The sequence below is a fragment of the Seriola dumerili genome, unplaced genomic scaffold, assembly GCF_002260705.1.
Source record: "Seriola dumerili isolate Sdu_G_001 unplaced genomic scaffold, Sdu_1.0 BDQW01000052.1, whole genome shotgun sequence".
NCBI classification, from domain to species: Eukaryota; Metazoa; Chordata; class Actinopteri; order Carangiformes; family Carangidae; genus Seriola; species Seriola dumerili.
In genome coordinates this window covers 19,702,203-19,773,619 of record NW_019174307.1, presented here as the reverse complement: position 1 = coordinate 19,773,619, position 71,417 = coordinate 19,702,203, and the positions used below count along the sequence as shown (strand labels likewise).

General features: G+C 38.4%; 5 protein-coding genes across 7 annotated transcripts in view; all 5 read right to left on the bottom strand.

Annotated features, from left to right (window-relative positions):
- Positions 1–1,750: 1,750 nt before the first annotated feature.
- Positions 1,751–21,658, bottom strand: LOC111218165 (interleukin-1 receptor type 1-like). Its single transcript, XM_022740316.1, has 11 exons — positions 21,442–21,658; positions 14,775–14,985; positions 14,050–14,218; positions 12,392–12,554; positions 11,939–12,001; positions 10,445–10,571; positions 9,849–9,988; positions 8,418–8,561; positions 7,176–7,340; positions 6,282–6,488; positions 1,751–4,519 (listed from the first exon to the last, which is right to left on the bottom strand). The coding sequence occupies exons 1-11, from the start codon at positions 21,515–21,517 to the stop codon at positions 4,326–4,328; spliced, it is 1,659 nt and encodes a 552-aa protein (XP_022596037.1). The 5' UTR covers positions 21,518–21,658; the 3' UTR covers positions 1,751–4,325.
- A 3,035-nt stretch (positions 21,659–24,693) lies between these two features.
- LOC111218164 (interleukin-1 receptor type 1-like) lies at positions 24,694–45,218 on the bottom strand. Of its 3 annotated transcripts, none has more exons than XM_022740313.1 (12): positions 45,030–45,218; positions 33,605–33,682; positions 32,226–32,478; positions 30,898–31,090; positions 30,385–30,556; positions 30,059–30,121; positions 29,803–29,935; positions 29,479–29,633; positions 28,008–28,151; positions 26,751–26,918; positions 26,281–26,564; positions 24,694–25,416 (listed from the first exon to the last, which is right to left on the bottom strand). In XM_022740313.1, the coding sequence occupies exons 2-12, from the start codon at positions 33,678–33,680 to the stop codon at positions 25,111–25,113; spliced, it is 1,947 nt and encodes a 648-aa protein (XP_022596034.1). In that variant the 5' UTR covers positions 33,681–33,682; positions 45,030–45,218; the 3' UTR covers positions 24,694–25,110. The 3 variants fall into 3 exon arrangements, with proteins under 3 accessions (XP_022596034.1, XP_022596035.1, XP_022596036.1); XM_022740314.1 differs by lacking the exon at positions 45,030–45,218 and adding an exon at positions 43,037–43,137; XM_022740315.1 differs by lacking the exon at positions 45,030–45,218 and adding an exon at positions 33,804–33,869.
- Positions 45,219–46,541: 1,323 nt separating this feature from the next.
- LOC111218892 (interleukin-1 receptor type 1-like) lies at positions 46,542–50,849 on the bottom strand. The gene is made up of 8 exons (XM_022741377.1): positions 50,661–50,849; positions 50,456–50,539; positions 49,570–49,822; positions 48,747–48,939; positions 48,251–48,422; positions 47,661–47,723; positions 47,089–47,221; positions 46,542–46,919 (listed from the first exon to the last, which is right to left on the bottom strand). The coding sequence occupies exons 2-8, from the start codon at positions 50,535–50,537 to the stop codon at positions 46,754–46,756; spliced, it is 1,062 nt and encodes a 353-aa protein (XP_022597098.1). The 5' UTR covers positions 50,538–50,539; positions 50,661–50,849; the 3' UTR covers positions 46,542–46,753.
- A 3,633-nt stretch (positions 50,850–54,482) lies between these two features.
- LOC111218441 (interleukin-1 receptor type 2-like) lies at positions 54,483–62,892 on the bottom strand. Its single transcript, XM_022740749.1, has 10 exons — positions 62,784–62,892; positions 60,618–60,711; positions 59,875–60,133; positions 59,086–59,260; positions 58,025–58,202; positions 57,343–57,429; positions 57,125–57,190; positions 56,857–56,992; positions 56,365–56,510; positions 54,483–55,564 (listed from the first exon to the last, which is right to left on the bottom strand). Exons 1-10 carry the CDS (start codon positions 62,841–62,843, stop codon positions 55,371–55,373), a joined length of 1,395 nt encoding a protein of 464 aa, XP_022596470.1. The 5' UTR covers positions 62,844–62,892; the 3' UTR covers positions 54,483–55,370.
- A 5,547-nt stretch (positions 62,893–68,439) lies between these two features.
- LOC111218152 (mitogen-activated protein kinase kinase kinase kinase 4-like) overlaps positions 68,440–71,417 on the bottom strand; it is a 108,264-nt gene continuing 105,286 nt past the window's right edge. Inside the window, exon 27 of the mRNA XM_022740288.1 lies at positions 68,440–71,105. Within this exon, the coding sequence (XP_022596009.1) occupies positions 71,022–71,105 (84 nt within the window). The 3' untranslated portion in view covers positions 68,440–71,021. The remainder of the gene's footprint in view (positions 71,106–71,417) is intronic.

The window sequence follows — 71,417 nt, the reverse complement described above, 5'->3', positions numbered from 1 at the left end:
CTTGTTATCTCCCCTGGAGCTGTATATGAGTAATTATGCTCTCTTTAATCATTTCCACATGCCTTCGTAGATTGCATCTGAACAGCTGCTGACATTGTTTCCTGGTTACAGGGACAGGTAAACACACAAATAAATAATTTAAATTCAGTTCATTCCTAATGCTACAGCATACTAACAATAGTTCAGACAGTAGTGTGCTTCCAACTTTTTGTGGAAACAATTTGTTGAAGGCCCCATGATGTTTCAACGCGACAATGATGTTCTTTTTTAGCTTTGGTTTGGAAGAACTTGACTGGTCTTCACAGATCCCTGACCTCAGCCCCACTCAGCACATTTGAAATGAACTGTAACACTGGCTGTAAATCAAGCATATAACACACAAACGAGCTTGCAGCTGTGGGGAGTAAATCTCAGCAGCCAGGTTCCAAAATCATATTGACAGCTTTCCCTAAAGAGTGGAGGCTGTTATAATAGCATATAGTTGTTTCAGTTTGGTGGCCCATTCCTGACCTGCCTTTGGGCTTTGTTTTAAATTTCCAATCAGCTGTAAGAAGGATTACGCTGATATTTCAGCCAAGGAGGAGAATGACTCAACTTTCAGTTGTATTTTGAATACAGCCAAAAGAATGATCATAAGATCCCTTGAGTCTTGACAAACTACAATGAAGGACTGTCTGAGAGGAGGAGTTGATGAGTGATATTCACTTAAAAACTGACTCACCATTATTATACAAGACATCATGAATAAAAGTCATCTGTCAAGAGCATTCGAAGGCTTACTCGCAAATGACTAATTGTGAGGAGTGAGCAGAGATTAGATGTTAAATGCATGTCAACACTTGTATGTAGGTGTATCTTGACTGTCCTGACGAACTGTTACACGTCAAACCGCAGTGATATGCATGAAGGCACATTTGTTGTACAGGTTTAAGTCTAAATCAATGCAGGTGTTTTAGATGTTATCATATTGTGAGCACACATTGCACTGTAGAGTCAACACTCTGAGAAAGAAAGACAAGCAAGAAAGTCAAATCTGAATTACCTAAATTCAATTGCAAGTATGATTGACAACTGGATGCAGGTCAAAATTAAGAAAAGTAGACAACACAAAAAATGTTACATAGGTTTGACAAATATTATTAATAAAAATACTGTTGTATTATTTGTAAAACTATATATTAGACTTATATTTAAGTAGAAAACAGGCACAGGATATCTGAGGTCCAAAGAGATGAAATGACAAAGATAAGATGCTTCTCTGAAAGACTCAACATGAAATGTTTCTTCATGATTCATAAAGATCTTTTTTTGTGCCAGTAGTTTCTAACAGGAACAGACTTGGTTATAATTTAATTCTAAACGGTTAAAAACTGAAATCCAGACTAAATATTCTGTTGGGTGGATTCATTTTTTGATGAAAACGCAGAGTATTAGAGTGTTTGAGAATAACGTGATCTGTCCTGTAACAGACTTTTGTCTTTTACATACCTGGAGACACATAAAACACAGGAATAGTTATGTAAAGAATGAAAAAAGGGGGCTTATGGATATACACTAAAGCTGTCAAGTAGCAGCACAAATAAAATATTGATTAAACTCACTGACCATTGCAGCTTTGTCCTTTATCTCACCTGAGACCATCACCAGAATATGCTCGGGGAGACTTTTGGGATACATTTGGGAATAACTTAACAGTAATTATATACTGTAACTTTATAGTCTTGTACAGGCATTTTTTTTTTGCGCTAAATACCTCAAATTTGATGCAATCTCAGGACACAATTATTTTATACAGAGTTTTTATGACAACATTTATAAAACATTTAGTTGTTTTGTTTCAGAGTAAGACACGCATTGCACTCAGCAGTAGGTGAGAGACTAAGCTTTCTGTGGCACATTACAACAAGTCACATAGAAGAGGACTAGTGGAGTAGAATGAGTCCATGCTCTGTCATGAAATCAATTATGTTGTACCCTGTGCTGCTGTACTGATAGTCTGTACAGTTTTGCCTTTGAAATAGTAAAAGTGATTGTTTTACTACATCACAAATGCTGTTGCAATCTGAATGGTGTAACAAAAACAACCTAAACACACACACACACACATATATATATATATATACTTTTTTCTTTAAATAAGAACTGCGCTAAGTAAAATACTCTCTTTTTCATAGAAAATAACACAATGTTACAATGGTGTATTTACAGTAGGGCAAGACAATGGCGATACTGTATATTTCCCCAGCATAGAGTGTGTTTTGCTGTGCTTTACGCCTGTGATTTAATGCCCTGCACACCTGCACAAATCTATTAGCCTGCATGGCTGATTAGATCTCTGATGAGGTTGCAGTGTGGTGGAGTTTTACCAAGTAAAAGAGTACTGCACAACACGCAACAATAATGTAAATCTTTGTCTCCACAAGCCAACACGTCTTACAGAATATTAAAATCACTTAAAAACATTTGTGTTTTGAATCAATAGTTTCTATTTGATAGCACAAATGTTTCCATGGATTGTGATCCAAGCTGGGCTGCACAACTAATTTGTGCAATAGTTCCAACATTATGTGAAATATGCATATTTGCTTTCTTTCAGAGAGGTTATTTTAGCTTAGCATAAAGACTGGAAGCATGGGAAATGGCAAATCTGGCCCTGTCTCAAGACAACATAACTCCCTGAATAAAACAGCAAATCATAATTTTTATGTTTCTGTCTGTGTACAGGTGATATACAGCATGCCAATTAGCTTTACAGGTGGGGGTAGACTTTTTAATTTTGGACTAGCTCCAGTCTCTAAGCTAAGCAAGGCACCTCCAGCTCAGTAATTTAACACACAGACATGAATTTGGTTTCAATCTCCTCCTCTCACGCCCTCAGAGAAAAACAATAAGTAAATTACCCCAAATGATGAACTTTTCCGCAAAATAAATGTCAGGACTCATTAATATAATGAGTGAATGTAACGCTGTTTATAGCGACGGCATGAGGTACAACACAACATAACTCTTAGAGGGTTTTTCCCCATCAGAGGTTGAACTCGACATGTTCCCAAACAGGACACGGCTTATGAGTCTACAGAGGGGAGATTCCAAGTTAGATTAGTCAGTCAACCAGTCTCATTGAAAACCTCCTTTTCTGGAAACTAGGATTAGTATGTATTTGTGTAATACGTTACTACAGTTATTACAGCTAAAGCTTATCTGATATATCACTGGCCATGGTAATCCATAATATCTTGTTCCCAGGCAATCTGTCATATTCCAGTTTTCAACAGTGTTAATAAAAAAGTTATTTTGCCTTTGGAGCAAAATAATCACAAAATACACTCCAACAGTTACAACAGAAATGTTCCTAGCACCATAAATATGCTTAACAGACAAATGTTTTTATGTTTTTGCTTACTACTCAAATCTTGTTCCAATTATCAGAGCCACGATTTGATAAAAATCCAGAACCAATAAGCAATATTGGAAGTGAAATTAAAAGCGATACAATCTAAATAATACCCAACACTAATGATCAAGTATGTATGATCATCAATCACATGAGCAAAATATTTCACCAAGTCCCTAGGACTTCTATAAGAGAACAAAACGTCACACACTTATCAGGGATGGTTTCAGAATAGAAATGAGGTTAAATCATTAATTCCAGGTTTCATGCTGGAAACCCTGAATGCAATATGTTTTCTGCTGGAATAAAAGGAGAGAGAGGAAGCTGGCTATGTGCTAAAGAACACCATCTATGTTCTTCCGCTCCATAACCACGAGGATATCTGCACTTCATTTTGTTCTGATCATTATCTAACTAATGAAAACAGAGTTAAGCTGCTCTTGAAATGTTTTCTCTCTTTCTCTGACCCATTTTGTTGCTTTCATAAGACAGAGAGGAAGAAAAGATTAAAGGAAATACTACAAAAAATACAAAGATCAAATAGTGACTGCGGCAATTACCAAACTGCAACAGCCTAAAATATGCAAAAAGAAAATATACCAGTATATAAATAGGCTAAAATTCAAAATGAGTAAATGATACTGGACCCCTTTGTTCTGGAGAGCAGGGAAAAAGTAGTTCCTGTTGTGTACCAAGAAGAAGAAATCCAGCAGATGTCTTTCCAACTCGATTGCACGCAGTGAGAAAAAGTCATTGTGCAGGCTGCCAATGGGCCAATAGCTGTTAGTTTACAGTAATTCTAGCGTCACATAATTCAGATGATAATTAATGACAGACATGTTTTCACAATGTTGTCTGAAATGTCCTTATGTAACAAACAAAACATCTGTGTTTGATCCCGTCTGTAAAAATTCAAGTTTTTCCACTTGGTTTAGACAATAGTTTGAAATTTCCCTGCAGGGATTGAGGGCATGTGGTACCTCAGATTCTTCCAGAAGTTTCTGTTTGAGCGCAATTTGGTGAGTTTGTTGGTTCCAGGAGACGATTTCTTCCACTTCAGAGCTCCTTGTTTCCTCTTGATGTAGTGAAGAGACTCTGGCAGGTGACTGTAATCCACTGGGCCATCTGGTAGGATTGAAGAGAACGTTGACCATATATATTAAAATTAAGACACTGAATGTATTGAAATTGTATTCTATTTAACCTTCACAATAAGTAGTGAAAAAAATTGAGCATGTTTTATAATAGCACCTTTCAGAGGTCGTGGCCCTTGCAGTTGCTGGTGTAATGCTCAACTTTGAGACTTTGATCATAAAGTAACAAGCCCAGAGGTTTAGACCCGCACACTTGTTGTAGATGGATGAAAAATGAAAAGGAAACATTTCTTATTTTTAAAGGAATGGTCTTGGGAAACCACTTATCTGCTTTCACACTTAGTCTTCGATGAGAAGATTACCTCTCTCTTGTTTGTGCAGTAAATATGAAGCAACTATGAGCAGTTGTTTATCTTAGCTTAGCTTAGCTTAGTTTAGCATAAAGACTAGAAACAGAAGCAGCTAACCAGACTATTTCTTGGCTCTGAGCAAATGCTAGGCAACCAGTGGAGACTAGTGGAAGTTACTGGTCCTAGCCAATAATCAGTTGAGCACATAACCCTCCATAAAGCAGTGACTTATCTTTCTTGGTACAGATTAAACAAGCAAGACACAAAGTATTAATTAGTGACCTTTAAAGGATATAGTAGGTGAATTTTGTTAACTTTGGACAGAGCCAGTTTAGTTGTTCCCCGCTGTTTCCAGTCTTTTTGCCAAAAAAAAAGAAAGACATAACTGCTTTCAGTGAGATTTGATGGATGGTGCATTGAGGTTTAAACCACTGACACTAAGCTTCTTTTATATTTAAAACTGGTGTTTGGTGTCTTAGCGTTTTTGAAACATAAAAAATACCACAGCTGTCGGGTATCAGATTGGTCAATACTGACATCCTTACACCAAAAAAGAAAAAATAGGGTAAGTAGGAAGTCTAAGGAGGCAGTGCAAAGTTTCCATCTTTCCTTATCCCTGGGTGTTAACTCTGACTCTTCTGTGGTATGTAATGCAGATTATAAATTACTTTAGAAGAAGATAAAATCTTCTTGAAACCTTATCACCTTCATTCTCCCAGGAGATTTTTCCTCATGCCTTGGAAGTTCACATTCATTTGTGGGATAATTAAGTTAAGATTAGAAGTTTCGACAGGCTCAGCCAGTTCCTAGTAACCAAGATCTGACCCGGGACAAGAATGGAGCCAGATCAAAACTATCTTCAGTCTAACTGGGTCTGGTTGGGATCACGTTCTTTGCCACAAGTCTCGGGTCCGTGTTGAATGGCTAATATCAAAGTGTATTCAAGTGGACTCAATATCAGCTCTGGTTAGGTGATGCATCAGAATCAGCACATGATGAAAGTGAGACATAGTGTAAATTGTGAAGTGCATTACATTGATTCAGATGTGTTTCCATACTTTTAACCACTGGTGCCGTCATTGTTGGTGCTCTCTCTCTGTATTGCTCTGTTCAGATTGACCATATTTGGATTATTCTCAGGTCGACACATCTCAAGCAGAGGTCCATGAAGTGGGACCTGTAAAGATCTCTGCTTGTGATGCCTTTAAAGCACTATCCGTAACTACATCTGCAGGCTAGTTTGCCACATTAAGCAGCTTTTTGGACCCAAAAGGACTTTTGGAATCCATATCTAACAATGGTAATATGTTCACTTCTAAGGTGGATGCGGGCTGCTGCTGATGCATTAAAGTGCATCTTCATAACATTACTTTACAACGTCTAATGACTTAAACACTCTCAGATTTCTCTTCTCTAACTAGGCACAGCAGAGTCTGTCCTTACCAATTTCCACCAGAATCACTCGGGGCTCGTTCTTGGTCAAAGCATCATAAATGCCGATTTTCTGTTCATAGCACAGCTGGTTTTGGTCGTCACATAAGGGTGAAGCTTCCACTTCTTTGCCATCAGCACAGGATCTTGGCGCCAGTGACAGTATGATTATCAGTCTGCGGCATTGGTGCAGTGTAGCAGCAATGGCGTCATGCACAGCTTTAAAAGATCAAACGGAAATTAAGCAAGATATGAGTGCAAGGTGAAATATCTGCAAACTGAACACCATCTTAAAGCAGAAATCATACTGAGCAATTGTAGAAACATGACAAAATACAGTAAAAGAATAAAAGCAGAAGTGACAAATTACGATTATGATTACCTACTTTTTAAATGTCTGCTAGTTGATGAAACTGATGGCTTCATGACAGGTAGTATGTGTGTAAAATAGTCACTAACAAATTTACTGTAAGTATCCATCATTTGTCGTTCTTGGTTACTGTACTTTAAGTTACAAAAGCTCTGATATATTCTCAGTAACAAATGTACGTGCAAAGCAAGGCTAATTCTGCTAAATATTGCTGCAGTTCCTATGGTAACCACTAGAGATCACAGATTACATAAGGTGCCTTGTGGGGTTTCCTTCATCTCTTATGGCACTGTGAAACAATGTGGGTATCTGTTGTTGGTATCTGTTGTTTGCAGAGAACTGCAGTGTAAATGTGTGGTGCATGGAAGCAAGCAACCAGAAGGTAAACAGGTAGAGGTAGATGAGATAAGCGATTCAGACGACAAGGGCACACACAACATGTTCTAGTGAGAAAGATTAAACATAGACATAAATGTGTTTCCACAAAAACTCCACAAGGTGCCTTTATCACACCAGGTGAGGTGTCTGCTACTGACCATCTCCAGGGCAATTGTCCCGTCCTCTGATGTACAGGGAGTAGCCATGTTTTTTCTCCAGCTCCTCAGGCAGCATCTGCAGAGCAAAGCTCGCCGTCTCAGCTGAACTCAGGGTGTCAGGATGGAAGAAGCTCACGTAGCCATCGTAGAGCTTCCCATCTGAAGCTGTAGAGAAGATAGCATTGTCTCTGTAAAGCTTCATGTAACAGCCAACTCTTAAACAGGCAGTGGAAAATTAGTTATAAAAAATACTTTAACATTACTACTTTGCACCTAAGAATATATATTATATTGCACCTATACCAATATATTTAGAAAATGTGTGGAAATATTTTCCACACATTTTCTAAATATATTTTGTATATTTAGGATTTTATGAGTTGTATCTCCTAGGTATTCCCTATTAAGGTGTAAACAGAGTGAAAATGGTAAACATTTTAATGTTTTATACGATGAAGACAAGTGATACTTTATTGTTTTCCCTGGTCATTGTGTGAACAAGAGTTTTTTTTAATTTGTAAGTTTTATCTGCCACCAAATGTGGTTTCTTTTCATGAATGGGTGATGGTGATTGTTGCTTCAGCCATCATTGCGTTTACAAGACAAGAGGTTATAATATGCCCTCTGAGCAGCGCTACATCTTCAGGGCAGATTTGAGGATACAGTGAGTTGCTATCGGAAAGTGACGAGACAGGCTGAGGCTAGCTGGTTAGCATGCTAACTTCCGTAGAAGAAAAGAAGTGATTGAGACCAGAGTTTGATGCTGAACTCTCAGTGTTTCTTCTAGACTAATAAGTAAACAGCTGTTAATGCTAACATTAGCTATGTAGCAATAGCAAAACTTACAAATAGTGTGGAACAAAATTTTGAACACCAAACATTTTGACTAACTTTCCAACTCTTATGAAATTAAACCATTTTTAGTTTTATGATTTTTTTTATTATTGTTTTATTGAAAATGGCTATAATTAAGATATAATTACGTACCAGCTGATCAGCATGTCCTGCACCACTGGTGGCCATGATGATTTTTGATCAGGCTGACTAATCGATAATACCGGACAAGACTTTTGATAAAACATAACTTGATTTGTTCAAAACCTTCAATCGTGCCTCCTACAAGGTGTTTAAGTGTTGAAGTATCTTCTGGTACATGTTGTAGATTTGTGCAATAAAGCAAACAAGTGATTTCTTGACAGTGCCCAGATTCCACACAAGTGCACGTACAGATAAAACACTGACCTTGTTTGGAAAAATGTCTCAACAGTCTCCTGTACGCCAAAACCACATCTACTTTAAAGAAGAGGAAGGCTGCAGCCAAGGCTAGAGTCGCCAAGGAGGCAACGAGGCAGAGAGCAACACTGGTGTAGAAGGCACTGTGGTCAGCTGGAGACAGGAGGAGGCAGACAGATTACAGTCATTGGTTTAACGACATATAACAAGTTTACTGGGAATTCTTTCAGGAATTATTCATCCTGTGGAAATATTTCCAGGCAACTAACTGCCTACCATATTTCCAACACAAACGCAATTACGTTGTTAAAAAACAACATTTAACCCTTAAAAACATCCTTAGAGACTCTGGTCCATATTACACAATGTCTTATTCATTCATTTTCATCAATTGATCATTAATATTAATATCTTTAATGGAACGCAAGAGTGTGCTTTTTTTCTTATTTTTTCATAGTATGCAGGTAGCAGGTAATAGCAGGTCAGATTGTTTTCCTGTTTCCTCTTATTTTGTCACTGACCCCATAAATTAAAGTGTAACAAAGTACAATATGTATCAAACATAAAATATAACTTGCTAAAAGTTATCAATAATTTCAGAAAATAATATTTTTGCCATCAATAAGGAAGTAGGAGAAAACTAATAATGTCAAAGGGGGGGTTTCAGTATTGTTAACAATATGTTCTGAAAAGGTTTTTTGTGGCTAAACATGTGAGACAGTCTTTAAGACAGATGTAAGTAGGAATGCTGATGCTGAAACCGATGTTAACCGGGTTAAACAACAAAATAAAACAATGTCAAATATAGAAATAAATGGTTACAGAGCTTTTTTGAGTAAAACAAGGCTTGGAACAGTAAGATACACAATTTAGCAAGTATGCAGACACTCTAACAAACACCCAAACATCAGGTTTCACAAACATCACATCACAAGTGATCGCTACATCTCATTCCACAATCATTGGCATTAATCTGCTGCTTTAACAGCCTTCACTTTCCTGGTTGTTGAACCTGCCTGTCAGAGGTCAGGGCTCTAGAAAAACCATTCCTTTATGCATCTGGCTTTATGTAGGGGGGCGGTGGCACTGTCATGTTGAAACAGGAGAGAGCCTTCCCTAATGTGTTGCCAGAAAGGCTGTAGAATTACAGTAAGATTCCCTTTTACTGGAAATAAGACGTAAACATTTGGTGGTTTTGATTTATGGATATTTACAAAATCCTTTGAAGCATTTTCTTGCCTGGCTTTTAAAAGGATTTGATTTGTGATGACATTTGTTTCACTGATTTTAGGAGTTAGTATTTATAATTTAACATATGTGTTTATGACATTAGTTCAAAACAGTTTGTAAATGTGTTAGATTTTGGCCATTTCTGTAGTTCCCTGGGTTGATATTGAATTTGCTTTTCCTGTAAAGAGAGGAGAGGAGTGGAGAGAATACCTTCTCGAAGCGTCATCAAGCCGGATACCGCTCCAACTGGGTTGCATACATGGCAATGAATGGGGACATTCAGGAACTGACAACGAACTTTGGAGATGGACAGAATGGACTGACCATACACCTTGCCATCAGCGTGAAAACTAAAAGGGACAGGACCAGTCAGCCCGTCAAACAGTGTATCAATCAGTCAGTTAATAAATCAGGCAACCAAGCAAGAATGTCATGAAAACCCTCTGTCATCATTGCTTTTGTTCTGCTTTGTTCAAAGCTGCATTTGCAATATTTGGCAACTAGAAGGCAAATAATCCTTTTTCCAAGAAATGTTTATGTGTTTGACTTCGAGATGGAGATGGCCGCCCACTCTGAGTCTGTGGCTGCTTGAAGTTTGCACTGTCACCAAGTGCTTGTACATGGTGGGAATTCTTGGGCCTCTGTAATCAGTATTATAAAGAGTGCAGTCTAGAACTACTATATCACATGCCTTTAGATAACATCTGTTGTGATTTGGCTCTATATAAAATAAACTGACTTGACTGAACTTGTTTTGCTTACATAACCATGTAGAGTATAGGCTGAAACAGGAAACAGAGACTCACTATGACCAGGACTCCTCGAGTCCTTCGTACTCGTCAGCAAAGATCCCGTCAACAAGCCAGTACATGGAAGTCTGACTGTCCTCGCTGTTGCCTACGTAGGCTATACACTTCAGCTCTGCTCTCATACCTGGTCATCAGTGAAATTAAAAAACAAAGCAGCTGTCACTCTACAGGATAAACATAAAAAACTGTTTGACTTCACTGTCATTTGTTATAGAATTCAGTCCAGTGAAAACGTTTGACAAGCAAATCTGGAGAAAGTCTGAAACCGAGACATGTCAAAGCCCTCATATCTCCTGAACTGTTGACTTCTGACAAAATCAGGCCCAATTAATAGATGACACACCCAATCCAACATAATTTGATGCAAAACTGGACAAGTGTTAAGGTATCCTCGGCAATGCTACAGATTAGTTATTCTTAATGGCAGCAAACGGCAACACTTAAGGCCTAAAATAGCCAGAATACCTGCATGTTGGTGTCAGTACAGACTATTTTCATGAATATTTACATAAAGCTGAAATATATTGTTGCAGTTCAACCAGGGTTCGAATCACAGGTTTATAAATATTATATTTCCCATATTCATGCCTAGATCTTGTACTACGATTTCAGACACCCTTACAGTGCACTGTACCATTTCTAGACCTTGATGTTAGCTGCACATCTTGTCTGCCTATCTCACTTGCAGAAGTGGCTCATGTCCTCTGTCTCTGCGTCTGCGCATCATGCTTTAAGTTACAGTTTAGCCAATTAATGCAAGCTAGCTGATAGTGCGACCTTTCATTTCCAATGTTGGCTTAACATTTCATTACCAATACAAAATGCCATATATTATCTAATTTTAGCAAACACTGGTGCTCAGTCATGAGCAATGAGACAATGGAGGATTAGTTGTTGTAAAGATACGTTTTGACATCAATATAGTTATTATTTCATTTTAATAGTCTTTTTATGGCTGTGGTGGTTTAGGTAGTTAGATTTTATGCCACATTATACTTACACTACACAAATATTGTACTTTCTACTCCGCTTGATTTATTTGACAGCTTTTACACCCTTTTTTGTTAGATTTCCACTTTGACATCTAAAAAGCTTGTTCAAATACAGACTGGGACGCTTACTTTGTCAGCCTGAGAAAGGCTGAAAGTAGGTAGTCCCAGGACTCTTTCCAAGCATGTGGTTTGAATATACCAGTGATGAAGCCAAGGGAGAATTGCTCCATCCTGCAACCTGCCCTAATTCCGCAGGCACCTTTTACGTCATTGTTAGAAGTGTTGTTGTACGCAGTCACACAAAACTCACTAACCCTATTAGCCTTCTTTTAGTTTTAGCCTTCTCACAGTTTCTAAGAGCTAAATAGAGAACAAGACATGAGTAATACCGCAGTCACATTTGGAGAAGATGACATATTGTGAAGTCATACCCAACAGATGTAGACTACGTGTGTCACTATAAGGTGTTGATTATAATTTGTGAGAAACTGTTACTTGCCCACTTCGACCACAATCACTTCCTCTTGAGGGTACGCCATCATAGGGGGTTTGATAAACTCATCTTTAAGGATTACAGACAAATAATCAATGTAACAGAAAATAACACAGCACAATATAATACACTCTACGAAAAGTGAAGCAATAAGAAAAAGACAAATAATCTAAGATGAACTTTGTGGGAAAGTTACTTTAGCTTTGAGAATAGAATGACTGATGAGTAAATAAGAATAGCCTTCAGAAACCATAGTTTCCCTGTTGCTGTGGCTGTCTGCAACGTCTTAAAATGATGAAGAGAGCTTTTACAGTCGATGAAAGTGTCATTTGCACAATAGTAAAAGTGGTCTCTTGATGTAAGAAAAGAAGTGTTAAGACGATAGAATAATAAATAGTTATCCATCTGGATGCAATCAAAGTCACTAAAGTGATGACACTAATGACTGACAGTACATACCGTTGTTAATAGTCAGCTGGATGCTGCGTGCAGCAGTGTACTTCCTGCCATCTAAGCTAATGTCTACCAGGCATGTGTATATCCCAGCATCCTTCTCTGAGACTGGAGGCAGCCTCATGTTGCCAATGTCATCCACCAAGATGGGCTCCACTGCGTGGCAGTCCTACACACAGAAACACAGACTGTAATTATTCTTTACAGTGTACAAGCGAGTGCAAACTTTATTTTGTAGAGCACTTTTCAAAAAATTAAGTTACAAAGTGCCTCTTACAAGACAAGAAATAAAAAGCCAACAAAAATAAAGCACATGATCTTAAATTGAACAAAAGTCAGTAACATAAAATACATTTTTAGGAATTTAGACAATCCAAGTAGTCTATTTAGGGATTTGTAAATAACTGTAATTCCTTCCATAAGTGGATGTTTGTGTATGAACAAATAATGAATGACAATATACTCAAACACAGTTGTAATAATATAGGAGACATTACAACTGTTAACAAATACTGTATATTGATAAACAATAAAAAAGGCCTTAAATCATTTATAACTTAATTACTTAGTCTTCTTTTTTATGTGTATGTGTGTTGTCTGTCTTTATCTCTTTGTTAACCTTTTTTTGTTATTGTTTTATTGTTTCTATTTGCTTTTGTATAAGATTGTGCTCTACAAATTAATTTGAACTTGAACTGCAAGTGATGAAAACATGCATGCAGAGAAACTTTCCTGAAGAATGTGAATAATTAACAGTCAGGTTTTCTGATGCTGTGGCACAGTACTCTGTGCTGCTTGATGAAAGATTGGCTGTCAGTTGGAGTATTTGTAATGTGCTGTATGGGCCCCCTCCACATCCAGATGTGTATCTACAGCAGCATTTTTATAGCAACCAATAACAACCATAAACAGCAGATGGGGGCAGATGGTTTGTTCAATTTTCACTTACTGTAGATCTCAGTTCCTGATGTGTACAGTAGGGGGCAGTGTTGCATTAATCAAGCCAGAATACGTATACAGGACATTGTGTAGAAATCAAATGTTTTGTCAACCAGAAAAAAGCAATATATTTACACCCCCGAAAAGGAATTACATAAATTACTCAGGACCTACTCTGTTCTTGCCATCTCTGTGCTTTTACACTAATCTTGGAAAGGTCCCATATTTTATACTTTTCCTGTGTTTTATTTGAACTGTTGATATCCATAAGAACATATATTTGTGGTTTTAAGTAAAAACCATCTCAGTGTACTTTTACATCTCCTCTCTCAGGCTTCTCTCTCGAGCGAGAGACTCTGAGCCTCTCTTCTGATTGGCTGACTGTTTTCGAAGTGATTGAATAAAAATATAGCCGGTAAACACTCAGAGAAACTAAATCCTGCGTGGTTGGATGGTGGGTCCAGGTGGGCTGGACATGGGGCATGGCTGAGAGGGTGACTGCTTTGTTGTTACATCACAAAGTCACATGGACATCCCCTTTTATACAATATGGGACCTTTAAAGGTGCAAGCTTGTCTGAATGAATAACACACTTTCTTTGTACTCAAAACAAACTGAACCAGGAGCTACATCAGGCAGACATGCAGTAGAAGAAGACATACAGTATAGGGCACAGGGATGCATCATTAAAAAACAGCACATGAATGTCATGGGGTTGTTTATACCTTCATCCATCGTATGGTCCTTGTGTTATTCAATCTGAAGATCTCTGTCTGTTTGCAGGGAAGACTTCCTCTGACTTCCTGGGTGATGGATATGGTCTCAGGTGTATCAGGACACTCTCCAGTGGACACCGACACCCCAAATGTTATCTTTGACAATCCAGTCTCGTCCCTAAAGAGAGGGAGATAAACAGTGACAAAGCTGCAGAAAGGCCAAACTCAAGCTCTTTGGAACAACAGGGTTATCAATACTATGAACTAATCTCTATCTCTCCCTATTGTCAAGGGTAAAGAAAAGGAGCTATTATTATTATTATTATTATTATCATAAACCTGTTGCAATTTATTACTCACTCCCACAACCTGTGATATAAACTTAAATGTAATTCCAGACTCATCTGTAAGGAGTTTAAAGTTTAATGCCTTGTTGCTCCAAATGTGAAGGAGACCCACCACAAGAAACAAATGCCCCTCTTATAGTTTATTTCTATTAAAGGTGGAAATGGGAGCTGGGCCTGTATCACATTTCTACTTTTTTGTTTTAAACACTACATTTTTACATCAGTTCCATAGCTTCATGTCCAACTTCCCCTCTAAACAGATGTCTAAAAGTGAAGTCAATTAATCAATTACAGATGTTAAAATACTTAACAAAGGTGCTTTGAGTTTTTCATACAGTCAGGATCAGATGCAGTTAAACCTACAAAGTTATAGAGGAGTTTCTATACCTTTTCTCACAGGTGTAGGTTCCATTATGGGAAGTCTGTACAGGTAGAAACCACAGTGACCCATTCCTGACTTCCACACCACTGGGCAGGCTTAAGTTGTGCATCCCTGCTCTGCTCCAGGTCACATTGGTGTGAGCATCAGCAGTGAGACATCTCAGCAAAAATAGGTAGCCAGCACTCACATGGTAGGTGTCTGTCTCCCCGCTGTGGTCTGGATGTGATAGTGCAAAGAGAGACCAGTCATTTCTCATTCAATGCTAGGGGTAAAAACTTGAACATATAAGACACCAGTATATATACACGACATGAGCAGAATTTCTGGAGTAAACGCAAGCCTTCAGATTTTTAAGTGTTCTCTGACACAAACTAGCACTTTGCATACAGTAAAAGAAGGTATCACAATCCTTAATGTAAGTTTAATCCAACCTCTGCCGGAGGTTATGCATTCAGTACTGTGTGTTTGTTTATTGTTTATTTGTTTGGCAATTAGCAGAATATCTCCAAAACTATCTAACAGATTTTTGTTTAAGTGGTTGGGAAGTTCAGTGTTGGGTCAATGAAGAACTGATAGCTTTCTTGTGTAGACAGCACCACAGTGAGGCCAATTTTATATATATATATATATTTACATATATAAAAATAACTTAATGTTTTGTCCCAAGAGTTTTTAAACAAAACATTTTCTGACATTTACTGATATCAGAGTAACAGAAGATTGTATGGCACATGGAGGTGTGCTCTCTGACCGCATTGATATGAGGCTGTTTGCATGTTTATGTATATTTTACACTAATAATAACTTTTCTGCCGACAAGTGAGCAGCTTGAGAGAGAGGCGACAATGCTTATTCACTTTTTTTTCTTCATTAATAGAAGATAGATGTAGCAATAGAGTTTATACTCGGCCTTAGAGAGGATCATCTGTTTATTCAGAAAGTTTGAAATTAATCATCATGTACAGAACAAGACAGAGGACGTTTGTGATGTTAAAAAAAAACCGCTACATGGACAAAAGCACGAGGCCTTGTAGCCAAGGCAGGAAATTAAGGGTTTGCTGCCAAAATGTCAAAATGACATCCCTGCCCACACACAGAAAAGTTGTGACGTCAAATGACTGTTCGGTGACACGCTTATAGAGCAGTTTTAATCCACACTTTCAGTTGTAAAACTTCGAACACCACACTAACCCTGGAAACAACCATTCAGATGAAAGTGACAATTAGTTGATGGCCTATGCTGACAACCTAGTTATTTGAATAACAATACGTGATTTATATAAAAAAAAAAAGTAATAAAGAAAAGAAGAACATTGCCAATAATAAAAAAAATGTAAAGTCCGTTATACTGTTTTCTTAAGAGGTACTGTGGCCTTTTGATTCTTTATGAGCTCTACACCCTCATTTACTCATTTCTGGACACACTTGAAATGCCGCATTCATGTACAGTTGGAAGAGTGGGAAGAACGACCATGTTCTTGTTACTACTACTAGAGCGGTGAAGTCGCAGCTTTACAGAACCATTAAAAAAAGGATAAAGGGAAATCTAGCCTAAATTAGCTTTAATACTTGATTTTTTGAAATGGTTAGTTAAAGTCAGATGTACTGTATGATATGGCCAATTGCCTTTATCTAAATCGGTTGTATTATTGTTATTAGGCATTTCTGTTGTTTTTCACCGGGCTGGAGTCATCAGTTTTACGTTTAGTAGGCAAACGGATATTCCCGCTAGGGTGATCGTATTTAGGATCTCACGTGAACGCAGCATTAGACAGATTGCAAATGGCGGGCAACTTCAACCGACGATATGACAGTAAGAACCGGAGCCAAACTCAAGTTGGTGGAAAGAAACCAAGTTACAACCCTGACGAAATAGAAGCAAATGAAGAAATATAAAATACAAGTTGTAAAAGGAAGTAAAATCGCGCAGTGGCTACAGTGCTGGAGCTGATGTCGATGCTAGCTAGCTAGCTAGCTGCTAGCTTAGATGGTGCTCCCCCTGTGAAGACTCGTTTTCGAAGGAAGGAATGTCTACTCCAAAGAATACCAAGTTGAGCCCTGGGGTTTAATGTGGCGGCTCTTCACAGAAGAAGAACCAACACAAGGTAAGACCGCTGACTCTTTTGCCACCTGCCAATGTTAATTGCTGACTTGTTAGCTTGTTTGATTAGTGTGTTGGGGGTTACACGCGGGGCTGCGAAGTTTTGCGTCCCTTGCAGGCAGGTGAAGTTACACAAATACTCCTGACTCTACAAAGTTTTATACCGAAAGAAAAATATGTAAAAGAAATATAGAAGTGATTTGTATTGTGATATATAATAGATTGTGTTTTTGACCGTCCTTTCCTTTGATTTGATTTATGATTTGCGCATGTTATTTGGTTGCCTTGACAGTTAGCAGTACCCTCTCTAATTTTTATTTTGTCTTATTTTTATGTTTTCATTTTCATCAGTTGTCAGTGGTTAGCGTCGTAATATTTGTTCACTACATGAAGTTTTGGATTGATGAAAAAGACTTGTAGGGGACAGTTGGTGTATTTCAGGTTTTTGGAAGTCAATAGATGTCCAGTATGGTAGTTGATTGACTGCTGTGCACCTTTTAATGTTCTCCATCATATGATTGTATATACTGAGTAAATCCTGTATTTACGCATGCAGGTGCTTATGAATGAAGCCTCACCTATAAATGCTGCACATGTACAATGCTGCCATTTGCACTTGACATCTGATATTTAGGTCGGTATTGAAAGTTGCTCTCCATTGTATGTTTATCTGTGGTGTTTTACAGCTCTAAACATTGGACAATCTGGAGTTTGTGTTTCTCTTTGACCTATATACCTGTCGCAAAATGAATGATTGAATTATTCCTATGTCTTGCATCCATCCACTCATTATCTATACATGTGGCCAGGGGTGCTGGAGCCTATCCCAGCTTACATTGGGCGAGAGGTGGGGTACACTCTGGACAGGTCGCCAGTCTATCACAGGGCTGATGCACAAAGACAGACAACCATTCAGGCTTATTTACACCTAGGGGCAGTTTACAATCTCCAGTTAACCTGCATGTGTTTGGGTTGTGGGAAAATTCAGTCAGTTGACTAATTGATGAACTGATTGTTTCATCTCCACTAGGGCTGGGACGATTATCCGACGTAATCGACGTTTTCGATTATAAAAATTATTCGACGTGGAATTTTAGTGTCGACGCGTCGTGTAAAACCACACAGGGTAAATGTTCATAGAACAAAACCGGAACTTTCTAATGGGACCGTTTATATCCATCGTCTTTGGTTTACCCGGATACAAGCGCAGCGCAAAGGCTGGGACAACGCGGTGACGTAATTGAAGGCATTGACTACGTGATTGATTTGCGTCTGTGTAATCTATTTGAACAACATGGCGTCGTCTACCAGCAGTACGACGGAGCGTGTGGAGCAACACGCGGCAAAAAAGGCTCGCACAAGGTCCTCCAAAGTTTGGGAATACTTTAATCTTGTAACCAATAGTGCGGTAGTCTGCACACTGCAAAGTGCATCTTCATTTGTGTGTGTGTGTGTGTGTGTGTGTGTTGGACGGGGCAAATTGTTATATTAAATGACTAACTGGAAAATAATTGCAATAAAATTACTGTTAGGTTAATAAAAAAATAATTGTTAGATTAATCTTTAAAGAATAATCGTTTGGGACAGCCCTAAACTCCACATAAAAATGTACTATAAGGGGTTGTAAATTATATCATAAAGTAACATGTTCTGTGTAGCAGAGTTTGCAGTACAGTTTACAGTATTTTTCACATAGGCTGTCATGATATTATAGGTGCTGTGTGATTTGTCTAGTACAGTGTATTTTGCTGGATTGTCAGCTACTGTGAGTCCTGTCTGGAGGTTCTTCCAACAGTGAGGAAGAGCTTTGTTTGCCAATTACTTCCACAGATTTACTGTAAATCCATTATACTGTTGGTGCAGTTAATTGTTGTCAGTGGATGTAGCACACTAACCAGAAATTACGTTGCTGCCTGAGATAAAACGCATTGTGTTATCAGCTTATTGCACCAGTTTAATGCTGTCAGTAAGATTTACAAATTGAATATTGCTCGCCAGGTACTTCAGCACAACCTAGTTAAGAGAAATTTTAGTTGGCTTTAGTTTTCCTCAAAACCTTGAACCTTGCTGGAAATATCTCCCTCCTCTTCTGTATTTTTTTGACGAAAATTGAGATTTTAAAGAACTATACATTTTTTGCTCAACTGATAGCAGGTGAACAACCCATTACTTTTCTTCTATGTCAGTGTTGACATTTTCTGTCTGTAATGCAAATTCTGGGCTTTTTTAATTTGATGACAGCAAAGCTTGCCAATGCAGTGTTTTTCTTGAGTTGACTCATCACTGATGTCAGAAAATCACTGTATGCTTCAGCAGGAAAGTTTTGAAAATGTTACTTACTTTGTCCTTCTACATGTTATGTGAAGAAAATTAAGTAGAAAAAATGTCTTTTAGTGCACACTGACAGAAAACTTGACCAAGCTGTATTAAGCTAATGTAATTGTTTTTTAAAAAAAATATATTTTGTAGATTTTTTTTTATAACTTCTGTCCCCTATTCAAAGCTGATGTATATTGTGTAACTTAACACTTAGTCATTCATTTCCTTTAACACACTGCTGACATCGTTCAGGTAAGGGACTTCCTGGAGACTCAACCATAAAAGTCTCATAGTAAATGTTTGCCGTCTTTGACCTATTTTAATCAACAATAGTCAGGTTGAAAAACCCACTCTCTGAACACATGTAAATTATTTTATGTCATGAGGCAGATGTCATGCATGTGGTCTGCTGTTTGCTGCTCACCAAGCAAGATGTATTTTGCACTGTGACTGAGTAACTTTGTATCTTTTCAGAGTGTCCTGTCATCATTGTTACTTCACTGATAGCCGATATCAGTGGTGAGAAGGACCCAACCTTTGTCTCAGCTCTCTGTCTTACAGTACCTAGTTTAGCTGGCACTTTGTCAGAGATGTGCTGCTGTGGATGAGTGTGAGAAACGGGAGGTGTAACTGACATATCGCCTTGGAGAACCTATCTGAGATGATGATGATAAAGTCACAACACAACATAATTAACAGTAAAGGATATAAGTTATACTGTAGATATTTTTTTATATGTTATTATAATTTGAGCATATCTTCAACATTAACTTTCCTCTGTGCATAAACCAGATCTTTAATCATTGAGGCGAAGAGAGTGTGTTTATGTCAAATCACAGTTGAGTTATGAAAAGCAGAATGCAAAAGTATAAAGCAGACCGAGCTGGTGCTGGAGGAATTTTTTTCAAAGGTACCAACATACAGGAAATACACAACACAAAGCAGATTTTAGGGTATTTTAGTCTGTCTGAATGTGTTTATACAGTTCATAAGTATATTTTTTCTACCTGAACAATAAATGACCAAATGATGAAAATCAAATTCCAAAAACTGCATTAACCATGATAGTAACCAAGATACTATGCATTAGTATGCATAGTATCTTGCATTAGTATGCATAGTATCTTGGTTACTACATGCAGCAAGGTAATTAGATTTCTCCCTGGCTCCCGACTTTACTTTGGGAGCATAGCTTGCTTATTTTGACTGCATTAGTGATAGACGATGCTGTCTTGGCCCTGAGGTCCTGACTTTTTTCTCTGTTTTTTGCTGTGTTCTCTGTGTGTGTTTGTGCGGGAGCAGCCTGACAGCACAGTGAGAGGACAGCCAGACAGACTACAGTTTTCCCTCGCAGTGCCAGTGTGTCTGGATTTAACAAATGGTCAAATGTTCAGTGTGGAGAATGATTTATTTAGACTTCTACAGGATACTTTGTGTTAGTTTCAGTGTCAGTTGGTCTCTTTATAAAGATCTCTCCTTTCACCCAGTCGCTCAGAAATCAGCCATCTGGAAAAAGTCGACTATAACCTTGTTAATTAAGTATATGTAAACGCACTGAAGGATTGAGTAGAACAGGAGAAGAGATGTTACAACCTACTCGGTTTTCACCTTGACGATAACCTGTACTTTTTTATAAAATGACAGTATCACAATACAAGATCCAGGACATTTGTATTGTGACTTTTGTCTTGATTTCAGAATAGTTAGACCCATAGTGGTGCTACATACAACTGAGAAAGTTTAAATTGTTAGTCATGTCACAAACTGCTTATCTTATTGTCTTTTATAGGAAACGTGTTATGAAAGCAGGCAGTATTTGCTGGGTGTCTCACTTGTGAAGGAAACTCCGGACAGCTCAAGCAGGTTTCTCAAGTGCTTGTAAAACAAGTTATAAACAGGAAATGCTATACAAATGTTGCAACATAGGCGACGTGTGCTTACTTTCAGTTTATTATTTAATAATTGCTGCATAAATATGGCCCCGTCTTAGGAGCTTTATGTCTGAAATCTACAAAACAGTTCATGGTTTTCAACTTCACCTTTTTTTTTAAGTCTGTCTGGGACAATATTGAAACTGAAAATGCTCTAAACTAAGAGTCAGCCAATAATTTAAATAAACAACTGGACAACATTTTGGTGTTATAAAGTTCTTGTAAAGCAACCAGAGTCAGGTTTTTGGAAATTATTTCCAACAGCAGAAGCTTTTCTTAGTCTTTAAAATCCTCAGAAGAATTGTGGTGATCAATACTCACCGTGCGCCACAGAAAATCTCAGATACAACAGTGCAGTCAACAAATAGACCCATCCTGTCACTGCCATGGTTCTCATCTGTGGGATTTAACAGGTTACATTTCATTAAAGCCCTGTATGGTTTCTCAGTCATGGCTCATGTTCTCTCGCTGCACCGACTCTCGGCAATAAATAAGGCTTCTTGACACATTTCCTGACAGGTCTCTGGCTCGAACAGACTCCAGAGTATGGGGAAGTGGGAGAAACCCAGTTGACACATAGAAGGCAGGGCTGAAACACTCCGTGAAGTCCTAGGAAGTTCCATCGATTGGGTGCTTATTTGGAAAAGGTCAGACATTTAAAGAAGCTGTCTCTGTATCCAGCTCTCTTATCTGTCTTATCTCTTTGGACCTATCTTAATCTTTATCTACCACTATCTCTCTCACTATCTTAATAACTGATTCAACTCACTTTGTCACTGATTACAGTACTTTTGATCTAAATTGGCAGTATAGATACTGCAGTTGGGACCCTGTTTTACTCATATATTTATGTTGTATCCTGTAGAAAATTAATATGACCTGGAGTAATTATAATATATACAGTGCTTTTTTTTTTTTTTTAACAAAAGGATTGCATTGACAGTAATATCCTTAAGCAGATATAAGCGAACATGCACACACAGTAATGGGTTTTTCGGTGCTAGTGGATAGCAAATTAAATATTTGAAAGTGTACAACTTATTTAATGGTTAACAAGTAATATTTTAAAATTTCACAGGATGTTAAAAGATCTTTTGTTATTATTAGAAGTCGTCGTGTCCCCCCCCCCCCCCAAAGAATGTCACAATTCACACATACAGTGAATTTTATAAATATAAACAACACGCACATTAATTGAAAATTAAAAATTACAATGATGTCCATATTGAAAAGTGCATGTTGTCTATAAACTGTCTGGGTTACAAAAGCATTAATGTATATGATTCACAAGTCCTTATAGACAAAAGGACTAACAAAACAATGGCTAAATTTGTAATGAATAAGCTTTAGATGTACATGTCACTATATCAGCTGTGATTAATGCTAATAAGGGTTTACTGCCTCAGTTACTCACCTGTCAAAGTGATCTTTCTCCTAATATGCACTTTAAACCCGGTAACCAAACATTTTTTTGGATTCATTTGTAATTGCTGAGAAACGATTGTGTGCTAAAATAATATTGGACAGGATACTATGAAAGTTTTGTTTGCCTTTATATATTTTTAAGGATAATGCCCACAGATATCCTTAACTATGCCTTACTGTAAAGTGGTACCCCACAAAGCACCTTGAAGCCACTGAGAATCTCTTATCACAGAGACATCTCAATCCCTCTATAATGAAACTGCTGAACTATAAAAAAATATCTTGGAGGTTTTATCAAATGAATTTTGAGACCTAACGGGTTTGTAAATCTAGTATGAGGTACCAAAGAGCACAAAAATAAAATCAGGATATTATATGACATTATAAGAGATGAACAGTAGGAACATTTCTATAAAAACAACCGAGTCAATATGAAACCAATACTAAATGTCACTGACACCGTGATTACGAAAATTATACTCTACATGTCATGTACTGTACTACAGATTACTCAAAAACCGTTATTTAAACTCACCAAGATTATCACACAGTACACAGTAAAATTCCTTAAAGGGCTAATATAGGAGAGATCAGACTCCAGCTTTAATGTTGATGATAACTTACCAGGCTGAGTTGTGGGACTTGAAGACAGCTCACTGTTACCTGCACTAAAATCTCAAGAGCTGCAGGGTTTTCCTTCTTCCAGTCATTTGATACTGTTCCACGAACCACTGCACAGAATTTCCACTGAACAGAAAAGTTTTGCAGTATAAATGCACCACAACTATCCACCCCCAGCACAAAAGAGCTTTGAGTCAAATATAGGTCAACACACTTCATTTGCTTCAGATCTGAAAGTGGCAGCTGTACATTGTCCCAATTTAAATACTGCCCATTTTCCACATTAAGAAGAAACTACAAAAAAAACCCCACAACATTTTGCATTCTGTGACTTTTAAGATACTTCTTCTTTAAGATGCCCTCCTTCCTGAAAACAGACAATATTTTTGGAGGATCTCGCATGTGAATTGATGGCAATAAAACCTCTAACTATTAAAGCCATTGCGGATTTTTAACTGTCTCCCTGTCTAACCAAACTCTCTCTGATTCTGAAATTACATTTGAATACTACAAGGGCTGCACAATTAATTGAAACTGCAATATGGCTCAGTGCAAATCACATGAGCTGCAATTTTTTTGGATAAAGGTAAAATGTGTCAAATATTTTGCATTGTTAGCACCAAATTGTTGTGTTGCTGCAGAGATGCTTCGGCCTACAAATCATATACTCCAAATGTAAAGGAATATGTATGTTTGGTACAAGACCCAACAAATTTTCAGCAAAAATGATCATTCCAACTGAAATCGTGATTCATATAGCAATCACAATATCTGCCAAAATAATCGTAATGTGATCTATTTTTTTTTATTTATTTTTTTGCAAATTGTTCAGCCCTAGGTACTATTCAAAAACTAATGCTAAAACTGATGAGACAGCTGCGAAACTATAACCTTTTAACACAAGACATGACTTCACTAAACCAATCCTTTTCATATCCACCCACATTTGCTTGTTGTTCGCTTTGTGGGTTAAATTCTGTAAGATTTTATGTGAAATACTTTGCAGCAGCTGGCTATCACACCTCAGATTGAACATTGTGTTGTTATGTGTCAAGGCGCCACCAGGAACAGCTCTCATTAAAGTCCCTCTTATCAACAATTGTGTAACCAAACTTGAGTAAGGTGTAAAAAGAAAAAAAATCTATCTAAAATTTAAAGCCTTCCACTCACTGTTTCCTTTGCAGACTTAAAACTGTTCAGCATTAAATGAAAATAATGTCAGTTTTGGTATTTTCACTAAACATGAGAATGAAATGCAAAAATTACCATTGTGACTGAAATTGTGACTCATCGCAATATCTGCTAAAATAATCGCAATGTAATTTTTTATTTTTATTTTTTATTTTTTTGCATATCCTTCAGTCCTTCCTTTGTTTTGCCTTGTTGCATTATAAATAACTTTTGATTTAAAAAAAAAAAAAAAAAGATTTTTATAAACATTCCTCTCCGTTGGATGTTGTTCCTTACAGTTCCTTGTCTGTAGTTCAGTAACAGTAAATAAATGGCAATACATTCAATATAACTCAGTTTGCTTCTTAACTTATTATGATACGGAACTTTATTTATTTTTCCATATTTACACTTTTAATTTTACATATTTACATTTTACACTTTCTTCTTCAGTCTCCATCTGCCAGGGAAAGTCAACAGTTCACATAGTGGTGCAGGCAAACTGAAGACAGCCCAGACACTGTGATTATCAGCACACAGCTGTGAGCTGCTGTCTTTGAGTTTTTGAGCAGAACATCTTCCACCTTTTCTTGATCAGTCACTCTGCCTTCAGCACATGCCTTACATGGTGCAATTATGGACTTTGACTCAGACCGTGGACCTCACAGCTTCTGGTTACAACACAGTATTTCTGAATTATCTGTGTGTGAGGGGTATTCACTGCTATACACGTGCATTGGAACCCAGCTACTCTCTGGTTCAACAGTTGACACATCATAACCCCTTCATGTTCAACAGGGCAGTTTTCTCGGGGTAGACCGCCCTCTTGCCCCTCACCGGCATATAATACCTCATCTCCTTCCAAAACTTTGAAGAAGGAGAGAGGGATGGTGAAAACTGTGTGTCCTGTTCTCCTGTCTCCTCGTCCTCTCTCCTCCTCATACATGTCCTCCGCCTTTGCCTCGTCCTCAGGTTCTTCCACCAACACACGGCTCCCTGCTTCTTCCTCAGGTGACGCACTGACTCTGGGAAGAGAGCCAGCTGAGCCGGGGTAATCTCTTCCAACTCGACCAGCACCACCTGTAAAGCAGTGGTCAAATTAGAACCTGGATGCCTTTTTGAGCATTCGGCCATGAACTCAAATCAACTGAAATTTGAACTAAATCAATTAAACCATCACTGAATCATCCTGAATGGAAATTAACTATGGGCACTGAAGTTAATCCATAAACCTGCAATAATTTTTAATCCAATTTTTGTGGCAACTTTGAGGCAGAAGAACTCTGTCAAGCTGACAGATACACAGCTGTGACATGTTATCTCTGGCTAAAGTTGTTAGCTCTTTGCACACCGTTCATATTAGAGATGTCCTGAGCTCAGGTGCTAGCAGATCTGTTATCTTCCATCCTTCTTTCTAATTAGCAGAGCAATGTTTTTTGTTTTTGTAGTTCCCACAACTCCAACAAAATGATCCTTCCTCCCTCTAGCTGATCACATTAGTTTCAGGTGTGACACTCTCCCGGTTAATCTTTCATTCATATTATAAACATAATGTTTTTGAACCGGGACCTTATTTGGATCAAGTAGCTCATGAAAAATAAGCTGTCAGATTTACTAGGCTACAGCAAGTTATTTCAATGTGTCAGGTACATATTTAATCAGCATTTAGGTAAATATAAGTATCAGATTGGTCTTGGTGTCGACAGATACCCAATATTGAAAGGACACTGATCAGGATCTGGACCAAAAAAAACTTGGATCAGGACATCCCTAGTTCCTATTTGCATGCCCAGCAGACACAGCCCTGGGTAAATAAATCCTGTAAATCAAGTGTGACTGGACTGTATGCAGCCTACGATTACAGTTAGACTAGAGCCAGTAATTCGTAGAGGTAAAATTTAAATCTGATGTCAAGAATATGCATTAACATGTCTTTTTACTCACTTTGAGCGATCCCTCCAGCAGCACCCTGTGCATTGCTGCCACACACTCCAACTGCTGCCTTGTGTCTGGATAGACTTCATCGCTACCATCAAGACTTGTGCTGCTACTGCTGTCACCAGTCTTGCTTTCGCTGTTATCCTTGCTATTAATGTTCTTGGAGAAGTTGTTGTTATTATTGCTACTAGTGCTGCTTGTGTGTCTTTTGCTGGTGAAAGTTGAGGCGGTGTAGAGCAGAAGGAGGCGGCGACTGGCTTGTATGTTCTCTTCCACTGAGTCCACTATGGCTGCAGGGAGGAAACGAGGATCAAGAGACACGGTGGAGTTAGAGATGATGTTGATAAGTGATGAGCCCTAGTAGTGTGCTAAGTCTAATAATGTAATTTAAACCAGTGGCTCCTAACTGTGGGTCTGGGTGCTGAATATGAAGCAAATAATACTACAATGCGGTCTCTGCCATGTTGGTGACTTACCTTGTCCTGGCTGGCAGTCACGGCCTGCTATGAAAAGTTTGTAGTCACAGGCCTTTTCCAACACTTGAGGCAGAGTGTGAAGTGCAAACGTCTCCACTTTCTCTGTGAATCCGATGGCACCGGGCGGTGGGTATGCCACGTAGGCATCATAGAGCTTCCCATCCAAATCTGACACAAGAAAAAAAGAAAAAGAGCTTATTAAGGGTATGTGGATGTGGACAGGTCTCTAGTGATTTTCGTGGGGTCATGTACCAAAAAAGCATGTTCCTTTATGTCTGGAGAATATAACTTGCAGGCTCGGGCATCTCTGTAGTGCCACAATGCTTCATTTATGGTATGTTGTATTTTTGATAATATATCGATTAATTGTTCACCTCTAGTCATTCTAGAGAAGTCTGAAGTTACTTAAGACAAGTTGAGTCTCAAGTCTTCACACACTGCTTTATTCTTGTAAGCACATTGCAAGTACAGATTAAAGCTTGGGAGTAATGATTTTAATTATTGTTGGGTTTTTTTTATATCGTACAAAATGCAACAAGACTAAAATGTAACTTCATGTGTAAGATAGTTAAGCATTATTAGTGATAAAAATACAGGTTATCCCCACACAGCTATGGACTGTCAGTACAAGATGCTTCAACTAAGTAGAAAATGTGTTCACTCATTGGTCTGCTCTATTTGTGTTTCCTAACAAGACATCAGCCTGACATCTGCAGGTTGAACAAGCCGAACAAAATAATCTGCACACTGCTCCGTCAGATAATGCATAGTCAAGAAACAAACCAACAGTGCAGATCACTGTGCAGTCTTTTCTCTGTGTTCCCGGCTCAGTTAGGACTGTTAAATTCACTATGAGATAGCCATGCCATACAGTGCTGAATGTTAAAAGGTTCTTCTGTTGCATAAACAGCAAGTGACATTTAATGAGAAATGGTGCAGGCCTGTGGTTTATTTGTTTCCTTTGTTTTCTCTCACCGTTGACACATGCGGTAGATCGTAAGATTGTGTTGTAAGTTGCAATGCATGTGTGGGTACTGTGTTACTGTACTCTTGGGTTGTGTGTGTTTGTTGTGTGTGTGTGTGTGTGTGTGTGTGTGTGTGTGTGTGTGTGTGGTCAAAGCATCACTGGGTTTTTCCATTTTGGAGTGTTCTGCATGTAGTGTTAGAGTAATTTTGTGAGCTGACATTATCATTACATTGCATACTGCATATAATTAAGCATGTGACTAATAACATACCCACTTTGTGGGATATTACCTGTATTTGTATAGAGGACTGGAAATACTCTCCTGAACCACAGCACAATGTCAACCTTGAAAAGGTAGTAGATGACGACACAGATGATAAAGAGAACGGTCACACCACCGAACATGGATCCAATGGGAACTATGATGTTTGGATCTGTAGAGATGAACACCATACATATCAGACAAGTAATTTTAGGTAGTTTCTCCACCATGGATTATAATAAGATGACACTTCATTCATTCTAATTCCAAGTGTCAAAAAAGTTAATCAGGCTTTTGTGCTCTTCTCTGGCTGGGCTGTCTCCTATGACACATCCATGGCATGAAAATAATCAACTGACATTTTGCGTTTTATTGTCGCTAATGGCTCCAGCTGTGATGATACAAGAAGGAATTTGAAAATCTCCATGGGGTTTAGGTCTGGAGACTGCTGGTAGGGATGGGCATCGTTAAGATTTTAACGGTAGTACTACTCTTACTGATACTGCTCATCGATCCGGTACTTTAATGGTACTCTTATCGATACTTTTTGAGGAAGAAAAACAACTTGAACAAACAAAACATTTGTCACACTTGTGTCAACGGGCTGTGTCTGCATCAACTCTAGTAAAGTAGAACCACACTTTGGACCATTCTCTCCGCCATCATTAACTATCTAAATGAAGGCTAAGAGCTTTTGTTGCTTTTGGAGTTGGTGTGTGCGCTACACTGTCTGGAACAACAGCCCTGACCTCCACTCACACAAAAAGCAGGCAGGCAGAGTTGTAAATTAAATGTGCAAGATAACGTTTATGTAGCGGAGAAAGAAAAACAAAAAATAAAACGCAACTTCCAGTATCGATAGCAGAACTGTTATTGATACTGCGGTCTTGAATAATGTAGCCACGGGGCCCATTCAAAGCCGGGACTCGGTACCCAACCCTAGGGTGCTGGTCTTCATCATGTGAAGCCACTGTCTAGTTCTGTTCTCCTAATGGTTTGGCTAATTATCGTGCTGTGGGATGAACCCCTGGCCAACCAGTCTGTCTTCCTTTGTTACTTGCGTTTTTCTCACCATTCCGATAGCAACATAAAGTACTACTTCTTGCAGTACAGTATGTCCTTATAATGAGGGTGTAGTAACACAGTTTGCTCCACCACTGCCTATGTACAGACAGATGGTTTGTCAACCTGTAGAAATTTAACCTTTCAAGGCTTCATTTACTTCTGCTGCTTCAGGAAAACTGCAAATTAACCAATTTCTTCATCCCTGTGAGAATCCCTGTCTATGACACTGACTTCATTTTTTAGTTTTTGGTGACCTAAACTTTTTTTTACTTTACCTCTTTTACTGCTGACCTTTTGTACCATTTAATTCACTGGACTTCAATGTCTAAAACTGGAAAAATGGGGCTGGTTTTAAAATTTTTGACTGGTATAGTATGTGCTTGTTTTCTGTGATAGAAACGGAGTGATTGATGATCAATATCACTATTTCTTACCTGCTGGTAGCAGAGTAAAATACCCCTTAGGCATGCCGCGGGAACTGAACACTATACAAGTGTAGTTGATGTGAAAATCCTCCTCCTTCAGCTCAGAAACCGTCAACAGGCGCTCCAACCAGAAACCTGGTTTAGGACTATGCTGTATCGACAAACTGGTGAGAACAGATCGATAAGAAAAAAGAGAAGTAATGCAACAGATGTGATGGTACTGTGCTTGATTAGAGCAAGAGTGTCAACATGAACTTTACTTATTATTCAATTGTTGTCCCCCAAAAGCAGCAGATAAACAAAGCAAATAGAAGGACAAGTAAAAGTACTGACCGTTGTTCTGATGTGTAGACTCGGTCAGAGGGGTCGGCATTGAAAATGTAATCTCTGCCTGACCAAATGACATCAATAAAGTGCGTCCCGATACCCGGCACAAACACACGGCACCGTTTGGTGAAATTGGACCCTAAACGCATACACAAACAATAAAACAACCATTTCTCTTAATCTATAAAGCTAAACTTAAAGTTAAACAACAAACATTTAAACTGTAAAACGCCATATTTCTCAGAATATGTTACAGACTCACCCATCTGTGCCTTGATTATTTCATTGGCTGGTTCATGCACTTGTGGAACCATAGAGTACACAGCTGAAAAGAGAGCCAACAATAAATACAGTACAGTAACAGAGGTGGAGGTTGTCTAATCATGGAAATATACAGCATATGGAATGACACCAAACAGTTACTATCTTTTTTTTTTTTTTAATTTTTTTTTTTAATAACAGCTCCTCCCTGTTGCTTGTGATCTATTCAGGGTGGTGGAAGTAATTCTCACATTCTGCTGTGTTTTGGACAAACCTAAAGCCTAAAGTCCTTCTCTTGCACACTCAAACACTTATCTCCATTCTGACCTGTGACCTCTGCTTTAATTGTCTCTGACACGGATCCCGTGATGCCACCGAGGGTGAAGGTCAGAGTACAGGTGTGGGTGCTGTTGTGTTGCTCTTCCACCTTTTTAATTGAAATTTTGGTCCTATCCCTGTAGCTATACCCATCTTTCCCCTCCACTATGGGCTCACAACCCTAGATGAGGAAGAGAAAAACAAAGGTCAGGCTTTTAATAATGACAATATGTAAAAATAAAAAGACTTCTTTAGCAACATAGACAGCCAGTAAGTTTGTAACCGAAGGAAATAGTTGAAATAGTGGCAGTAGGTACTAAAAGAAAAAAACCCAAATTATATTAAGGTAACTTGAATCTATGTTAGATTACTTATTCATTGTAAAATATAGATTTTTAATTTGCCAAACTGACATGCCCCATGATTATGTTAAATTGTCTGTATAGATCTGGCCGAGTAACAACAACTGGACTGAACTTGATGGGTTATCATGGCATTCAGCAAGACTTTCCCATAACTCACTCTGTACCACGTGAGGGAGGAACTGATGTTGTAGCTGTCCAGTTTATTGATATAGTCCTTCAGAGGGCAGGACAGGGTGTCAGCGACTCCAAGTGTAAGTGATTGATCAACTTTCCTTGGCCTTCCACACTCTCCAGCAATTGGTGGTTCCACTACAAGACTGGTGGCCTGCATGTAGCAGTGAAAAGGAGTTCTGTTGGAAAATTTAGAAGAAAATTAGCTTTTTCAACTTTTATTTTACTGCAAATAAGCAATAAGTGGCCTATCAACCCCCTATCAAACTTTTCAATTTATAAACGCCTGATCGACGTTCATTAAAATGATCGCAATTGCTCATGCCTTTGCAAATGTCAAGACGATATTTGACTTGTTTTCCCACTAATCTAGCAATTTATTATTTGTAGTATTGAATTAATATTGAATTTAATTTGCCCTGCCACAGTTTAACGTATATAAGTGCATATAACCATGCTTGCAACACACACACACACACACACACACACACACACACACACACACACACACACACACACACACACATGATCAGCTAATTGTAATGAAGCTGCTTGTTGTGCATAGGAGCCGTGCTGTGATTTAAGAGTGGAGATCGACAGACAGACAGAACACGTCATTTGATTTGGTTTATTATCCTGCTGCTTTTTATGGTGGTAAATAGAATTTGACCTGGTGTCAGGATTATCCAGTCAGCACAACTTTGCTTGATAGTGTCCTCCATTTTTACTCATTGGTTTAGCCCACTGATTGGTCAATAGGGAATGCAATAGGTCAAGCTGATCACGCCCTCTGCTGGACCATGAGGCAAACTACTTCAAATGGTATCTTGAGCTTCCAGATAAATTTTTGGCTAGACAGCAACAGTGGGGCCTGAGTGATGGTATTTCCACCTTTGGTCATCAGAGTGCAGAGCTCCAGACAGAGCTGCTTAGTCTTTCTCTCTCTTTTTTCGCTCTCCAGTTTTTCCGTCTCTCTCTCACTATGAATAAAATAAAGACAAAAGCCTGAAAAAAAAAAAGAAGAAAGATAGTCTGTCTCTCCTAACTTTCTCTCTGAGTAATCATCAGTAAATACATCTGAAATCACAACTCAGTCTTTCTTTCATTTATTCGTTTGGTGAGTTTGACGTTGCAGTTTAAAAATCTGGATCAGGTCCAGCCACATACTAGGTTTTGACCTAGTCTTGTTTAATTCATAGAATATTCACAGAAATTCATATAGTGTAGACATACACACAAACACACCAGGATAAATTTTCCATTGCTTCTTTCAAGTTTCAATTGATATTTCTATCTTTGCTGATGCTACCGTACCTCAGTATGGTCACATATTCCCCACTGTCTTCTGGTGTTGCATTAAGAAACCACAGAGTCTCTCCATGCACAAGGGTTCGACCGGTCTGGTTGCTCATTTTTTGACCTGTCCTTGAGTCATACCAGGTGATGTTGTATGGGACAGTTGTGATGTTAAAGACGTCTGGAGATACTAAGGTGCTATTCAGCATAGCCATGTCCCCAGGAACAGAGAAAACCCTCTCAAACTGGGTCTTGTAGTTGTTGCAGGTATCTGCAACAAAGAAAGAAAGAGAATAGATTTATTTATTCAGCCATTCAATACAACTTTGAGCAAACTAATGTCAAATTTAAGATTTTTCCAGCAAGAAATATTATTTGGCCTTACATTTTTACTTTCACATATTAGGTAAAAAAGATCAGCCATGAGAAAGAGAGTCTGCATTAGACCATTCCTTCTTGCTGGATTTTGTTTTTGACATTCCACTAGTACCTCAAGGATTTAGAGCTGCACAGACTGGACATGGTGCCTGACTTCCAGTATTTTTCCATGATACTCCATCGTCACTTAGATGGATTCTTGCCATTCCCTGGCAGCTGTAACTGAAACTACGGAACATTTTCTTTTGTTCCCATTATACACCTAGACTATTAGAGAACTGAAGCTCAAATAAGAATTGAATTGGTTCACCATCATACACAGTATCATGTATATATGGTGTATACTTTTTTAGTTGTGATGCTGTAATTAAGTCTTCAAGTTTGAACAGGTTTCCCCTTATTGTGTTTCATAGAAACAGCAACGCATCGTTTTCTATATTTATGAACATTGGTACTGAGCATGTCTGCTGTCTGCTTCACATTCACATCTGGAGCTGCCCGGTATTACTACATCTATTAATGGTCACTGAGCTGCTAAAGGGTTAATGCCTTTTCTTGGTGACACTGTTGTTAAAGTAGAATTACTCAGGTTAATTTAATCTCCTCTTGTCCAGCAGCTAGAACAAGTTAGACCTCACAAAATAAATGAATATACAAATAAAACTTAAATGGTAACGTGCCATTTTGCAGCATCCTGTAGAGTTAAACTTTGTTGTCTGGTCAGGTTCTAATCGCAGCTCAGCTACTATAGCACTAAACATCATCATCGTCATATGCACTTCGATTACAACGGCAGCCTGGCAGTCTGCTTTTTTCCAGTCAGAAATCAGTGTTAGACTTCAGAAGAGCCCACTTGTCATAACAGTTACACACAAGTTGCTGCAGTTACAGCAGTGGTCACAGGGTGGCGATAAAATGCTTCTGTACACACTGGAGGCAGACGTTAGCGTTAGACTTGGCAGTTACAGTAGTGTTTATGTGCTTCTGTGGAGTTCGGAGAAAAGTGTGACTCCGCTCACCTTGTTCAAATCCTGTACAGATCCCGTATAACCCGATGAAAATCAGAAGACTTCCTAATGTTGAAATCAGGCCCATGGCTGAAAAACACACACATAAACAACAGTAAGAAATGAACATGTACTACAGATCAGACTGAAAATGCTACAGGAAAAAAGGCTGCAACTACAGCCTGAAGCAGAACAGAAGCTGACAACTTACTGGAACACTTGTGACCGAGGACACTGACAGGTCACAAAAGGCTTTGAAACACAGCAATAATCAGCAAAAACAGTTTTCTTTCCTCTTTAAGCCAAATTTCACACTACCTTATATTTCTGAAACTCCGTCTCCCTTCCTCTGTCTGCCTCTCCTTTCCCCTCTCTGCCTCCCTCCCTCTATCTATCACCCTCAAACACAGATGACAAACATTCTGGTATTTCAGGAGTCATTTGTTTAGAAACCACTGACAAAAAGCTGCGTAATGGTTTGGAACTGGACAGAGGCCCAGTCTGAACGCTGGGGGGGGTGAACATTCCTGCTCAGTCTTGCCTGTAAATCTGTGAATGAACACTGTTAACCTTTTGCGGGAAATTTTCTTCCTCTTTTTCTCAAACTTGTACAAATACCACTATACTATTACTCTGCTAGTTCAAGTCAGTCAAGGAATTATCATGACTCCAGAGAAAATTCTCTGTTGCCTTTAGTGTTTTACAAAACATAAGTAAGAAGTATTCAGACTACACTGTGATTACACTATTAATATTTTATTAACTCTTGTCTGCAGTTATGTCTGCAGATATTTGTGAAAATATGAACTAGTGTTTGTGTCTTGATGGATTCTTGTCCTTTTATCTTTTGGTATTTCTCACCAATAGTAGGTGGTATTGGTTCCCTTTCCCACTAATATTTTGTGTCGCGTAATTTCAGGTTGTAAGTTACTCTTGGTCTACAGCCTGCTTACATTCACTTTTTATATCGCATGTGGCTCCAGTGGGATAAGTAGCATGAATCACATTAACACTGATATTTTACCACAACATTAAATGTACAGTGAGCACTTTATTAGGAACACTTGCACACCTGCCTATTCATGCAATTATCCAAACAGCTAATCATGTGGCAGTAGCACAGTGCATGACATCATGCAGATACAGGTCAGGAGCTTCGGTTAATGTTCACATCAAACATCAGAATGGGAAAATGTGATCTCAGTGACTTTGACTGAGGCATGATTGTTGGTGCCAGACGGGCTGGTTTCAGTGTTTCTGAAACTGCTGGTCTGGGATTTTCATGCACAACAGTGTCCAGAGTTTTTACTCAGAATGGAGCCAAACACAAAAAACATCCAATGAGCAGCAGCTCTGTGGATAGAGACTCCTTGTTGATGAGAAAGATCAGAGGAGAATGGCCCGACTAAGTAGGAGCTGACATATACAGTACAGGCTATGATAACTCAGATAACCACTTTGTCCATCTGTTGTGAGCAGTGGGCTCAGGCTCACCAAAACTGAACAGTTGAAGACTGGAAAAATGTAGGCTGGTGTGATGAATCTGCATTTCTGCTGAGGCAGCAATCATTGTTTGAATTCCACACCCTATCTGAGTATCGTTGCCGACCATGTGCTTCCCTTTATGGTCACAATTTACCATCTTCTACTATCATTTTTGGTTTCATTAACCTGACAATGACTTCAGTGAAACTCACTACAGTGACCTCCACTGTCACCAGATCTGAATCAAACAGAACACCTTGGTAGAACGGGAGATTGGCAGCATGAATGTGCAGCTGATAAAGCTACAGGAATGATGTGATGCATGCACATTAACATGGACCAGAATCTCAAAGGAATATTTCTAACTTCTTGTGGAATCCGTGTCAGACAGAATTTAGGCTGTTTTGAGAGCAGTGTGTCAGAGCGTGTCAGTGTCAGTCTGTTGAATGATGTATTGGTCAAAACATATTTGTGGTTGTTGAAGCTTGCGACTTTTGTAATCCAAAGTAGGTGTGAAAACGGAGGCTACAACAGTTTATAGGTTTTACTTTTTATGTTAGGTTAGGTCAACACCTGTGCAAGCCTGAGTACACTTATGATAAGTATCTTTTTAGAATTTTCAGTATGTTACTTTTAGAAATATAATATTTTTCTAGAAATCTTTCTTTTCATTTAACAAAAGAAGAAAAATGTATTATGATGTGTAAACAGAAGAAGCTTTTAAGAAATAAAATATGACCTAAAACTGAATAAAAATTCTCAGAACTTATTTGTTAAAGAGCACAGCAAGTAATGTACGAATGTATAAAAAAAACATTGGCGCAGGACCTTAATTTACTTCTATAGGAAAAACTTATATTTCACAGTGAGCTTTCCAGAGAAATCACGGGGGAGTCATGATTGGTTGTTTGATAAAGGACCAGTTCTAGCTAGTATTATCAGCTCAGCATATATTGGATGTCCAGTCATCTGGGTGGGATTGTAATGAAAGTATGTGACTAAAGCTAGAAACAGACATAAATGCATTTGAGTGGGCACTGACTCAGTTAAATAGAACTCTGAGTCCTCCTTGTGGATCTGAAATCCAGTGACTAAAGCTCCAAAGGGAATTCAAAGGGATTCAAAAAAGAATGCGTATAAAGTATAATCAAAAAGTTTTTAATTTCTCACACTTGACAACCAGTTGATTCATCTGTGGCTCATTTTGGCTCATTTTGCTGTCTAGTAATAGTTTTGGAATTGGATCTGCGATGAACACAAGGACAACTTACTTGAACTCTTGAATTACTTCTTTCTATGTTAGTAATGTTTTAAAAATAAAAACTTAAGTTGGTAAGATAAACCAAATATCTGTATTGGCTTCCTTAAGAAGTTGTAAAAAGCCAAGGTTATGGCCCAAGAGTATATAGATGAATTTTGCAAGACAGTCATAACACACTGTTTAACATACATGGTTAAATTGGTTGGAACAGTAGCTTCAGTACTGTATTTGAACTTAGCATCAAGCCACATTCAGATAGGAAAATCCTCAGCAGATAGCAGATCTAATCTAACCACATCTACCATAGCATGCATTCACAATGCTGTATTAAACATCAGCGTTTCCACTACCATTTTCTTGTTTGTGGCTTCTATAAAACATTTTGCAGAAAGTGCAAGTGCTTCACTGGCAGTTATGATGGTCAGGGTTTCTGCCAGTGTATTACAAATCTGGTGGAAAAGAGCCCCAGAGACATCTGTTGATTAAAAATGGTTTGTCCTCCCCCTGGCTTTGGGTTGACCCTGACTGAAGTTGAGGGTATTCTGCTCATGTCAATCAAACACTTGTAGCTTTGCATTTTCTGAGTGCTAAGACAAACGCAAGCCTTAGCAAGCAAACAGTAGTGACGAAATGAGGAAAATTATCTAAACCACGATCTATATCTCTCACTTGCTACAGGAAGAGACACATGGAAACAAAGCTGTGTAGATGGAGATTGCACTGGTGGTTTAGCTGGCTGCTGTGCGTGTGAGGTGCTGCAGATGCTGTGGTGTGAAGGTGCTGATCCGAAAGGTGTGAGCAGCAAACGCTGTGGTTTGAAAAAGTTTAACTTTCACATCTGTTGTTCAGTTTACTTCGTCCAGACCAAGGGAAACAAATACAGATTTCTGCATTTTAGCACCAAGAGAAGTAAATATGAAGTCATAGAGACTGACAGATGATTGAATGACTGGACACTGGTGATGGTGATGGTCATCCTGCATCATCAACGCATCATCAGGACCCACGTGGAGAATGACTTGTTGCTTTTGATATGTTTATGTTCTCTGCTGTCACAAAGAGTTCACAAAAGAATAGCTGATTATAAGCATTATTACTATTATTAGACTGCACATCATCGAATGCTTTTACTGGTGCTATTACTGGTGGACCGCTGTTACACACTTTTTAATGGGCTTAAATTATGTAAAACTTCATAGTTTTACATTGTGTCATGTATGGACCTAGAAATACACAAAGTAATAATCCATGGTCCTAAGTGGTATTCAAGTGAAAAAACAAACATGGAGATTGCATGTTGGAGCGTTAAGAACCATAGGATAAGTGCTCTACTTTTTTGAGTGTTCATTAAGAACCTTAAAAGAATATCAAACTTTGTTTTAGAACACACAGGTTTCAGTTGCTGCGTCTGGTTATTGTTAGGGATCCAGAGTTTTAGGAGCACTTAGGGAGCATAGTTTTACTCTGGGACAAGCCCAGGCAGAGAGGAGCGTGGGAAGAGTGCAGTCGGTTCAGTAGGCAATGACGGAGACATGAGAGCATGGGAGGCTGGGGTGAAATGGAAATGACTGTGTCAGTGGAGGAGAGAAATATCTGAGTGTTTTTCCTTGCAACTGGAGGCCTAGAAGTGTTGGTGATTGGCTGTGCAGTAGGTTGAGCAGTGGTTTAGACCGTTGGTTTTCTTTTTGTTTTTTCCATTTTGTTTACCAAGTTTATTTAGTACCACACTTTGACACTTTGTGTCATCTTTAATAATTCACTTTACAGCATTTTCTTTACTTCACTTCCACATATTACTGATAATCTATCCGGCGCTTAACTGCAGACAACAAGTTAATAAAAATATGTCTTCCTGGTAGGAAACTGTTAAAAGAAAAGAGGAAAAGAGGTTGCTCCTGCCCAGTGTTGATACAGTGGCTTTTTGTTTCCACGTCTGCTTTCAACCTTGAGGCTTTTCTGAACCTTTTCTGACTCTACACAGTCTAGACAGTCTATAGGGTCACAGAGACCATAACTAATAGTGCATTTGTATCTATCTATACACATGGAATACGAAATGCAGTAATACGTCGACAAAAGCAGGGAAGGAGAAGACTGCTTGCTAGTAAACATGGATGTAAACAATGCTGGTAAAAGATAAGATTGAAGTGTTTCATGAGGATGGAAATACATTCCTCATATTTGGTAAACCCCAAGAGTACACACAGTGTATTTTGGTGAGTAACACCGAATGTAAACATAACTCCACACGTCACCTTTTAAAGTAACTAGACTGTTTTAAAAAGTGCAAGGTGCTGTGTTGTTTCACATCCTGATCACACTTAAATATGACACAGGACGGGCGGTTTGAGTATTAGATTCAGTCTGAGGGCTTAAAAACACTGCATAGTGGTAATACTACAAGAAAGGATTTTAAAATTCTTGAAAGATATCACTGTGGCAATCCTTTTATTCTCTACTGTGACAGTTGACTGGTAAATGGTAGAATTAGGGCATTCACATTATGCCAGAACTGAGGGACAAAACATGATTTCTCAGAAACAAACCTGAATTAATTACCACTGCTGACTTCAATATAAACTTATAGGATTGTTCCATTACCCAGGAGAGTTAGGTGTTTCTATGTTAAGTTACATAGAGGATATCACTTTGAAATTTGAAATAGGAACACAGAACACTTATAGAACTAGGCGCCCCTGCCACCTCGCAAGTCCTTTTATCTGTCACTCCCTGTGATCAGAAAAATCACTTGATATTTCCAATTTTTACGACTACACAAGAATTGTACGCTCTATTAAAAAACGGCATACACGCAATGGATTGTGGGATACTGAGAGCTGAGGATACACTTTTTGAAGTAACCTTAGAAATTGGACAAGCCTTGTGAGCATGTTATGCTCTGTTGTTGTCTAGAAATGTAGTCTTTGGAGGATCCGGCCTCTGGAATGGGACACAGCTATTTTGAGCCACTATGTCAGATTTGGGAGAGAGCCTCAGTAGGATTCCTTTAAGGCGCCAAACAAGAGGAGGACACTGTTAGTCCAGAGGAAACGAGGCTGAAGCTACCCTTATCTGGAAACAGCAGACGGTGGAAGATGTGAGGGGCTGATGGAAATATCATTGCCAATGTGTTTGTCCTCTGCAGGGAGGGGAAGCATGGACAGGGGAAGGGGGGGCAGGGGCTGCTGGGAAATGTGGAAAATTTATTGATGTTTGTTGAAGCAATAACTGCTCTACAAATTTTAGATAGAGGCTGCTTATCATGTCCAGCATGATATTTTCTGTTGGTAAGATATTCGCTTTAATTAATCATGATAAACATTAATTTGACAGAGCCATATGTTGTAACCTGGCATCAAAAGCAGGGTTGCATAAAACGCTTGCATGGCATAAACCACACAAACCGTTGGGAAACGGGTCTTCACTAACTGCACAAATTTATGCAATGTTTGATTTCACTACAGCAGACTCACAGAAAGGAACAAGTGTCCACTTATTTCTGTTTGCGTTAAGTGAAGAGGTAGTTGGGTGTGTTGGCCTACAATTCTGCTCAGTCGTGCGTACTTTGTCCATCTGTTTGTGAGGCAGCGGTTGCAACACAGACTGAAGAGTGATCACAGGTCCAAGGTTGTGACAACATGAACATCTACAGAACATAACAGCTTGATAAACAACATTAAGTTAATGTTTTTATTTCCAATTCAATGTTATGTTGGCAATTTTTGAGATGACGTACGCAAATAAAAATATTTTATTGCTGCTTTTGTTGTTTATTGTAGACAATGAGATATCCTAGTTTCAATATGTAAAAGTCCCGACACAAAGCTGAGTAATACAAGAGCAAATCCTCACAATTTAAAGGTTAAACTGGAAACAAACAGAACAGAAAACCACAATGGAAAGTAACACTGGCAGTGATTTTGTTTTGATTAATGCATATACGTGTCCAACTGAGCTGCTGTCCTGGTGTGAGTCATGAACATGCAGTCCCCACTTATGATTCACTGACAAAACAAACGTGAGGCAGCAGCAGCAAGATGTACTTCCACCTGCTGTTCTTCACTCACACTCATAGCTGAAACTGCGATTGAGTGGATCAACGCAAAACTCCTGGAGGGAAAAATTACAGCTAGCACTCCCACATGGCCCAGACTCCATCTGTTCCACTGTGTCTCATTTCCTCCCCAGCACCAGAGATTTTATCAATTTGATTAGCAAAACCATGTATTTATGTGAATGACTGAGGGCTGCAGTATTATTTGTTATGATTAATTAGTATATTTCTTTATTGTTCTGTTTACAAAATGCCCATCACAAGCTCTCAGAGGTGAAGATGACATCGTCAAACTGCTTGTTTTTTTCCAGTAATCAGTCTAAATCCCAAAGACATTCAAATTACAGTGATATTGTGGCTGGTGTGGTTCTTTTCATCATTGATTAAGCTCCTGTGTATTTTGTTGAGTAAATGATTAATCATTTGTTCTATAACAGGTTGGAAAATAAAGAAAAATTGATATTGCAATTTTCCAGAGCTCAAAGTGGCTTCCTCAGATTCTTTTTTTAATCCAGCCACACATCCAGAACCCAAAAATATTTAGTTCAGTATCTCATGATGACCAATCTGAAATCAGACAATGCATTTTTGCTTGAAAAAGAATCACTATTATTAATTAATTGATGTTTTTTTTTTTTTTCTTTTTGTTGATTGACTTAATTGATTAATTAACCAATTGTTTCATCCCCGAATGATATAAATCAGAGAATAGCAGCAAATCCTCCCCCTCGAGAAACTTAAAGAAGAAAATGCAAAAGCATTTAGGCTTGATAAATTACTAACGATCAATATTTTTGTCAATTTCCTTTTGATTGACTAATTTATTTGTCTAAACTGAACATGTTTAGTTTGAAGCTTTCACCCTACTTTGGCCCAATCTGGATTAGAACTCGAGTGCATTTGGTTTTGGGACTGATTTGAACTGAACAAAGTTGGGCTAATCTCTTGAAATTACTTCAAAGACTATCCTCTCCTCTCAGCCTGTAGAATTAAAAAGGAACAAAGATCATCTTAGATCATCTTAGCCATAAGATGCTTTTGGGAAACGAGGCCTGTTCTTATGTTACTAGAGTGATGGAGAAGTGCTAAGCAAAGCAAAAAACTTTTCCTTTTGAAGGGGAACAGGATGTGTTCCCAAGTTGTGATGGAGAATTGAAACTCAGGTCCTCAATACAGCCCTCAGCACAACCTGCAGTACATGCAACAACTTGCTTAGAGTTATGCTACTACACGTTGACTGTTAAATGTCAGGTCAGGACTATTTTCTTTGGCGAATAGAAACATGGTGGCCATTAGAGGAACACTCCACGATTATCTGCTGATGATCATGTTCCTCAGCTAAACCACTTTATTTTTAACCTTCTCTGGGAAAATATAGTTGAAATTGAAGACGGAGTATTAGCAGGCACTGGAAATTTAAAGATACAGCAGCAAATACTCTTCTGCTGGACTGATTAGGGACGAAACAACGTGGGAAAATTCTAATATAATTGACAAATTTCAGCCCTTAAGTGTGGAAACAAGAAAAATTGCAGACATTATGTTGGAAATATCATTTAAGAGCAGCTTGTGTGATCAATGCAGTCTCTGAATTAGGATTGATGGAGATTAAGTTGAAGCTATCTAGCCTGTGGGATGTAATCAAACTTCATGACTCACTTAGTAATAAAGAGGGAAAACAGTGGGAGTTATCTTTCCTACAGCAGAGCACGAGAAAATGACCCGCTTGACCGAATGTGATGTTTGACACTGAGGACAGAGCTGTTTTCAGCCACAAGTGAAAGTATATTTCTCAGTAATAAACACGTTTCCCTCTTTGGTTTTGTGGTGAGATGCTCTCTGAGACTGCTAGCATGTTTATTCACCACTACTTTTTCCACCGTGGCTTTAAAACTACACAAACACTACACAGAAAAGCTTGCGTTATTGCGACATACTGTAATAATACAAAGTTGTCAAAGAGTGTGAAAATGATAAACGGTTCAGTCTTCTGCCGTCAGAGCAAATTAAACCATTTTAACAAACTGCAGTGGATCAAGTAATGTAAGAGAAGTCGAGATGTACAGACAAGTTATTCATTAATAAAAACCCACATGTATCAAAGCCCTAATATATTAATTAACCTCCTTTAGTTTCATTTCTGTGCTGTGGTAATTATTTATGGGCAATTACGTTGTATTCCTGTTGCTGTGTTCCATGTACATGGCTCAGACACTGTTGTAGAGAAAACACCTGCACAGCTTTGACAGTGAAAAACACATGCAGTGAGAAAAACATGCTTTATCCAAATATTTGACATAACTTGCTGGTACCCAGGAGGCTCTTGAGGAATGCAAACCAACATTGAACAACTGTAATAATAATTGAAATGTTGATTTTTCTAGAACAATCTTTGCTTTTTCTTTTTTTTTTTTTTTAATCTCAAAGCAATGCGACTGATTTTAAGTACCTATTGTTTTCTTTAGGAGGAGAAAATGAAATCAATATTACTATCAATACATACCTTAAAAATAGATTGTTATTGGATTCAAGTGTAAAAGGAAATGTGTCCTTTGTGGTTAGAATTACAACACACTTCTCTAAAAGAGTATACACGCTTTTCTTGATAGTGTGTTCCAAAAGTGAGCAGAATGTATTGACTCACCTCAGAGAAAGCAACTTACAGGCGTCAAACAGACGGAGGAAGGATGAATGAGTTTATGCGACAGAGCAGAGCTGACAGAGGGAAACCTCAACCCTGACCCTTGCGTGCAGAGTGTAGGCTCGACCGCACAGCTCAACCAATGATTCATCAGCCCTGTCCCACCTCCATGAGATGAAAGCACAAACAGCACAGACAAAGAGGAGGAAAAGTGTGTTTGGATTGCAACTCTCAACCCTCTCTTCACCTTCCTTTTGAATTTCAACACTCAACAAAAACTTCCGCTAACCCTCACCAATCCTAACATAACCTTGTCGAAAACGGCTTGCATTAACCAAAATAACAAACCATTAACTCACCATAGAATAACTTACCTTAACCTTTACGGCAATATTGCACCTAAACCTCAACTTAAATATTTTAACACAGTGTTTAGACCAGAAATATTTGTCACAGAACAGATGACCAAACAGTTGCCACTGCAGTTTCATTAACTTACAGAACATAATCACGTTTGTAGATATAGATATGACTGAAAATTTGTGCCTTTCATCTTCTATCTCAACAACCACAAAATGATGTTGCTGTGAGAAGCTACAAAGATTTTAATATCCCCTGAGTTATGTTAAAATGTTTAAAGAAATCCTTGTTTTCAAAAATCTATAAATCAGCTAATTTTCACTTAGAAGTTTAATGACTAACTGTGATTAAAAATGTCTACAATCTCTGAAGAACAAAAGGAAGTGAATGACTAAAAGGAAGCATTTCGTCTACCACCACTATTTCGGTTCCCATCACTTAAATGTTAAACTCATCTAATGGCAATTCTTCAAACAAGCAAGTGCAAAGTACAGTTATGAAGAGGTTTGAAGCCACACCTGGGCTTCCCCACGTGGTGGAGGAATCCCCAGGAGACTGGCAGTATCTCAACTATGACTCAGTCCCTAAAAACCTGTGGAATATGTGAACTACATTCACGACCACAAAGTAGCAGTTCAAGCACACATCCCAGCTCGTGCTGGGTTTTTATTAAGCAAAAACATTTTGACCACAAGTGTGTTTTTCTTCTTTTTTTTTCCACCCTACAAACCAGGGGATTTCTTTGTGGTTAGAATTTGGGGCAGGTAAGAATATGCCAGTAAATGAATGAGACATTATCAGTGTGTTTCACAAGGATGCAGTGTGCAGTCGCCTAATGATGTGCCTTTTGATCGTGTGGATAGTTGTTGAGTAGAGCTGGATGTGCTTTTTGAAAGTTGATACTTGTACTCAGTGTTTTAGCCTATTCTGTTCAAACCTTGCTGAAACTTTAAGGAGTGATGTAGGAATTTTTTTTTGTTGAAAAATCAAATAAATAGACTGTCAGTGATGAATGAGGGGGTTAATCATGTCTAAATGGATGATTGGAGTGATAAGAAGTGCCTTTGATTCACTGCCCTGATTGGTTTTGACCACAAGTGGCATTATGTTAGATTGCTCCATAATGCCACAAAAAAATAGTATTGAGTCACCCATGAGTCAATCATAAGCATGTGCATATACAGTGTATATATATATATATAATTTTATTTTTTACTTTTTTTAACTTACAGTAGAACTCAACTTAAAAAAATTCCAATAGGATGGGAATTTCTGCAGGTGGGGTCATATGAGCAAAGATTTGTTGAAAATATTTGGATAGCTACATAAATTTGGGAAAAACATGGTTGAAAAAAATCATTTGAATTTGTATAGTTACTGTAAAGTTATGTTGTTCTACCTCTCCATTCAACCCCTGGAAATACACCCCCTTCATCTGTCTCGGAAATACCTGGAATCCTGTTGAATATATTTAAAAAAAAAAAAAAACCAAAAAACGTGCTGAAGTAGTTCTGGAGCTTGGTGACCAGAGGCACCAAATCCAGGTTGTTTGGCATGGCACATTGATTTTGTTTGACAGTAATAACGATGCCAGGAATTCTGATTATGCAGAGTATTAACATTACAAGGAACTCACCAGCTTGATGTCACTCTAGTCAGTTCGTAAAGGCAACAGCCTCCTCGGGTCACATGAAAATCCTGTAAAACATCCTGTAGACATCTTTTTTGAAAAGAAAAAAAACAAAGAAAAAGAAATACTTAAATCTAAGCTCAGACATGTCCTCCCCAGCTTTGACTTCCTCTTCTGTTTTAGACTTCAGCACATGTTGCAATTTCCTTTTCTGGGATCTTTTGAAAGCCAGCTAGTGTCCTAATCTGTTGCGCAATAACTGGGAGGAGCGCAGCTTGGATCCTCTTGTTCATGTGATTCACACTATATGCAGCTCTCTTACATAGCATTTACAGCACTTGTTTTTTTGTTTTGTTTTGTTTTTTTAAAGGAGACAAGTTCATTTATGTAACTTTACTGCTTTAAACAATCTTTTCTGTGTCCTACCCTATTTTGTCAGATTAATCCATCTGTAGCGTGCCGTTGTCTCCCATATGGTTTTTATTAAAGAGTCATTAGAGTCTGCATTTAAAACACTTTCCTGTTGAGACCTCTTGTGGCTGCACATAGATACAACTTGACATGAAAATACCCAAAAATTAACTGATAAACAAATCCTTAACCAATAAACCCACCATCACATTAGTAAAATGTTATCTGAAGGCCTATAAGTTGAAGTTGTGAAATCAATACTGTGATGGCCTGCCTGTTCTGGCTTACTGTGCTGCTCTGTTTTTTTTCTTGTAGGAGCCTGTGTGGTTAGTCAGAGCAACTGCCTGTACCTGATAGAAGGGAGGGGCTATTCTTATGGCATGCACACATTTTTAGTTTGTTTTGGGCTTGCATCTGTTACAACACTCACATACATACTTTCATTCATCCATACATGCCTCACCCTACTGACTACATCTGTATCTTCACTCTCCATATTGTTTTTCTCAGTAATTAAATCAAACCATTTGACTTGTTATGTGGACCTATGTTGTCACAAACCTGAGCCAAGTTGGTAAAAAATATCAATGTAAGTTATCACTGTTTTAACCATAAAACTTTATTTTTGTGTTCAACTGTTTATATCTGCCTTTCACTCAGGGCACACTGGGCATGCCAGTCCCGCACAACCCTGAAAAGGATGTGGGTGGGTGGATGGATGGATGGGTTTCTATAGGCCTTTGTGATCTCAAGAATATATTTTTGGAGTGACCTTATCGTACTGCACTGATGATGAATGATGTTTCTTCTCTGGAAATTGCACCATAGAAAGTGAAGCCACTTTTACATTTGTGGAATAGGAGTTGTTATTACAGTACACATTTGTCTTTCCCTCTGCCACCTTATCTTTCTTTGTCTGTCTAATGCCCTCATGTCAACCTATACCCTGTACTTGTCATCACTCAACAAGGAAATAAACTTAGTCTTACCTTCACTGATGAATTGAATTTTGTAATTATAGGGGATTATACTTCATAAATATCATGATATATAGAGTGGTGTCTGAAAGTCTGAGAAAAGTCACTTAAAAATGAGAAACAAAATTGCTGAACTTAAATGAATATTTATTTAACACAAATGTATTATTTACTTGAACAAACATTTGAAAAATGTGCATTGTCTCTGTATGTTTGCTTAAGTAGATATGCACTTTACTTATTATTTTGAATAACATATCCACAGGTTATCAAAAAAAAACTAAGATTGTGAAAAAACAAACAAACAGTTAATCGGCTGACTAATTAATCTCGGTTTATCGCTTATTTTCTACCTGCTGGTAGCAGAGTAAAATATCCCTTAGGCATGCCGTGGGAACTGAACACTATACAAGTGTAGTTGATGTGAAAATCTTCTTCCCTCAGCTCAGAAACCGTCAACAGACGCTCCAACCAGAAACCTGGTTTAGGACTATGCTGTATCGACAAACTGGTGAGAACAGATCGATAAGAAAAAAGAGAAGTAATGCAACAGATGTGATGGTACTGTGCTTGATTAGAGCAAGAGTGTCAACATGAACTTTACTTATTATTCAATTGTTGTCCCCCAAAAGCAGCAGATAAACAAAGCAAATAGAAGGACAAGTAAAAGTACTGACCGTTGTTCTGATGTGTAGACTCGGTCAGAGGGGTCGGCATTGAAAATGTAATCTCTGCCTGACCAAATGACATCAATAAAGTGCGTCCCGATACCCGGCACAAACACACGGCACCGTTTGGTGAAACTGGACCCTAAACACATGACAACATCTATAACCCTAAATTTAAAGTTGCAAAATACAGTATTTTCCAAGTAGTGTTTCTCAAACAGATTAGTACACAGCAAATGTATGCACACAAGGGGCATTAAACCGAGTGGGTGTTCAGACCGAAAACTGTGTTTGTGTTGATAAACGGGTACCAGTGAAAAGTTGAATTTCAGCGATCTAGAAAGTCCATTTTGTGGTTGATGATACAGTGAGACAGAATTTTACAATCCTGTAAATTTAACACAGCTATAGTTATTTTAGTCAGATTTGACAATTGTGAGGAAAACATAGAATACTACAATTCACATGACAAGGTATTCTACGTGAACTGTACACTTGCATGAACAAATCCTGAGCCAACAATAAACATTTAAACTGTAAAACACCATATTTCTCAGAATATGTTACAGACAAGGACTCACCCATCTGTGCCTTGATTATTTCATTGGCTGGTTCATGCACTTGTGGAACCATAGAGTACACAGCTGAAAAGAGAGCCAACAATAAATACAGTACAGTAACAGAGGTGGAGGTTGTCTAATCATGGAAATATACAGCATATGGAATGACACCAAAGTGTTACAAGTAGGATTGTCACGTGACGAGAGGAGAGTTGACTTACAAGATGATGGTGGAGGATTTGGTGTCAATGCGAAAAGCAAAAGCATCTACTTGACAATATTACATATTTAAATGCCGAAAGGGAACCTGATAACACTAATGAGGCAATCTGCAAATTTTGTCTGATGAAGGTGGCAGCATCTGAAGGTAACAGTAATCCAGTGTAATCGGTATGACCACTGTTGTTATGAATTAGTGAGATAATTTCCACACCATGGCATCCTTTAGTTACTAGCTCTCTTACAGCTCCTCAAACTGTTGCTTGTGAATCAGTTTAGGGTCATGGGAATAATTTCCACCTCTTTATTTCTCTATTGAAGTTTATTCCCCTATAGGACAAACGGCCTACAGTCCCTCTCTTGCACACTGAAGCACTTATCTCCATTCTGACCTGTGACCTTTGTTTCAATTGTCTCTGACACGGATCCCGTGATGCCACCGAGGGTGAAGGTCAGAGTACAGGTGTGGGTGCTGTTGTGTTGCTCTTCCACCTTTTTAATTGAAATTTTGGTCCTATCCCTGTAGCTATACCCATCTTTCCCCTCCACTATGGGCTCACAACCCTAGATGAGTAAGAGAAACACAAAGGTCAGGCTTTTAATAATGACAAAAAGAGACTTTTTTAGGAATGTAGACAGCCAGAAAGTTTCCAAATAAATGAAGTTGAAGTAGTGGCAGTAGGTATAAAAAAATGTTTTTTTATTAACATAACTTGAATCTGTTAGATTACTTACTCATTGTGAAATATATGTTCTTAATTTGCCAAACTGACACATACTATAATTGTTATGTTAAATTGTCTATATAGATCTGGCTGAGTAAAAACATCTGGAGTAAACTCAATGACTGAGTATTTTATGTCAGTGCTTAACTTTCCCATAACTCACTCTGTACCACGTGAGGGAGGAACTGATGTTGTAGCTGTCCAGTTTATTGATATAGTCCTTCAGAGGGCAGGACAGGGTGTCAGCGACTCCAAGTGTAAGTGATTGATCAACTTTCCTTGGGTTTCCACACTCTCCAGCAACTGGTGGTTCCACTAACAGGCTGGTGGCCTGCATGTAGCAGTGAAAAGGAGTTCTGTTGGAAAATGAATGAGAATTTTTTTTCAAATTTTACATCGAATAAGCAATGAGCAGATGAATCAAATGCTTGTCAGGTTAAGGACAACACCCCCCTATCAAACTTTTCAGTTCCCATTCCCAATGTGCTGCATATCATTGCATACAAATCCACTTATTTTTTAGTAGTAGATTGGTTTTGTCTTCAGCATGATGATGTTTAACGTCCCTGACAACCTCTGTAGTCTCATTTAGCCACTTGTTAACAACTGGCCCTTTTGAAGAGATCATGACAGGAATTTGCTCATGTATTTTATGTCGCAGAGTAAAATGTGAAAGTGTCTTGAACTTATGTTAACCTCAGATCTAATATTAGTCATGTAACCAAAAACTAATAGTTAGTAACTAATAGACTTCAGGATGAGGGAATTGCATTTTCTTTTGCTGACTTGCTGAAAATTCGGTTAAAACATATCACAAAAATTTGGATGGAAATGATGGAATGATCAAGCTGATCACACCCTCTGGTGGACCATGAGGCAAACTATTTCAAATGGTATTGCTTTTTCCAAATTTGATTAAAAAGTGACAGACCCAGTGAACAAAAATTAATAAAATTTTGATAGACACACAAAATCAGTGACCGTACCTCAGTATGGTCACATATTCCCCACTGTCCTCCAGCGTTGCGTTAAGAAACCACAGAGTCTCTCCATGCACAAGGGTTCGACCGGTCTGGTTGCTCATTAATTGACCCGTCTTTGGGTCATACCAGGTGATGCTGTATGGGACAGTTGTGATGTCAAAGACATCTGGAGATACTAAGGTGCTATTCAGCATAGCCATGTCCCCAGAAACCAAGATAACCCTCTCAAACTGGGTCTTGTAGTTGGTACAGTTCTCTGGAATAAACACATCAGTGGAGAATGGATTTGTCATTTATTCAGCCATTCAGTAGATAGAGCTCTGAGCAAACTTTTTCAATGTCAAATCTGAGATTTTTCCAGCAAGAAATAATTGTTTGGCAGGCAAGGCTAGGCAATTTCATTAGTAGATTTCATGACCAAAAAAACGGTTTGCTTCACCTTTCTTTAAAGTGACTTTATAGGAAATTTTAAGTAGGTCTTAAGAGGTTAGTTTTAGGGTCTTTTCTTATGCTTAGTGTGCTTATATTTGCTCTTGAATATATTTTTACTGCATCAGACCATTCCTTCTTGTTGAATTTTCTTCTCCGGCATTCAACTAGTAGCTCAGGGATATATAGCTGCACAGATGCCTGACTTGTAGCACTAAACATGCTGCACCTTATCATGTGCACTTTGATTACAATAGCAGCCTGGCAGACTTCGCGTTTTCCAAGAAACCCCAAAATTAGCCTGACAAAACTCGTGTATATGTGACAAAACTTGTGTATATGTGTGTGTGTGTGTATATGTATATATATATATATATATATGTGTGTGTGTGTGTGTTCAGAGTTATAGTAGTATTTATTTAGTTCTGTGTAGTTATGAGAAAAGTGTGACTCAGCTCACCATGCTCAAATCCAGTACAGATCCCATATAACCCGATGAAACCCGAAATTAGAAGACTTCCCACTGTTGAACTCAGACCCATGGCTGAAGAACACAAACATAAACAACAGTCAGAAATGAACATGTACTACAAGCCAGACTGAAAATGCTACAGGAGAAAAGGCTGCAACAACAGCCTGAAACAGAACAGAAGCTGAAAACTTACTGGATCACTTCTGTCCAAGGACACCGACGGGTCACAAGAGGCTTTGAAACTTTTTCTTTCCTCTTTAAGCCAAATTTCACACTACCTTATATTTATAAAAGTCCGTCTCCCTTCCTCTCTTTGCCTCTTCTTTCCCCTCTCTGCCTCCCTCGCTCTATCACCCTCAAACACAGATGACAAACATTCTGATATTTCAGATTATTTGTTTAGAAGCCACTGATAAAAAGCTGCGTAATGCTTTGGAACTGGACGGATGCCCAGCCTGAGTACTGCTCAATTCCAAGTGAACATTCCTGCTCAGTCTTTCCTGTCAATCTGTGAATGAACACTGTAAACCCTTTGCGGGAAATTTGCTAACTCTTGTTCTCAAACTTGTACAGTTACTACAGTTACTGTGCTAGTTCGAGTCAGTCAAGGTTTTACTATAGTGATTTACAAAACATCACATTTTAAAGATGCCACATTTTACACTTTTCTGGTGTCTCTTTTGGCTTCTCCCTGGAGTGATTGAATGAAAATATAGAAGATTTCAGGTAAAAACTAGAGAGAAATCAGATCCTGCAGGTTTGGACTCCGGGTCCAGGTGGGCCATGCTGGGGAGATAGCTGAGGGGTGGTGACATTTTTGTTGTGATATCACAAAGTCAAAGTCCTGACAGCTCATTTTAAGACAGTTTTTTGAATATGTGCTGTGTACTTTTTGCACACGGATTACTCACTTTTTTTAGTTTCACATTATTTATATAGCACTTAGACCTGCTTTATAATCATAACTCTCACTCTCTACAATATGGGACCTTTTAAAGCTTATATACAGTACAATATTTAAACTACACTATGATTATGCTTTTAATAGATATTTGTGCAAATATGAACTAACTTGGGTATTTCTCTCTAATAGTGGGTGGTATTGGTTCCCTTTCCCCCTATGATTTTGTGTAGGCGAATTTCAGGTTGTAAATTATGTGTGTAAATTATGTATGATGTGGCTTCAGTGGGATTAACAGCATTAATCACATTAAAGCTGATGTTTTACCACAACATTAAACAGATTCACTGAACACTTTTATTAGGAACATGTGCACACCTGCTTATTCATGCAATTATTTATTCAATCAAATCATCCCGTCATTCATGTGGCAGTAGGACAACACATAACATCATGCAGATACAGGCCAGGAGCTTCAGTTAATCCTCACATCAAAGAGTGGGGACTTTGATTGCATGATTGTTGGTGCCAGACAGGTTGGTTTGAGTATTTCTGAAACTGCTGATCTGAGATTTTTACACACAACAGTCTCTAGTTTACTGAGAATGGTGCCAAAAACAAAAAACATCCGGTAAACGGCAGATCTGTGGACGGAAACACCTTGTTGATGAGAGATTGGAGGAGAATGAGATTTGTTGGACCTAATGGAAAGGTTACAGTAACTCAGATGACCACTCTTTACATTTGTGGTAAGCAGACAAGAATCTCTAAATACACAACATTTTGAAACATGAGGCAGATGGGCCACAGCAGCAGAAAACCATGTCAGGTTCTACTTCCTGTCTACCGAGAACAGAAACATGAGGCTGCAGTGGGCTAAGGCTCACCAAAACTAGGACAGTTGACATCTAGAAAAAACATAGCCTGGTTTGATGAAATTGGATTTCTGCCGAGGTAGCAGATGGTAGGGTCAGATTTTGGATTGGATTTACCAACCTGCCTTGTGTCCAGACAGGTGGTGGTGGTATAATGGTGTTGGGAATGTTTTCTAGGCACACTTCGGGCCTCTTAATACCAATCAGTCATGGTTTGAATGAGTATTGTTGCTGACCATGTTGCAGACCTTTATGGTCACAATTTACCATCTTCTAATTGCTACTTCCAGCATGTGAATGCACCATGTCACAAAACAAAAGTTGTCTCAAAGTAGCTATCGTGTTTGGTGACCAGGGGGAACAATGCTTGTCCCAGCAAAATCCAGCTTGGTTGGCATGGCAAATCTAAACTCAGATGTGCTATACTCTGTTGTGCAATAACTGGGAGGAGAACAGCTTGGATCCTCTTGTTCATGTGATTCACACTATACACAGATCTCTTACACAGCATTTACAGTACTTGTTTTTTTTTTCAAAGGAAACAAGTTAATTTATACAGATATACTGTTGTTAACAATCTCCTCTGTGTCCTATCCTGCTCTATCAGATTAATCTACTTTAGCACTAGTTTAACCCAACCTGCAGTATGCAGCTGTCTCCCATAAGGTTTATTTTAATAAGTCATTGGAGGCTACATTTAAAACATTGTCATAGTGAGACCTCTTGTGGCTGCACAGAGAAGCAACTTGACTACTGAAAACATCCATATCATTCACCCTCCATATTATTTCACTGATTATTTAAATAAATGAATTTGGCTTTGGACTTTTCTGTGTGTGTGAACCCGTGTTGTTACATGCCTGAGCCAAATTTGTAAAAAATATCAATGGAAGTTACCACTTTTAACCATGAAACTGTTCTATAAAGAATTCCTCTTTATGTTTAAATATATGTTTATTAAGTTTATGTTTTATCATAATCTTCATCATTATGCTTCATTAACTCACCTGTGAAGTAAGCTAGAAAAGTTCCATATAAGTAATATACAGTACATGTTTCTGTTTGTGTGCAGGTTGGCATGGTGGCTCAGAGGTTGGGCGAAGGCCTTTCTGTTTGGAGTTTACATGTTCTCTCTGTGTCTGCATGGGATTCCTCTGAGTGTCCCTGTTTCCTGTCACAGTCCAACGACAGGTAAGGTAGAAACTCCAAATTACATGTTAATGTGAATGTGTTTGACTGTCTATATCTGCCTTTCGCTGAGGGCACACCAGTCTCACACAACCCTAAAAAGGATGTGGGTGGGTGGATGGATGGATGGGTTTCTATAGGCCTTTGTGATCTCAAGAATATATTTTTGGAGTGACCTTATCGTACTGCACTGATGATGAATGATGTTTCCTCTCTGGAAATTGCACCATAGAAAGTGAAGCCACTTTTGCATTTGTGGAATAGGAGTAGTTATTACAGTACATGTTTAACGCTCTCTCACCTTATCTTTCCTTGTCTGTCTCGTGCCCCTCACCGTCTGTGTTTTAGAGGAGAACTGTCACACTCTGGCCTGAGTGAGGGTAGGTTGGTGAAAGGCTGACTAGAAAACTGTACTTTAATCATAAATGTCGATGACAGGAAGCATGACAAAGTCAGTTCAGTGCAAAAAAAAAGGTTTTATTGTCCTTTTTTCCCAGACAATCCAAAACAAAATGAAAATGCAGACCTCCATTGGTCTGCACAGCTGCACAGCCCTTCTCTAACTGCCCGGGCAGTGTAGACCTCCCTCCATTTTATAGAATAGGCCCCTCCTGGCTGGACGCCATGCTCAGGTCCTTTGACACTGCCCGGAACCAGGAAGTGCTGTGGTAAGACTAGAAACAAAATTAATTTAATTTTCAACAATGGCCTTCAACCTTTAAACAATAAAAAATTAACTAAAAATTGTGTGTGTGTGTGTGTGTGTGTGTGTGTGTGTGTGTGTGTGTGTGTGCGCGCGCGCGCGCGCAACACAAAATGTGTGTTTGTATTATAGGAAAAAAAAATAGCACAGGAAACTTGCTAAGGTGTTAAATATAGTTTAGTGTGTGCACCCACCAACTAGCAGTAGCAAGCTACCTGGCTAACATGTGGCATGTGAGTTGTATGGTAGTGTGGGGAGCTGGTGTGGTGTGTCAACAGTGGCAGGGGAAACTGTCACAAGAACACATAATGTCTTATGTGCAATAACCACCATAAAATTATGCATTAGTTAAAATCATCACCAGAACATTTAAACCAAACTTTTAATGGAGCAGTAATGCAACACATCTGTTATAGGATCATAACATTAAACATGGTACATTCAATCAAGCATACACATCAACACACAGTAGTTTCTCAAACCACTTTCCGATTTGCCATGTAAATGTGCAGATATGATCAGCAAATGGACTTAACACTTTTCTACTTCACAAGATGCTTCCCTGAGAACATTTATTATATTTTAAAACACATATACATATAGTTTGGTGTTGGATTGGACTGCATTCAAACTGTTGGTGTTTTAGATGTTTTTCCACTGCAAACTATAACCTCAATAATAAAAACATGGTTAAATAATACTTATCTCACAGTGTCAATCAAAGATGGACATTATAATCTTTGTAAAAGGTAGAATTCATGGCTGACCTGTTGTATTGGATTGCATTACATTTTTCACGTGTCCCTAAAAAAGTTGCCCCTGAGTGTATTTTTGATGGAGTGTTAGAACAAAATAAACGATTGGAATGACTTCACATAAAGTTCTATGCTGTATACATGTATATACAGATGTTTCTCCATGGTAGAAGCATGCACTGAATTTGACCATTTATTACAACTCCTGCTGAACTTCTGTGAAGCGTCAGTCTGGTTATTCTGTATTACATCTCGGCAGGACATTTCTGCCACACCAATACGAGATAGATGCATGAAAGAAAGCCTCTGCACTGGCCACATGAGCGCATACTGAATTAAAAAGTGACTGCAGCTACTGTTTTAAAAACACTGAATCCCTGTAAAAGGACAGTTTATCAAAAACACAATGTGGTGGTGCCACTGCACAACATCACATGCCCTGCAATGCATGAAAGACTAAACTGATATAACAGCAAACACATTAAAGAAGGTCTCTGTCTGTGGAGGACATGTATTCACTAGCAGAGCTATAGATGGTGCTGCTCTGACGAGCCAGAATGTAATCCATTTTCTTTTTCCTTTGAGGTTTGAAGAGGACATAGAGGAAGATGGACACCACTGTCAGGAAGCAGGATACAGCCACTGCAGCTACCACCAGCCATGTAGATGTGGAGTCTGCAAAAACAGAGATAGAGGTAAAGAATGTTTAGATATACAGTAGAGGCCAGTGGTTGTCTGTTTTGCTGCAAAGAATAATTCCACTGCATAGATGTCATTTACCATGGGGACGCTAGAGACGCGTCCCCACCACTTTTTGAAATGGCATATGGCATTTGAAATGGATTTTGGCATAACTTGTTAAAATGTTGTGGGAAAAAAAGCTTGCACAAAGAAATGTTAAACAAATGAGAATGGTTTGAGAAAGGTTTGCACATTAACAAAACATACAATGCAATTTAACTATAGAAGAAACAAATGCAGTGAGAAACGGTAACATAAGATAAAATAAAATCCCCCTTATCCTACTGATTCTAAAATTAAAACCATTTTTATCTTTTAACAAATTCCTGACACTGTTTCTTCATGTCCAAATTTTCCATTGACTGCGAACATGACAAACAGCCATAACAGTGTAGGGTCTAATTTCGTATCATTCTTATGCTTAGAAGGAGCCATGATTGATTGAGCTTGACTCATGAACTACTGTGAACTATGTTTCTCTAATGTTGAAAAAGTTGCAGCTTTGAACAACAAGTTTAACTTAACATTTAAAGGTTGATTTATTGTCTTTAGCTTAACGAACATTAACATTATTCCTTCAGTTGTTTCTGTTGTTTTTGTCGTATTGTAACACAAAGTGACGCCCCGTGTTAGATCTTGGACTAAGTTATTGATTGACATCTTAGAAAATGTAACAAAAGTGTTTCGTTAGGGCTCTCTCATTAACACATTCAACACAAAAACACACGACTTACCCTCTAGTTGAAGCTGTATGACAACTTCCTGTCTTCCTCCTTCGTTCTGAGTGACACACTTCATCTCTGTCTTCATGTCTTCATCCGTCATCGCTACAACAACTAGCATCAGCTCAATGTGGCAGCTTTCGGACACCTTGCTTACCCTGGAAACGTTGAGACAGACACAGCCATCTGATAACATGCTATGATTTGGGTTGGTAACATTGCAAGCATTTGTCGGATGTACCTAAAGGGTTAAACTAGGCAAGATGTTTATACAATAATACTCCCCTATTCACAGAATCCAAGACAATTCAATCCAAAGTGAAAACAACATCTTAGGCTATTATTATACTATTAGGCTCCAAACTGCATTATTTCCTAGTTGGAAAGTTGCTCTTGTTCTTTTTGTGGGTGGCAACATATTGCTTCACACTTGTAAAGTTCTTGTTTTGACCTCAGGTTTCAATACTGAGAGGATATATTTATCAAAAACAAATCCACAATTACCTCCTTCCCCCCTGCAGAGCCCGCCCATCGAGGTATGATGACTCCACTGATTGGCCATTGACCAGCCATGTGACCATAGTTGAATCTGCCATTTGACATTCAGTGAGCACCTTGCAAAGCAGCTCCAATCCTGAACCTAAATTAATTCAGAAGTGAATTGACATTGGACATTTGTTGAAACTGAACATTCTGTTTATTCATTAATGAGTTTTTGCATGTAAGCATGAAATTTCATATATGAGAACAAAAAAACATTTTTATCACTTACCATGCGGACTTTCAAAAATGGACCCATTCCGTGGCGAAATGATAACAGGTGGATGAATCATTGGAGCTAAAACATAAATAAAAACAACATTTAATAAATAGACACAAACAGGAGGAATTAAAAAGTAAAATGTAAACAATCTAGGAGCAGTAGCATCAGTGTTAACAAATGTCCACACAAAGAAAAATAAATAATGAACACAGCTCCAAAAAACTCACTGTGAACAATGTCGTAGCTGCTGCTGATTAGCTCTGGGTCAGAGGTCATAGAGAGGTCAGGCACAGTGGTGACTTCAGGGTATAGATCTGGTAGACACAAATACACACAACAACTCGTCAAATGACAGCAACAATGACTTATTTCACACAATAATAACAATTCATGCCAATTAACAGTGTTTTTGTGTGTTATGTGTGGATTGAGTTGTCTGGTCCCTTTTGGCTGAGCTAAGTCAGTGTGTTGCAGCTATTAGGCCACTAGAGGGCAGAGCATGCTAAAAAAACTGACATCTCCTCAAGATTATTACTCAAGATCCTATAATTAAAGTAATATGTAGTACATGTGTTGTCATACTGACTCAATTTGTGGATTTTTGAAAATTAATCTACATTTACTTTTCCTCAGATCAACAATTTTACATTTTTATTACCAAATAGAGCAGAAATAAAACATGACTAGCAAAACCAGTAGGACCTCACAGCTTGATCTGCAGCAGTGTGCTTCATCAAGCATTGCACGCACATACTGGCAATAACAATGAATATTATTCAATAATGCCAACCATCATTTATAGGAGTATTTTGCAATAGAAAATTAAAACGACTCTGATTTCGCCTTCACTCCTCAGTGACATTGTAAATAAGAGAAATGACAAGTGTTGTGACATCACACATCACCTACCTTCAACTTTGAGCAGGATAGTTCTGCTGACTTTGTACTGCTGGCCGTTGATGAGCGTGCTGAGCTGACAGGTGTAGACACCTGCATGGGATCGCTTCACAGCAGGGATAATTAGCTGACCACTGTCTCGGCTGGAGGAGCTCACTCTGCCTATTTGAATGGCAGTGGAGCTGGAGTCCTATCGGGAAAATACATACTGCGTCACTCACAGGGAAGGAGCAAGGCACTAACACTGAAACTCTTGAGGGTTTGATCTAGCTGGGGCCTCTCATACTCCAAATTGTTAAATAACTGGCGCTTTATGACTTTTTAATTTGAAGTATCCGTCTATTTTGAAGCATCTCTAAAATGGGAAGATGTTTAATGTGCTGCACAACAAACACATTAATTGGCCATTAACTAATATATAACTCTTTTAGATCTCTAGTGGCACACAGCACAAACTGTACTGTAACTCTTCTCCCCTTGAGCTATAGTGTCTGGTGACAGGCATCACAATATCTCACTATGGTAAATAAATGTTACCTTAAACAGCTGAAGCCTTTTGCTGAGTTACAGCACAGTTTCTCTTTTGTAGCACATTTTTCCTAATTGAAGCGGTTCAAAAATTCAACATGCTGAACACACTGTAAAACTCTCTTAAACAAATTCTGTGATACATTAATAAAATTGATAGTAAGTCATTTTTGTCCATTAATTCATCTTTTTAAGTCTTAAAAGTCTTAAAACAAAACAAGTATACAAACTTGTCTTCAATCATTTTCAAAAGTGAGTGTCAGTATCTTGAAAATAAGAATACATTGCTGCTCTAAATTAAGTTAACAAGTTAGAACCGATTGAATTTTAAGGCTCAGTAAAACAAAACAAAACAAAAAAAAAACATACTCTTTTTGTAACAAGGTTCTGGTTCAAAACAGGCTGAAGACCAGTTAGCCTTTTGTAGAAATCACAAAAGTCAGAAAATTAGTTTTAAAAGATTAAAGTCTCAGCAACTGACCAATTAGTCATTGAACTGTTTATGCTGATCAACATCCAGGATAAAAAGTATTAATTCCTCTCACCTTGTACCACTCAATCAGTCTGTCCGTCTTGTTGAAGTTACTTAGAGAGGGACATCTGTACATCAGCTTCTCTCCCACTATGACTGAGATTGGATGGTACAGTTTCTTTATGTCTGATGAGCTGGACTCGTACACATATAGCCTGATGCTCCCGGTTACACAGTAGGTTTCATTTCTGGAGAGAAAAGTGAGGACAAATTTTAAATTGTGGTTCGCAAGGTGGTGTAGCAAGTAAGGATATAATTTGGATCTGTATCTGACGTTCCTTCTAAGCAAAAATATCAAATCTGCTAGTTTCAGAGATGTGTTTTGTAGCACGCTCTGACCTTAACCTATCTAAGGAGGGAGGCAAGAGAAAACGCAACCTTCTGGAAATTAAGAGAAGGACACAAAAGAGAGATTTGGTGCATTTTGTATTTTTGTAAGTCTGAACATCAAAATTAGTATAAAAATGTCAAATACTGTCAAAAAAGCTGTTTATACATGTTTTTGTTATAAATTACTTATTGATTTGGCTTATGGTTCCCCATCTCATTGCATTATTATATCTTGGAGATAAAAAGAATATTGAATATAGTTTCCAGAGAAATTGCATGTATCACATGTTAGTGCATGCTCACTAAACTGGGAAAAACCACCAGCTGTTGAAATAAGTTGTCTGGTCATTTGTTAGTTGCAAGACTGTAAAGTTTGTTCAGTCACCATTTGCAAATGATGTTCAGTAGAGCACAAAGAAAATGGCAGAACAGGTGAGGGATGAAAATACGTGAGAAGTGTTTCAATGGATACCTGTAGGTGCAGTTGTAAACCCCTGAGTCTGAAGCCTGACCCGGGAGAAACCACAGCTGTTCATCATGCTGCTGGACACGCCCATTGCTCTCAAAGGCCTCACCCTCTGTCCCGTTGTCCTTGGTGATAAGGTACCTTGCTGTTGGGGGGGCGATTTTGCGTAGTGTGAGCTGTCTCTTGAAAAAAGGGAAAGAGAGGATCACGGCATCGCCATCCGCTCTGAATAGCTCCACCTCTGGAGACACTTGGTGGCAGCCGTCTGCAGGGAAGAACCCAGATAACTCATTATTACACTTATACTAACATATTGTTATGCTAAATGAATGAGCCTGATAAACCAAGGGTGAAATAGTTGCTTTCCCTTCCACTTGCAGAAAATGTTGATACCAAGAAGCTGAGTTTTTTTAGTCTGTGGCAGGCCCCTGCTTCATTTCTGATTCTTCATGTTGCCTGCGCCCAAGTGAATTATACTGCATTATATTACGTGTTTTGGTCCATTTCACTGGTTAAGGTGAGCTTAACTGTTAACACGTCATTATTATACTACATTAAAAGTATATACTGTGTATTTATAGGGAAGTGGTCTCAGACATACTGTATATATACAATATGCAGATAAATACACTGTGCTTAGGAGGCCTTCAGGTGTGATTTTTATACAGTTTCAAAAGACAGAATTTGGTCAGTTTTTAATTGCGTATGATATACAGTTTGTGTAGCTACAATATATACAGCATGCTCACCTTCCATAGGCAGAGGAGGTAATGGAGGTCTTCCATAAACGTGTTCAATGATGACCAGACCTAGCAGCAGTGCCAAGCGAACCATGATAGCAGTCTGCAGGGGGACAAAAATCTGAAATAAAAGATCCACTGACAAAATATGAAGTGACGTCTAACTAGTGCGTCGTCTGAGACAGCTTTCAGTTTCCAGTGAAAATAATTGGGTTTAATACTACAGAAGAGCAAACGAGTGGAATAATGATTACAGTACAGATAACATAAGTGCCACTAATGGAGAAAAAACAAAATATTGACAAAAGTGATTTGCCAATGTCGTTTCCTCAAGTGGCTTAGAGGTTCAGTGACATTTAGCTTTTATTTAAACTCTTTTGTAGATTGTGAACCTTGTGACATCACAAGAGGTGTCATCTGACACTCCCATTCATCCCGCCCCCACTGAGCAGCCAGATTTAACCACAAGTGGTTTACCAATAAGATGAGTCACATTAAATGGATAAAGGCCACTCACATTAGAGATCAGCAAAATTTGATAAATAAAAGCAACAGTAGAATAAAAAATATAACTAAAGACTTCTGTCTAAATGGTTTCAGAAAAAAAAAAAAAAAAAATGAAATAGAATAATTGGAATAGTTGTCTGGTGTTAGTTCCACTATTAAATATGTCTATAAATTTTAGCAGCAGGTTTCACCAATGTATTTTGCTGATTGAAGATCTGGGCATTTAATGTAATAGATTATATATCCAATTTGAAAATAAATTCTGTTCATTAGGTATGAGCATTATCTAATCAATCTAATTAGGACTGTTGTACTACATTTGATTTCTGTTTATATACATATAGTAACAAAAAAATAAGCTATTATTCTGACATTTTACATTATCTTAATTTGACATATCATTATATTATTATATTCCATAATGTTTTCGATCAAAGTTCATTTATACTCCACATTATTCTATTCTATTCTATTCTATTCTATTCTATTCTATTCTATTCTATTCTTCCTCAGTTGTAGCTGGGTCTGTCAGACAGGAAGGTAAACTCTTGGGTTCGTGCAGAGAATTTTTGCCGCAGAGTTAAATCATCATTTCCATGGAAACTAGCTGATTTTCACTTCTGCTTCTGTTTCCTTGCCTGTGATTACAGGATCAGCTGACAGCAGGCAACAGTATCTCTCTCGCTCTCACTGACTCGCTTGCGTGCGCACACACACACACTTGCACGCCTGCACAGACGCGCACAAGTGATACATTTTTTCCCTGAGAAAATCTTTTGTTTCAGTGTGTCATCAAAGGGCGATCTCATTCATAAAATCTGTGGGAGTGCTATCGTTGTAAATGAACATCAATAGACATGAGTCACAATGCATTAAGCGTGGTATTATGTGGGAATTAATGTACATTTTGGCCCAAGGATGATACCAATTAAAGCAAAAACTCCCACCTAAGCTTAATACGTCATATCTAATGGTTTGCCAATTGCATAATACACATATTATACTGTTTCTAGGAGTGTAATTCAGTTTCTGTCTAATAAGAGAGAGACCAATAATGATCCAGTTCAGTGGTCATCATTGCAGTACTTCAGCCGCATTCGACTGTAAATATTATATTGAGATTTTGTGATGAAAAAATATATATATGTTTACACAAACAATATATGACTGTATTTATTAATTATGGAGAGATTATGTGATATTATTGACTGTTTAACTTCAAAGATTAGACAGTCAGTATCAGTATTTTCTATAATATAAATGAATTGAAAATACCCAAATACAGTCTGTGATCAAGCTAAAAAATATAAGCAGTAAAGCAAAAACATATTCAAAAATAGCAGTATTATGAACATAAAAGTATTTTGTGTTTATGAATATACAGTAAATGTCTAAATAAAAAATATAAATATATGAAATTGTATTAGTATTTTATATACATATATATTTATATACTATATAGTAAATACAAGTAATACTAATAACGTGATTGTTTGTTTGTATATATATGTGTGTGTGTGTGTGTGTGTGTGTATATATATATATATATATATATAAAATATGTAGTATTAATGTGCTGTTACTCTATGCCTATGCACCTGCGTGTGTGTGCATGTGTGTGATATATATATATATATATATATAGAGAGAGAGAGAGAGTATACTCACATCGTACAGACGAGTATGGCGGACAGGCAGATGTGATGAGAGCGTGGACTGGAGCAGCATGTGGTCAGTTTCTCGTCCGTTCAGGGGGAACCTGTGCTCCCTTTTCAAGGTTCCCACCCCTCTGAGATGGAAATTTCTCAGGTTTCCCAATGTAACGCAGTGTCCTGTACAGCTCACCACTCATGTCTGCTGACTCCTCAATACACACATTCTCACATACACACACATACATTGTGGGAGAAAAAAAAAAGCTATAGTTAAAAGTATTTCCTGCAAGTTCATGCTGATGAAAAAGTAGTGCTTTACTTTTAACAAGTGTTTATAACTGTTGTTGCTGTTCCTCTGACATCATCTGCCTCTTGCGTCAGTGGTGGACGGTGGACATCTCTGTTTGTTTGAGCACAATAACACACACACACACACACACACATGCACACCAGCTGTCCACAGATGAGAGAAAGATCATCAGTAAGGGGTTATTCACCCACATTATTAAAAAACATTTTCTCACCACTAGCAGTATCTCACCATGCAGATGCCCAGTTTCTGAGATATTCACCTGTGACTTTTCTGTTACCACCACAATATGATGGAGGCATAAAGCATTTTGTCCGCGGTTCTGAAATCATCAACGTTTCTAGTTGTAGAAAACAGTCGTCAGTGGAACCATTTTCTACTTTCTTACTGCTTAATTAGTTTGTTTAAGAGGTGGTGGTGGTGGTGGGTGTGCTTTTGAACTTCGGTCAGAGCAAGGCTCGCTGTTTGCCCCTGCTTTCCAGTCTTTATACTAAAATAGATTAACGATCTCCTGGCTCCAGTTCCATGCTTGACAGACAGACAGAGTGGTATCGATCTTCTAATCTACCTCTCTGAAAGGACGCAAATATAAGCGTTCTCCAACTTCTCATTTAATCATTGGTTTAGCATTAAAGTTGAAATAAAGAGTTTGGATTGCTGTTTTATTTACCCAATCTCTTAAGCAAATTATTATTTGACTATTATATTTAATTTGTTATTGTGATGTATTCATTAGTAAAAATTTGTTTAGTTTGCATTAGTCAGTGCAGTGCCCCTAGATTGCACTTTTCTGGCATTTTGATGAGTTGTCATTTTAAAGTAATACATACTAAAACATTCACCTCCTGACTATTACTTTATAATGTCACCTCTGTTTTTTTGAGCTCTAAAGCTGATCATTTGATGATAATTTGATGTGACCTCTTGACTAGTTTCAGAGCTGTTGACTGAGTCATTTGACCAGAGAGTAACCATTACAGTTACAGTTGTACTACTGTTGTGCAGCTGCATAATGGAGGAGTTGCACAGCTCACGGGGTGTGGTGACAGTTTCTGTATTGTTTCCTCAGCTTTTATACCTCATGGTTAGTAATTCCAAGCCAGTTGGACTATAATGAAATGTGCGACATTCCCTAATTTTCTTGTAGGGCAGTACGTGAGCATGCCAGCATTCACAGGTGGCATTTGATATTGCAGCAAGTAGAAACCAGGGGAGGGGTGCCAGCGTAGAGAACCTTTAGTTGATGTAACCTGCCATCAGACCCAAACATATTATTAAGAAAAGCTTTATGTTGTAACATTAACATAAACTTCGGCAAAGGGTGAAAAATGTTATTTTGTGAGAGGGAGTCATTGAGGATTTTGGAAATACTTTCAAAAACCTTAATATTGTTGAACAGCCTTCTGAATTTTTAAAGAACGTCACAGAGGCGTCTTTCACAAAAATTAACACTTGGCATTAAGATAAAACACCAGAGGGACAAACTGCAGCAAGTTTCATTGTAAGTTTGTACTATTGCACTAAGTTTGTATTATTGCTTAAAGAGTTAGAGTAACAGTCTTCATTTCATTATGCGATGAATTTTGAAATTTTCAGTTTTTAGATGAAAATAATGTCTGATCTTGGTCAGCTTTACATAATCAAAGGAAGGATCTTATCAAATACTTGTCTCCGTTCTAAAAAGGAACCCAGCAATTTTTAACTGTACTTGTAGTAAACAGGACGTGGATTGTCCTTGAGCAAGGTCACTGAACCTCTCTGGCTTTGTACAAGTGTGCGAATTACATTGTGACTAAAAAGCAGTAAAATTCTTCCTCAAATACTTAATATTTGACTCTGAAGCAGATTCTGTCTGAACAGGAAAAGCTGGCACTCCGCTGGTCTCTCCTGCATAAACAAATGTTTGAAAACAGCTGTGTAATAGTGGTGTGACTCACTGCTCTGTCATTGCCCTAGATAGAAACTATGGTATTCACCTTTGGCACATTCTTGTGCATTACTCAAACTGGGCTACGTATTGATCATGACTGGGTCATTTTCCATTAAAGACATACAAGTGACATGAGTGCTTTTCAGTGATGCAAGCTATAGGGTGGCAAGACTGAGATTTGGTGAAATGATGTCAGGGTGCAGCCACACTGTAGTCCAATGTCTGTTTTAGCAAATACACTCACTGAGCACTTTATTAGGAACACCAAGCTAATACCAGGTAGTTTCTCACTTTGCTCTTACAACAGCCTCACTTCTTCGTGGCTTGTATTCCACAAGGTGTTGGAAACATTTCTTTTAGATTTTGCTCCATCATGACATGACTGCTTCATGTTCATGCTGCCGGTCTCTCAGAGGTGTTCTACTGGATTCAGATCTGGAGACTGTGGCGGTGCAGCCTCAGATTTCTGTTCTTGTCTGACAGGAGTAGAACCTGACTTGGTCTTCTGCTGTTGTAGTTCATCCACCTCCAGGTGTTGTGCATTCTGAGATTCTGAGATTCCTTTCTGCTTATCACAACCTTTCTATCAGGCTCTCTCTCATCAACAGGGAGTTTCTATCCACAGAGCAGCTGCTCATTGGATGTTTTTTTTTGTGTGTGTGTCTTTGGCTCCATTCTGAGTAAAAACTCTAGAGACTGTTGTGTGGAAAAATCTCAGATCAGCAGTTTCAGTACTCAAACCAACTTGTTTGGCACCAGCAATCAGGTCACGGTCAAAGTCAGTAAGATCACATTTCTTCCTCATTCTGATGTTGGATGTGAAAATGAACTAAAGCTCCTGACCTGTATCTGCAGGATTTTATGCATTGCACTGCTGCCACATGATTGGCTAGTTGGATAATTGCACGAATAAGCAGGTGTACAGGTGTTCCTAAAACACACATAAAAAAATGTATAAATAAATAATCTACTTATCTTCTGGTTGTAGATTTAAACAGCAGTTTTCCTGCAATTTGTTATTAACATTTACCCAAAACAAAGCGGACAGTTAGACATTCAACTTTTAATGTCAGCAGATTCTGTTTATGTCTCAGCCTCTGTGGAGCATCCTCAGTTGCAAATCAGAGTTTTATCAGTAATTGAAATGAATGTGTTTATTATTGTAGTTTTGGTATGGGGGGGTACATGCATACGATACAGAATGAGCCTTAAGTAAACAAAAACAGCGTTCACATGCAGTAGCACTGTAATAAGGTTAAAAGTTGAGCGAAACAGAACATACCATTCATTAAACTCAGACTGACCGTTGAGAAAGCAGGAGATGTTGCATGTTTTGGGAATTCTCCAGATCGCCTCATTATCAGTGATACCCTAGTGTCCAATAACACTGGACAGATGACTAAACATTAGGATGGGCCTGCTTCATTTTTCGTCCTCACAGCAATTTACCTTCCAGCCACTCGACGTATTATTATAATTACACCATAAGCCCAACGTGACACATTTTTCTATCAATTAAATGGATAGCGGACTGTTTTGTGCATCTTTTGTGCAGCTGAAAAAAAGCAAAAGATCTAAAATTCCTCTCAGTGACAGAGCCAGAATGCAGCAGCCAGGATTAAGCTAAAAAATTGGATTTTTTACAATAGCGGCATCTATAAATTAAATATTCTGGCGAAGCAATAATTTTAACATCTTAAAAATAATATTTTTTACAGATGAGATACAGTAAAGCTTAGTCGGAGGATTTGAAGGTAGACGCCTGCTCTCACAGGAAACTGCACACAAAATAAATGCCATTTTTACGTCACCAAGTATGACAAACTCCATGCTGCATGTAGTCAGAGTAGTTTTTACCATTGAAGTCAGTGAAGCTCTGACCAAAAACCTTACCTAAACCATGACTACAGTAATGTAATCGCGCGTTGACGGAGTGATCTTACCCTAACTGGAACTACAGATAAAAAAAAAAAAACATTTCCAGAAGTGTGTTGCAGCATTTTCAGTCATTGTTGAAAACAGTATCAACTTTTGTAGAACATGAGCCAAAGACTGCAGATGATGGCTGCAGTAATATCGGTCATCAAATACAAACAAAAATATATATTTTTGGATTTTTAGCAAAATCTTAATTTACTTTTACTTTTTTTTTACTTCATAGAAGACCATGTTTCAATTAGCTTTAATTAAATTTTTTTTTTTATCAGAAACCACCCACTTAATAAGATTAACAACGGTAAGAGGTTGACATCTTACATTTAATTTGTCTGAAGATGTCTGAAAAAAAAGTTAGACTAAAGTGATAGAGTGCATCCTATAAATTTAAAGGTGGGCTAAGTCATCGCAGCGTTTTAGCGATGAAGAGACCAAAGAGTTGTGTGCACCCAGCTGCATGAACTAGATAAGTTGCTTCTAAAAATCATCCTGACAACTAACTCATGTCAGTAAGTGACCCCATACATCCTCAGAAAACTGCATTTGTCATTACTTCTCCTTTCAGCAGAGCTCAGACACCCACTCACACTGAGAACAGACATTAAAACACCACAGGATGGCCTCAACAAGAAGTCAAAAATTACAACACACTGATACTATTTTCTGTGAAGCAGCTCATGTGAATGGTTACTACAACATAACTGCATTGTGAACGACTGAACAGTTAACATGGTGTATTGTTTATCTAAGTGCAGATTGTAGGTTTATGTGAAAACAGCTTTAAAATGGTGTTGCCACAGAAATATGAAGTAGCAAATTAATTGAAAATCTGTTGAAACAAAAATGTGCCAACGTGTGTTACAACATGTCTCTTTTCAACATGTATGTGTGTGTGCAGCCTATCAAAGACAAAGGACAAGCTCTTCTTTTAAAATTACTTTTAAAGTTTATTCAAAGAAAAAAGCCTTCAGGAAAATACATGACTTCCTGTCATACACAGAGAGGACATAAGTTAGAATAGCATGGCAGAAACAGCAGAGGAAAAATACGTCGCCTCACGTCCAAGCCTGCAGGGAACGTTACTGCGAAGTTTCCACGTTGAAGCAGCGCTATGTGAATACCTGAAATGAACAACATGTGTGTTCTTTATTGTTTTTGTAAGTCGGTGATATAGTGGGGTAGGGAACATGAAAAAAAAAAAAAAGAAGAAGAAGAAAATATCCAAAAAAAACCGGGCTCAAAAAGCAAAAAAAAAAAAAACCCAAAGAATTAAAGAACCAAGACGCATATGCGTTAAACATAAATACTGTGATGCACATTAGTGTAACAAAACATTGCCCCTGTAAACATTTTCTCCACCTAAGGTGAGCGGAATAATATTAAACCACCGCAGTCGCATATTTACGTGTACGTAGACTTACAGAAACAACAGAAACTATAGTTAAGCCTCTCGACTAGCTCTAAAACTTAAGAATACACAATTCTTCAAGTTGTAATTTAAAAAAAAAAAAAAAAAAAAAAAAGAATTTCCAAGTAGTGGTTTTCATAACAATATGTTTACATGTTTTATATGCTGCCGTCATGGCACTTTTTCCAATGTGAGTCGACAAGCGACGGTTGTTTCTCATCAGATATAGACTTAAAACTCAACCTTTTTTTTTTTTTTTTTTTTTTTTAGCTCATTAAGAATATTAATAATAACCACAATTTTTTTCATGAAGTCAAAACAGCCACTCATCAAGGCCTTGATGCAATAAGAGACACACACTGGGTACTACTGCACACACAGACCTCAGACGACACAGCACTGGGGTCCATACAGCTTCTCTGTACAAGGGGAGGGATTGTCAAAACACTGCTCGTGTGTGTAGTTGTTATTGTCAGGGGAAAAACACACCCAAGGTAAACTTGTTTGTGACCTGTCATGTTTGGACATGATGTCAGAGCACAAGTTAAACTCTCCCTCCCCCTCCCCCATTTTTTTTTTCAGTGAACAATGTGCAATCTGTCAGTCGTCGTGGAAACGGAGGAGAATCCAGTCCAGCAGATGGCCTGAAGGAGATCGATGCTGCAGTTTGCTGCTCAGTCTTTCACATATACAGACAACTTAAATAACAGCTGGAGCAGGAAGTGGAGAGCACGAAAGAGAGAAAACAATTCCTTCCCGAAAAAGTGGGTTTCCGTCTTCAGTTTCTTCACAAACAGCCCGTGTTGCCCGTTTTGTGACACTTCATCACAGTAACACTGAAATCCAGAGTCTGAGTGTTGAATTGGTGAGGTTTGTGTCCTCATTTGATGGAAAGAGTGCCTGACGTACGTGAAGCGGACTCGCACGATGCCAGAAAACCCTCCTCAGCTCTGACGCACTCAAGGCGTTTGCTTCCTCAGAGTCTCACAGCTGTGGAAAAGGTTCCGATCGTCTTTTAAGTCGAAATTGAACATCTAGGATTGATCACTTGTGACAAGATACAAAGCAAAAACATCATCTCATGCCTTAGACCACCACACAGTAATAAGTCTTTCTACATTCTGGACACTTAGTGCATTGCATTCATACAAATGAAAAATGAAATGATTTGAGATAACGAAATGGAAGATAGAAAAACCGTTTTCCAGAAAAAAATTACTGAATCGAGCCTGCTGACCGTACGTTTACCTCTCTGCCACAAAAATCCAATTTGTCGATGACACCGAACTCTCTGACCGCACACGCACACACACTTACTGAACTTCCCCCTCTACTTTTTCACTCCATTATCATCATCATCTTCTTTTTTTTTTCATTTTATATTTGACTATTCACAGCAGTTCAAGTTTCCCGAGTTGAGTTTAGGTCGTCATGTTTGACTGGTGGGGGAAAAACATGACCACTGACACTATCCGGAAGCTTAAATTAACTTTTATTGTACATAGACACCTTTTATTTATTGTATTTTTTGGACCATACCCACATCACTTTCTTCTTAGACAAACACACCTCGCACTTCTGTGGGTTCAGAGTAAAAGCAAGCAAACCGTGGACTGTGTGGGTGGATGTGCGTAAATCTTAAAAAACAAGGTAAAAGACATGTTTAACTCCACATAGTTACACTTATCTTCAAGGAATAATAATAATAATAGTAATAATTCAAAAAATACTATTCTGAAATCCATCTGCTTCAACATCTTTCTCTCTCTGTCGTCCCCCTTTTTTTAAAGCACCTGTCTGAACAACACATTACTTCAACGACACACACACACACACACACACACCGTCCTGTCGAATCCCATCAGTCAGACTTACAGTAAAACCTCAAACATTAGGCCCCTCCCTCCTGCTTGTCCCACCATCTCTTGGGTTTTACAGTTTCCCCCTGGCTGACAAGTCTCAACCTCTAACCAGCATGTCAGCAGTAATTGGACCAAACAGAAGTACATTTACACACACTACTGTAGCATTAAAACAACAGACTCCGACCCCACCGGCCCCATGAAGTGCTCACAAGAGAGGGCAGGGGGCAAGAACATGGGGCAGAGGGGGAACTCTCTGACAAGAGGCAGACCTGCAGAAGGTAGTAGCAGTAGTAGTAATAAGAGTGGTAGCAGTACTAGTAGTTAGACGACCTCAAGCTTACTGACCAGCCCAGGAGCACGGAAATGATGCAGAGGTACAAAATCTATCCCATCGCAATCTGATGAGCACCAAGAAAACGGAGAGGGGAAACAAAAAGTTGTTTGCCCCCTTTTCTTGAATTCACATTAAATTTATTTCTACTTCCTTTCATGTATTAATTAATCACTGATTTCATTTTGTACGCAAGCCGTCCCTTCAGGTATTTCAGGGGGTGATAACCGCGTGACCGGTTGTCACTGCGTGGCAGGTGGCCCCCCGGAGCTTGGATGCAGCAAAGGAAGCTGAAGCTGTTGTTGTCGACTGCTCCAAAGGGCTGGTTGGTGGTTGTTTTTTTTTGTTCTCTTTTGGTTGTCCAAGGGCTGACGAGTCATCGACGGTGGGTTCTGAGATCCAGTGTTAGCGAGGGTGGAGGACGATGAGGAAGATGAGGAGGAGGAGGAGGAAGAGGGCAGGGTGTGGACCTCTACCAGCTGAGCAGGTTGCTTCGGCCCAGAGTCATAAAGTACACCTGGCTGGAGCCTCCAGACCGAACAGAGGCGAAGAACACCTGAGGAGGAGACAGACAGACGGGTCAGGTATGATCACACTCGGCTTGCACTCATTTTCAGGTGCAGTTTGAATTTGAACACAAGAAAACCTAAATACTTTTTATATCTACTAATATAAAAAAGTAAAACGTGTTGGTTGTTTGACTGTAAATGTTTTTCGTTCTCAGATCTAGATCTGGATTTCAATGCGACTGAATGATAGTAACATTAATATTATTTTAAACCACTATAACTGATAATAAACTTAAATTCTGGTTCACCTCATGCAAATTGAGTTTTGATTTATACAACATGATAAATAATTGCAATTG

Excerpts from the sequence above, each read along its gene's own strand:
- LOC111218164 (XM_022740313.1), bottom strand. The coding sequence starts at position 33,680 with ATGGGCCTGATTTCAACATTAGGAAGTCTTCTGATTTTCATCGGGTTA. Across the intron at positions 28,152-29,478 it reads TTTTACTCTGCTACCAGCAG|ATCCAAACATCATAGTTCCC; the intron begins GTAAGAAATAGT and ends TCATCTCTACAG. Across the intron at positions 25,417-26,280 it reads TGCTGGAGGGATCGCTCAAA|GTGGTGCTGGTCGAGTTGGA; the intron begins GTGAGTAAAAAG and ends ACTGCTTTACAG.
- LOC111218165 (XM_022740316.1), bottom strand. The coding sequence starts at position 21,517 with ATGAGAACCATGGCAGTGACAGGATGGGTCTATTTGTTGACTGCACTG. Across the intron at positions 9,989-10,444 it reads CTCGAGGAGTCCTGGTCATA|TTTTCACGCTGATGGCAAGG; the intron begins GTGAGTCTCTGT and ends TGTCCCTTTTAG. Across the intron at positions 8,562-9,848 it reads CTTGATGACGCTTCGAGAAG|CTGACCACAGTGCCTTCTAC; the intron begins GTATTCTCTCCA and ends TCCTGTCTCCAG.
- LOC111218441 (XM_022740749.1), bottom strand. The coding sequence starts at position 62,843 with ATGCTGCTCCAGTCCACGCTCTCATCACATCTGCCTGTCCGCCATACT. Across the intron at positions 60,712-62,783 it reads GCCATACTCGTCTGTACGAT|ACTGCTATCATGGTTCGCTT; the intron begins GTGAGTATACTC and ends GTCCCCCTGCAG. Across the intron at positions 57,430-58,024 it reads TATCCTGCTCAAAGTTGAAG|ATCTATACCCTGAAGTCACC; the intron begins GTAGGTGATGTG and ends TGTGTCTACCAG.
- LOC111218892 (XM_022741377.1), bottom strand. The coding sequence starts at position 50,537 with ATGGGTCTGAGTTCAACAGTGGGAAGTCTTCTAATTTCGGGTTTCATC. Across the intron at positions 48,423-48,746 it reads CCTCCCTCACGTGGTACAGA|GGTTGTGAGCCCATAGTGGA; the intron begins GTGAGTTATGGG and ends TTACTCATCTAG. Across the intron at positions 47,724-48,250 it reads AATTGAAACAAAGGTCACAG|CTGTGTACTCTATGGTTCCA; the intron begins GTCAGAATGGAG and ends CTCTCTTTTCAG.